The sequence below is a fragment of the Impatiens glandulifera genome, chromosome 3, assembly GCF_907164915.1.
Source record: "Impatiens glandulifera chromosome 3, dImpGla2.1, whole genome shotgun sequence".
Lineage (NCBI taxonomy): Eukaryota > Viridiplantae > Streptophyta > Magnoliopsida > Ericales > Balsaminaceae > Impatiens > Impatiens glandulifera.
The window spans coordinates 63,640,428-63,712,516 of NC_061864.1; the positions used below are offsets into that span (position 1 = coordinate 63,640,428).

At 29.9% G+C, this 72,089-nt stretch overlaps 5 protein-coding genes across 6 annotated transcripts; all 5 read left to right on the forward strand.

Annotated features, from left to right (window-relative positions):
• The first annotated feature begins 16,461 nt into the window (after positions 1–16,461).
• On the forward strand, positions 16,462–19,989 carry LOC124931638 (TRAF-type zinc finger domain-containing protein 1-like). Its single transcript, XM_047472152.1, has 6 exons — positions 16,462–16,617; positions 16,716–16,782; positions 17,605–17,740; positions 18,178–18,315; positions 19,335–19,465; positions 19,553–19,989. Exons 2-6 carry the CDS (start codon positions 16,736–16,738, stop codon positions 19,731–19,733), a joined length of 633 nt encoding a protein of 210 aa, XP_047328108.1. The 5' UTR covers positions 16,462–16,617; positions 16,716–16,735; the 3' UTR covers positions 19,734–19,989.
• Positions 19,990–23,577: 3,588 nt separating this feature from the next.
• LOC124928567 (protein BASIC PENTACYSTEINE6-like) lies at positions 23,578–27,138 on the forward strand. 2 transcript variants are annotated; one of them, XM_047468805.1, is made up of 3 exons: positions 23,578–23,795; positions 24,172–24,297; positions 26,224–27,138. In XM_047468805.1, the coding sequence occupies exons 2-3, from the start codon at positions 24,244–24,246 to the stop codon at positions 26,989–26,991; spliced, it is 822 nt and encodes a 273-aa protein (XP_047324761.1). In that variant the 5' UTR covers positions 23,578–23,795; positions 24,172–24,243; the 3' UTR covers positions 26,992–27,138. The 2 variants fall into 2 exon arrangements, with proteins under 2 accessions (XP_047324761.1, XP_047324760.1); XM_047468804.1 differs by having other exon boundaries at positions 23,582–23,795; positions 26,212–27,138.
• Positions 27,139–42,366: 15,228 nt separating this feature from the next.
• Positions 42,367–47,746, forward strand: LOC124928562 (protein IQ-DOMAIN 32-like). Its single transcript, XM_047468801.1, has 6 exons — positions 42,367–42,523; positions 43,669–43,989; positions 44,086–44,277; positions 45,876–45,938; positions 46,019–46,973; positions 47,448–47,746. Exons 1-6 carry the CDS (start codon positions 42,440–42,442, stop codon positions 47,465–47,467), a joined length of 1,635 nt encoding a protein of 544 aa, XP_047324757.1. The 5' UTR covers positions 42,367–42,439; the 3' UTR covers positions 47,468–47,746.
• A 9,522-nt stretch (positions 47,747–57,268) lies between these two features.
• Positions 57,269–60,044, forward strand: LOC124931097 (zinc finger CCCH domain-containing protein 6-like). The gene is made up of 4 exons (XM_047471487.1): positions 57,269–57,665; positions 57,795–58,007; positions 58,878–59,002; positions 59,096–60,044. Exons 1-4 carry the CDS (start codon positions 57,606–57,608, stop codon positions 59,895–59,897), a joined length of 1,200 nt encoding a protein of 399 aa, XP_047327443.1. The 5' UTR covers positions 57,269–57,605; the 3' UTR covers positions 59,898–60,044.
• A 4,923-nt stretch (positions 60,045–64,967) lies between these two features.
• Positions 64,968–66,247, forward strand: LOC124931326 (probable methyltransferase At1g29790). Its single transcript, XM_047471765.1, has one exon. The coding sequence runs from the start codon at positions 65,040–65,042 to the stop codon at positions 66,159–66,161; it is 1,122 nt and encodes a 373-aa protein (XP_047327721.1). The 5' UTR covers positions 64,968–65,039; the 3' UTR covers positions 66,162–66,247.
• Positions 66,248–72,089: the final 5,842 nt, after the last annotated feature.

Below are 72,089 nucleotides of genomic sequence, written 5' to 3' on the forward strand. Positions count from 1 at the left end.
GGGATCTTTTATCTGGCCACAAGGTTACCAACCTTGAGTTGTGTGAACACTGCATTTTCGGGAAAAAACATCGTAGTAAGTTCAGTAAGGGAGTTCATAAAACGAAAGGCACACTGGATTATATTCACTCTGATTGTTGGGTCCTGTTCAAGTTGAAGGTATATGAGGTTATAACTATTTTGTAACATTCATAGATGATTACTCAAGGATGACCTGGTTGTATCTTCTAAGACATAAGAGCGAGGTATTTAAGACCTTCAAACATTGGAAGGCACTGATGGAGAATCAAACTGGAAAGAAGGTTAAGAGGCTGCGAACAGATAATGGACTTGAATTCTATTCATCTGAGTTTAATGAGTTCTGTAGGGATATGGGGATTGCTTGCAAGATATCACACTGTCCGAGGTAGACCACAGAAGAATGGTGTAGCAAAAATGGTGAATCAAACACTGTTAGAGAGAGTTAGAAGCATGTTCTCTAATGCTGGATTGGCTAGAAAATACTGGAGCAAGGATGTCTTAACGACTTGCTATCTGATAAATCGTGCACCATACACTGAGATTGATTGCAGAATCCCTTACGAGGTATGGTCTGGTAACGTTGTTGATTATTCTCATTTGAAAGTCTTTGGGTGCATATCTTATCATCAAGTTAATGAAGGGAAGTTGGAACCAAGGGCAAAACAGGGTATTTTCATGGGCTATGGAGATGAAGTCAAGGGATATAGAATCTGGTCATCTTCTGAAGGTAGAGTAATCATCAGTAGGGATGTCATATTTAATGAAAAGTTTATACTTAACTCCTCTATCAAGCCATCACTTTCTGGAGAAAATAATAATACCGAGAAATAGGTGGAGCTTTAGGTGGCTCTAGTTCAAGGGACAATTGACATGACACACGATACTGATAAGCCATCTGAGGAAGTTTATCAATTTAGAGCACCTGAAAGTCAATCTAACAGTGCAACATGACCTAGAAGGCAAATTAAAGTTCCTGACAGGTTAATTCATTCAATCGAGGGAAGAAAGATCTCAACTGGTCCTGGAAGTAGGACAATCAGTCCCTCTATGAATGATACTGAAGAAATGGTAAGTTATGCACTTCAGGTAGCTGAAGATGTCATACATAACGAACCATATTCTTACAATAAAGTTGTTAATGGTGGTGATTCTGCGCAATGGATTGTTGCCATGTGTGAGGAAATAGAATCACTTCACAAGAATAATACATGGGAGATGATTACTTTACCTAAGGGAAGAAGAGTCATTGGGTGCAAATGTATTTTTAAAAGGAAAGATGGAACCTTTAGTGCTGAAGGGACCAGATATAAAACACGATTAGTTGCAAAGGGATTCAGTCAAAAGGAAGGCGTAGACTACAATGAGATATTCTCACTTGTAATCCGACACACTTCTATTAGGGTACTACTCTTTATAGTAGCACATCAGGATCTGGAATTCGAGCAATTAGACGTGAAAAGGATTTTCTTATATTGTGAGATTGAGGAGGATATACTGGTGAGTCAGTCTGAAAGATTTCTTGTTCCTGGTAAGGAAACACATGTTTGTAGTCTGAAGAAGTTTTTGTATGGACTTAAACAGTCTCCTCGACAATGGTATAAACGGTTCGACAATTTCATGAGTGAACATGGTTACAATAGGAGTGCATATGATTGTTGTGTCTATCACAATAAAATCGGTGATAGTTCTTTGATTTATTTACTCCTGTATGTAGACGACATGTTAATCATAGCCAAAAAGATGTCGGAGATTCAAAAGCTGAAAGACCTTCTTAGTTCCGAGTTTGATATGAAAGATCTAGGTGGAGCACGAAAAATTATGGGCATGAAAATAGTAAGAGATCGAGTTCAAAAGAAGCTATTTCTTTCACAGAAGAGTTATATTTTGAAAATGTTGTCTTGTTTGGGGATGAGTACAGCAAAGGCTCTTAATACTCCTACATCTGTTACTGATCATTTGTCTGCATTCGCACCACAGTCTAAAGCTGAGAAGTTATATATGTCTCATGTATTGTATGTTAGTGCGGTGGGTAGTTTAATGTCATGGTATGCACTAGAACTGATATTGCGTATTCAGTTAGTGTTGTTAGCAGGTTTATGTCTCGACCTAGTAAGAAACACTAGCAAGCGGTAAAGCGAATATTTCACTATCTGAGAGGCACATCCGATGTTGGTCTCATTTATGGGAGTAATAATCAGTGTCTCGTAACTGGTTATTCGGACTCAGATTATGTTGTAGATATCGATGGTAGAAGATCAATGACTAGTTATGTTTATACCCTTGGTGACTATGTGGTTAGTTGGAAGGCAACATTACAATCGACTGTGACGTTGTCCACTACCGAGGTTGAGTATATGGCGCTAACTGAAGCAGCCAAGGAGGATATATGGTTGAAAAGATTAATCAGTGATCTTATCATCCATCATGATCAGGCAATTATTTTTTGTGATAGCTTAAGTGATATTTGTTTGGCGAAAAATCAAGTGCATCATGATAGAACCAAATATATTGATGTTCGCTATCATTTTCTTCGTACTAAGAGGAGAATCAAGTTGAAGAAGATCAACACACATCATAATCCTGCTGACATGCTCACGAAGCCGGTCCCACTTAGCAAATTCACTCATTGTTTGGATTTGCTAAATGTTGACAGTTTTTTTTTTTTTTGGGAAAACGATTTAGCGTCATTTCATTAAAAATTCCCAAAAACGGGAAAAAAAACCACGAGTTTAAGAGATCATTCTAGACAAGCCTAGAATGATTTTGAAGTCGTAACATTCTGAATAAAAGCTAAAAACGTAAATGAATTATCTGTTTACAATGCTTTTAATTCTAATGAGTTTAAAAAACGGTAAATTCCAGTTCCTGCAGATATTCCAGTTCTGCTCCGTGCTTGGAATTACTCTCCACGTTCCCGCGAGGGCGCTGCAATCCGATACAATATCTTTCCATAACTCGTCAATGCTCCTGCGGGTTCTGTCATATACCCTTGCATTCCGTTCTTGCCAAATGTTATACACCACTGCTCCAAAGCCGCACTTGAACACGCTTGTTGCAAATCTATTTCCCTTGGCTTTGAGTAGTGCCGCTTCTTTGATTTCATTCCATTCGCTCGGGAAACTGATCAGCTCCAGGCTTTTATAGAATCTGTCCCAAAGCTCCGAAGCAATACAACAGCTCCCGAATAGGTGATCTATGGTTTCTTCATTTCCTATGCATAGAAGACAGCTCGCGTCCGGGATGCTCATATACTTACTGATACGATCACGTGTGTTGAGTCTTTCCCAGAAGGCGAGCCATAGGATGAACTGGTGTCGAGGGATAATCTTCGTTGACCATACAAGAGGAGCCCATTCTATTTTCTGCGCTTTTTCCCGGATTACCTCCCATATTTTCTTCAATACCAGCTTCCCATTGTCCTCAGCTTTCCATTCATGAATATCCGGTCTATCGTGTAGTTGTATGTTACTTATATGATCAAGTATCCTCTTTCCTTCTGGAATTCTTCTCAAGAGCAAGTTCCAATTCCCGTATTTGATGTCTCTGATTTTCGCTTTTGCGCAGTCCCTTCTGATACGAGTATTTTGAAACTGCTCCTTGTCGATGATGGGCTGGTTTTCAAACCAAGGGTCGTGCCAGAATAGAGTGTCTTTCCCGTCCCCTAGTCGGATGTCATAAAGATCTGCAATATCACTTCTTAGTTTAAGAATCTTTTTTAGAGACCAGCTCATACCTTCGTGAATTTTGCAGGTCCAGATGCTGGTTTCGTGTTTCATAAATCTCGTATGCACCCATTTGATCCATAGTGACTCCTGATTGCGCTCCAAAGCCCACAGATGCTTGAAGGTTAGAGCCTTGTTCCACTCGATACAGTTCTTTAAGTCGATGCCTCCCTCGTCCTTCGGTTTGCAGAGAGAGGTCCATTTGACTTTCTTTCCTCCTCTTCCACTATTTCCCCAGATAAAGTTTCTCATCAGTGTGTCGAGTTCCTTTATTACCTTCTTCGGAATGACCATTTGCTGCGCCCAATAGCCAACTATGCCCATAACCACGGTTTTGATAAGTTCGATCCTCCCTGCATAAGAAAGTTTTTTCGCTGCCCAGCCAGATATCGTGTTTTTTACCTTTTCAATCAGCGGCTTGCAGTGTGAGATCTCGATCTGCTTTGCAGTTAACGGAATTCCTAAGTACCTTATGGGAAATCTGCCTTCCTTGATGCCCATGATGTTGAAGATGTCCTGTTTTGTTTCGTCCTTCACGCCTCCATAAAATGCCACACTTTTGCTTTCATTAATAGTTAAACCTGTTACCTCAGAAAAGAACGTTAGTGCAGCCCTAATAGTTTTAATGGAATCAACGTCCGCGTGCGCTAGAATGAACAAATCGTCAGCAAAGCATAAATGTGTTACCTCCTCTACCTCACAGAATGGGTGAAAGATGTATGGACGATTCTTTCGGAACATCGCGAAGATGCTCTCAAAGATCGCCATGATAGCTACGAAAAGGTAAGAAGAGAGGGGGTCCCCTTGCCTTACCCCGTTTTCACCTTTGAAATAGCCTCTGTGGACTCCATTGACGCTAACAACAAAGCAGGATGATGAAACGCATTGCATAATCAATTCGATAAAAATCATAGGAAAAGCAGAAACAACCAGAAAGTCTCGAATGGCTTCCCATCTAACAGAGTCAAAAGCTTTCTTGATATCTATTTTGAAAGCCACTCTCGGGGATATTTTCTTTTTCCCGTAGCCTTTTAATAGGCTCTGCATGAGAAGAATATTATGAGAGATTGTCCTACCGGGGATGAATGCAGATTGATTAAGATTTATTATTTTTCCTATAACATTTTTAAAACGTTTAGAAATGATTTTGGAAATTATTTTATAAATCACATTGCAGCAGGAAATTGGTCTGAAATCTTGTACTTTCTCAGGTACCGCAGTTTTGGGGATCAAGGTTAGGACCGTTGTATTCCATTGCTTTAACATCTTCCTGTTTTTGAAAAACTCCAGAACCCCATCAGTAACATCTTTACCCACAACCGACCAATTATCTTTGAAGAACTGTGCATTAAACCCATCAGGACCCGGACTTTTATTCCCATCAATACTAAACAGAGCTTCTTTAACCTCAACCTTCGTGACCACCCTTATCAACTCGCGACTATCTTCTGCAGAGATTTTCCTATCAATAATTTGATACAAGGTATTCAGGTGACTTTGATGCTGCTTTCTTGTACCCATAAGCTGCTTATAGAAATCAATAGCCAGATCTTGGACACCCTTTTGACCCTGAACATATTCACCATCATCATTCTTCAGCCTGTACACATTGTTTCTCATGTTTCTAGCCTTGCATTTTCTGTAGAAGAAAGCTGTGTTTTTGTCACCCAACGAAAGCCAACTCTGTCTTGATTTCTGTCTAACAAAATTCTCTTCAAGCAGACTCAGCTTCCTGAAGTTTTCAAGCGCATATCTTTCTGTTTCATTGAGTTGTTCATCACTAGCATCCCTTAATAACTTTTTCTGAACCTCTTCCAGTTCTTCTCTAGCAGCCAGAACTCTATTGGAGATATTGCTGAACTTCTTCTTGTCAAAGCTTTGGAGATGATTCTTCAGGAGCTTAAGCTTCTCAGAAACCCTGTACATGTTGGAACCTCTGACATCTGTTGACCATACACTTTCGAGGATACCCTTGAATTTATCGTTATCCATCCAAAAATTGAAAAATTTAAAGGGCCTTTTGAACCTTTCTTCCTTTTCCCAGAACAATTTAATCGGGCAGTGATCAGATATACCCGGATTCAAAACATGAAGTTGACTTCTCGGAAATTGGTTAATCCAGTTCTCATTTACCAGACATCTGTCAATTCTACTTTTTCTAATTTGTTCATTCCCTCTCGTAGAAGACCAAGTGAAGAAGTTCCCAGAATTGGTAGGCTCGATACAACCCATATCTCTGATGCAGTCATTAAATTCAATCATATCCCGAGTAATTTCAGATTCTGGGCTACGATCAGATTCGTTTCTAGTTACGTTGTAATCACCGAGGACAGCCCAAGATTTATCAATACCGATCCAGTTTCTAAGACAATTCCAGAGGAGTCTTCTTTCCGTGCTTGAGTTGCTACCATAGATAATAGCAAGATTAAACACGATTCTTGTGATTCTGTCTTTGACCTCCACCAGGATTGCTTGATCATTCGAAAAAAGAGTCATCACCTCAACAACTTTGTTATCCCAAATAACCCAGATTCTGCCCGTTTTGTCATTTGAGTTATGAATGATTTCCCAGCTACTATCAATACACAGTTTGCTAACCTTCTCAACGTTCCGACTTTTGACTTTTGTCTCAAGAATACCCATAATAGTGATCTTCTGATTCTCAATGATCCTCCTAATTTCTTTACATTTTAGAGGGTCATTGAGTCCCCTTATGTTCCATGTCACTATATTCATGAATGAATATAAGTGTTGGGTTCCTGACTTTCCAGACTGTCCTGGACCTCTTCATCAGAGAAATCATAAGCATCACTTGCCTCACTATCCTCAATGACTACAATTTGATTACATGGAATACTATTGCCATTGAGTGAGGGTTGCCTCATGTAGATCTCATCTTCTCCCGTGATAGATTTAGTAGCTTCTGGATCTAGGATCTTTCTGCTTTGTCTTCGATTTTCATCTTGTTCTGCTTTAGTAAATTTTTTCTGACTTTGAACCTCTTCACTACTAGATTCATGTTTGTTATCGATTTTTATTCGCCCTACTTCAGAATTAAGGCTCACTGCCTTATTCAAGACCAAATTGTCTTCTTCTGCACTTGATCTTTTTATTTCACAAAACCCAAGATTTCCCAGTCCATTTTCAAGAGCTTCTTTATTACTTATTCCAAGATTCTCCTGTTCATCATCTCGTTGGAAGTAGCATGATAAGGCTTTTTCTTGTTGGGTGATACTAAGGCAATGTGGAGATTTGTAACGTTTTGCCTTTAGTATAGGAATTAATAATTTCAGTTACATCACATTTATTCTACAGTTATGCTTATTAAGTTAGGTGTTTTACGTTTTCTTTCTTTTTGAATTTAGATAGCTATAATTCTTTTTCATTTGCCGTAATCTGTTTTATCTTCATCTTTGACAATAAGAAATCTCTCTTCATCTGTTTTCACATTTCATTGTTCATCACTTTCTTGCATTCCGCACAACAGATATGCATCGGACGACTAGGATCATTAAAAGTTCGACGATTTCTTTCCAACTAGATAATCCACCAAAAAATATTAGAGATGGTAACTCAAATATGTAGGTCATATCATTTGCATCAATCCAAACTTTCTATCAACTACCCAAAGACTCGGGCATCACCCAATGGATCTCATTAATACTCCACAAAAGATTTCAAATATTAGTCACCCCTCAACAATGCAAAAACAAGTGAGTTGCCGATTCAACCTCTTCTAACACATACGACTAGTCATAATACAACATTTTTTCATGCACATATCATCCGATAGAATTCTACCTTGAGAGCTCTCATTAACAAAACAGAAAACTTAACCGTCGAGAGGTAAAATCTAATCTATCCAATCCATTTTGCCCACAATACTATTGTGTCCATCAAATACAAACTCTCAATTGACATGATCATAAGCTTTTTTGATGTCTGACTTTATAAAATCACATTTTTTACCTCTTGAATTAGTTGAATCAATACACTCATTGACTATTAATATTGTATAATATATTTTATGACATTTGATGAACGTTATCTAAAATGATATATATATATATATATATCATTTTATAAAAGTTATTAATACCTTTTCTTTACCTATTAAAAGATCAATTATCTATATTTTTATTTGAGTTTAACGCATAAGATACAAAAACTTATTAGCTTCTTCAATACCCTTTTCATTGTAAGATTTGAGATTTGTTGTGGGTCGACATATTTGTCGGTGATTCCTAGTTTTGATATCCGATTTTTTTTTTTTTGTGAGACCTCGTCTTGTTGGGATACTTGGTTTGCTTTAGTTTCTCGTTTTCTTATTTAGAGTTGTTGTATATTTTGTTTCTTAAATAAACTAAAATTAAATTATTTTATGCTTTTGCCATCTATATATATACTATATTTCTTTTTACAGAAACCCTAATTATAAAATAGACAAATTAAGTACATCCAATGTATATATATATTTGTAGCCTTCCTCAGATGAAGTACTACGAGACATCGTTATTCTTGCTGAGGTAACATGCATCTGAACAAACTAAAGCTGGGTTTGGCATCTGGGATGGATATAAAATGCAAGATCAAAGTTAATTAATTAATTAATTAGATTAGATTAGTATATATATATATATATAGTAATGGCTAATGATGTTCTTTAAACAAATTAAAGTTTGCACTCCTAGATTAATTAATTAATTAATATTGATCAATATTTATTATAGGAGAATGGGAATAGTTTGGTGGGTGGAGCTTTGATTGGTTGAGCCCACGTGAAGTGGCAATTTTGTGGACCAATAAGATTCTGTAATAAAGTAAAACAATCAACCAATTAATGTGCCCATTGAGAATTAAGAAAGATCATAATAGAGGGGCGTAATTAATTAATTAAAGATTAAATTATGTAAATCTTCTTTCTAATTCCCACTTAAAAGGGAAATGGACAAGTGTCAATCATCAACCAAATCATATGTTTACATAGGACAATCATCAAATTGGAAACCCCCAAAAGAAGCAAAGTTGACCCGGATATGTTTCCTGATCTCATTATCATTTTCAAAGTCTCTCTTTTATATTTTTAAAAACAGATTCACATAAATAAATATGTTTACAGGGTCTTTTGTTAAATTTTACGGTAATACAATGAGTTATGTCAGAAATTGTTAGTTAATGCCTATTGGAAGACATGAATTGAGTTCTGGTGGACTATCTGGTTGGAAAGAAATCGAAAAACTTTTAACAATAAAAGTAGGTTGTTAAAGATTATTCGCAATGTCATTATGATGAATATGTCAGAGATTAGATTCAAAAAATATGTGGATTCTTGTTGAGATCTTATTGCTTTCTTGAATATCTTCGAATCAATTAATTATTTAATGTACAATTTATACCTAATTTTTTTCATTATGTTTTTATTGTTGTGCTAAACGATTTTTAATTAAATTGACCATTTTCAAAAATGAAAAAAAGTTACACATTAACAAACAAATTCGAGTTATAGTTGAGTTTGGAAATAACGTTATTAAATGTTATGTTTAATTAAGTTATGTTTCATCTAAATAAATATTTTATATTTTATAAGAATAATATTTTCAAATAAATTTATAGATATTTTTTCGTTCAACCCAGATCTGGAATTGGATCTGAGTATTTCCTAAGACCAACTTAAATATTCAGAAAAAACGTTCATATTACAACTTTTTATAATCAATGTTAAAATGATGCACATGTCTTTTTAAGGGAGGAAAGGGGGAAGAAATGTGAGTTTGAAGATAAACCAGATATGAGGAAAGCATTACAATAGACTTGAACAATGCTCAAATTAGGATTTTCGGAGTAATTGACAAACATGACAATGAAATTTATCTCAAGAATTGCATACGTACAGTCTTTCGAAATGGAACAACACTTCTTGAAATTATATAAACCATCAAGAGGAATTAGACAAATAATTAAGAGACCTTCTTCCTTTTATCTTTGCTATTGTAACATAATGTGTAATGAAATTAAATGATGACAAATCTATGTGGTGATAGTTTAAGAATAAAAATGGGAAGAAATGAGTCAAAAATTACCAAGCCTTTTGTTTGGTTGATGATGTCATATTCTTCGGTAGAAAACCAATTGGAAATCTATAAATTATGGTGATTTGGGTTAAGTACTATTATGCATATAGAATAAGGGAGAAGAGTTTAGGTAATTGAATATGTTTGGTTTTCTCGGGTTCATTCTCATTTAGTTTTGTTGTGTTCAATGATTTGGTTGTTTAATTGTTCATTTAGTTTCACTTGGGTTATTCGTTGAGATCTTCGATTTGGATTGTTTGGTGATTGTTTTGAATATTTTGATAATCAGTTGGATTTTCTCTTGATGTTCTTTGTTTGTATAACTCAATTTTTATTTGGTGTTTTTTTTCTTTTATCAAAATTAAAAAAAAAAAACTTATAAAAAATAATCTTGTATTTCATTCAGTGTAAGGAAGACCCCACCTTACATTGAAAATGAAATTGCTAATGTAATTAACATCCCAATTAGGCCCAAAACTAGAAACCTGGGATATGTGTTGTTATCTCAAACTTTAATGAATGAGAAAGATCTATGATAGATTAGTAGGGGAATTTAATCAATATATATATATAATAACATTTAAGGACTTTTGGAATTAAGATTGCTTTTGTAATATATATATATAAGATTATAAGTAAATAAAATGATTTTTTTAGAACCCAAATATAGATGGATAAAAAAATTAGAGTTATGGTTAGCATAAAAATATTAGAAAAAAATGGGGTTACTCAAATAAAATGAAGAGAAAAAATATGTAACTGGTATAATGGATTCACAAAAGGTTGTTTTTGCATCAATCTCAATCCTTATGATGTTAATGTTAATTAATTATAAAATATTATTTGAACAAAATCATAAATTTAAAAACATTTTAATAATCATATCAAATCAACCTTAAAAAATAACTATATCCAATTTTTACACAATCACTCAAATAAGTCTCATCCAAATAACTAAACAAACTCTTAACAAAAATAAATAAATTATGATTTGTAATTTCATACAAATAAAAAATAATAATAAATTGGGTGAAGGGTGGGCTTAAGCCCCATAACACTAAGATCCATCCCTGCCCATTACGTCACATCTTTTTTTAAACATAAAATATGTTTAATAAATTTATATTTTGATAAATAATTGAGAGAATTTGATTCAGGAAATGACTTGCCTTAAAAAATAATATAATTTATTTTTTTTCTCCATCTCCTCACCTTTATTACTTTTCTAATGATGTTACATTCATTTCTTTTCTATTTTCTCTCTCAAATTTACTTATAAATTAATCAAAGAGATGGTAGAAATAAGACTAAATGAACAATGTTTCTTATTCTTATTCCAAATAAGGATGACAATTTGAAATAGCATTGCGGTAACTAAATTGAATTACCTTATTTGGGATGGTTTTTTCTTAGTTTGACTGGTAGTTGACCGAGGATGAGACGATGATGATATTTGTGTCTCTGGTCCCAACTCACCCCGATCTTACCCCATTCTGTCTGAGTACTATATATAAACACAATTAAATACATAAAATCACCAATATATTTAATTATTCATTATATTTTATAAGATTTTTAAGTTTATTTTTTTATAATAATATAAATTTTCAAAATATTAAAAAATTCGTTTATATAATTTTATTATATACAAAATATATATATATATATATATATATATATATAGTATAATTGGTGCCCCACGGGGATTTCTCAAAACCGAATGGGACATGAATGGTAGTAAAAAAAATCTCCGAATAAAATGGGCGAGAATGGTAAATACATTTCTCGTCGGAACCTATTATCCTCCCTAGTTCCAATCCTTCTATCATGTGTTAGGACTGTATTACACTTATCACAAGTGTGCATTGTCTTACATGGTGATTAGGTCACGAATGGTGATTAGGTCAGCGAATCGTTGATGAAGATAAGAAGATAAACCTTTGAAGTGCCACTTGGGGTGGAACACTTTCTTCCATGTTAACCTTTAGGATACTTTTCTTGTGACTGTTAATCGAAATATTATTGTAAAGGCAAAATCAATAAATTTCTTTCATTTTCAAGAACTTTCATAGAGTGATTAAAAATCTTAAGCCAAAGTTATAAAAGTTTCCGGTCATTTCTTAGTGAACATAATCTCTTCGATCCCTTCATTTATATGCCAGAATATATAGAGATTTTGATAAGAAATTGAAAGAAAAAAAATAAAAATAAAAATAATGGAGAAACTGGAGTCATTCTTGAAAATGTTTGATTCTCTTTTGTCTTCGAGCTTGAATTCATCCATCCACTGATTTGTTCCTTCGTATACTCCCAGTCTTCCACCAATAAATAAAGATAAATAGGAATAACATAACAACATATACAAAATACCAGTACTAGGAATAACATAACAACATATACAAAATACCAGTACCAAAAATGCATCTCCTTCGCCCGTGCGAGAGACTAATTACTCTCGCTGTTATGAAAATCTCCGCTATTTGAATATGAACATCGTAACAACAAATATGAATGAAACGACTATAACTGGTTGTAATTGAAAGAATTCATCTCTATATAACCAAGCTTTTAGACTGGGGTGCGAAGGGCCTCATTTACCTCCAATGACGACCTAAACAGACATTTTCCATTTCGGAGGTTGTGAATGTTCTGAATCTTATCCCGCGCGCTGTAACTCGTGTAATTTTATAACGGAAAGTCCTAAATATTAGAAAGTCGGTGTAATAACTTGCAGAAGTCCCTTCCCAAGTTTGAGAGGAAAAGGAAGATGCTTTTTGGGAGAAAAAATAACTCGTTTTTTAAGAAAGAATCAAGTCCGAAGTAGTGTGCGTTCGAACAGTTCGATGGTGGTTTGGTTCGTATCCAATTTTTTAGGGAAATTCGTGGCGGTTTGTGCCATTTGATCAAGATTAAGGATGGTAATTTAAAATTATTTCGCGGTAACCGATTGGTATAGTTTTTCTCATCTTTGACCGTGAATTGGAGTGGTTCAAGTAAAACCCAAAATATGTTGATCGGGTTGGATGATATTTAAATGTCCCGCACTGATCCCCGAACCGAATTCGAATTTTATTTTTAATGATAATTGTTTAAAAAATATATTTTTTTTTTATTTTTGAAAACTTTTTAAAAAAAATTAAAAAATACTTAAATGCCATCATTATTTTTTTATTAAAAAAACTCATTATCTCTTATTTAATTCAATCATTAAGAGTTTATATTATCTTATAAATATATGAATTATTTTATATTATTATTTATATTTTAAGTTTAATATGATTTTTAATTTTTGGTGCACCGCGGGAAAACTTCGTTCCCAATCAGGGCGGGAATAGTTCTTGTTTAAAAGTCTTGTTGGGAATAGTGACAATATAGGTAGATTCGAGGCGGGGATGATAGTTTGATTCTCCGAACCGAACCTAACGCTCATAATCAATGAGGTGGGTTGGTACGATATACTTTAATTTTTTATTCATACTTTATAACTTACCAAAAATTTTGGTATACAAATATTCATACATTACCTACCTTGACTTTGGTATACCTTAATTTTTGTAAGATATTATATCTTTGATGCCTAAAAACCATATTAACTTAAACAAAAATATCAATTTAATATAATTACTACTTAAATGTTACACAAAACTAAAAAAATAAATATATTTATCATAAAATAAAAAATATTTTTTTCAAATTAAACATTTTGTAAAAACTAACCAATAGAAATGAAAGTTAGTTAAAAAAATTTGGAATTAACCAGAATAATGTGGAGGCGAAAGAGTCCAATTCATAACATTCTTCATTCATAATTCATAACATTTCTTGATTCATAACAAAGAATCGTATTTGTATATGCAAATTTGTATAAAATTGATAATACAATAATAATAATAAATATTAGTTATTTTAGATTTAATTAATAAAAAAAAATTATTATTTTTAATTTTTTTTTAAACAATTCAAGTTCATTAGCAATGACATCTGCACTCAATGGATGATAGATGAATGTCCGGGCTATTAGGCTATCTCAGATGCATAAGGCCAGTATTAAGTTGCATTTTTTTCATTTTAGTGAATCATTTGTGCACACTAATGTTTCTACCATTTTATGACTCAAACTATTCTTAAAAAGATTCACTGTCATTTTATCTAAGCTGAAAAGAGACTCAGACTTAGGGGGTGCTTGGTTCAAATGAAGGAATGAGAATAAGATTGAGATTGATAGATGTGTAGAATGAGAATGGGTATAATTGATAGAAGTGTAGTGTTTGGTTAAGAGTTTTAATCATTCCCATTACCATTGATAACGTTTGTATTTATAATAGAGAAGTTATAAATATAATTTTGTTATTAAAATTATGATTAATTTTAATTTTATTTTATTAAATTAAAAATATAAAATATTATTATTTTTATAACATAATTTTGTTTAAAATATATAAAATATTTAAGTGACATAATTTAATAAAATATAAACATTTAATATTTTTTCATATTAATTATATTTTTTCAAAATAAAAATACTTATAACAAAAAAAAATATTGAATGTTTCAAATTTTTACTAATTATAAATAAATAATTATTTATTAAATATAAATAATATAAGACAAAGTCTTTCAAATATTATATACTTTAAATTAAATATAATATTTTATTTAATAATATATTATAACATGGTATAATTTTTTTAATAATAATTTTTATTAAAATATTTCATATTTAATTTTTTAATATTTTTTATATAAAATTGTTATTTTATTTTTAGTTTTATATTTTAATTTTATTATTAATATATAATATTTAAAATTAATTATATAAAATTAATTTATTATTATTAGTTATTGTAATTATTACTAAAATTTTATTTTAAATAATTTTTTAATATTATTTAAATAATTGAAATTATTTATTTATAAATAAATAAAATTTATTATTATATTAATTATAAAATAATCGTATATTATAATTTTAATTATAATTATAAGAGAGAAAATAGGAAAGTGGGGATAATGGGAGAGAAAATGTATGTGATTTATTCCTCCCAATTTAGAGAGGATTGGATAATTACTGAGTATCCGGAATCAAATCAATATCCTGGAATCAAAACCACCAACCAAACATCTCATTTCATTCTTTTTCCCATTTCTGAGTAAAAAAATCACGTACCAAGCATGCCCTCACTAACAACAGTTAAAAATGAGATTGTAAAAATATTCTTGACAATAATTAAATGATTGGATATCAAGTTTCATTTCCTTTCTATCACTCGATTAAAAGTTTGGCTAGATCTTTTTTCTATATCATCGTTAGAGTTGAGATTGAATAATATTTTAATATAATTATATTTTGATATGATTTTTAAATTTTATATTTTTATAATTAAAATAATATTAAATATTTATTTCTTTATAAGTATTATATATATTATATTTAATTTGTAAATACTATTTTGATATATTTTAATATATTTTATTATATTTAAAAATTAATAATTTTAATATAGTGTACAATATTTTTGATAATATATAATATCAATAATTTTTCTTATATAATAAGACAAATAATGCGAAAAACATGGGTTTGTTAAGTGAATCCATTCTTCCTACCCATATTTCCCATCCACTTCAATTAATTCACCTTTTATTAATTTTCCTAAACTATTCACCGAGTAATGAATAAGAGAGAGAAAGCTCTTCTTCAATTTCGATCTCGATCTCGAGTTAGACTTGTGATTTTCTTGAACATTTTTTCTCTAAATAATTAAAATAAAATATATTACAATATAAATCAAAGTTGTTGATATTTAAAATAAATCATTCATATTATAAACTTATAAAATTCACAAATTATTTAATTTTATAAATAATATATATATAATTAAATAATAATTAACTTAAATATTGTACATTAAAATAAAAAATATTATATTAAATAATAAATTAAAAAAAATGATATATACATCACTCTTATATCACTTGTCCTACTTATTTGGTAACAAAGAGAAAATATTTTTCTTTTTTCAATATTTTTTTCAAGATATATTTTTTATTTTTTACTAAATCAGTGCTTGTTAAGAAAGAGAAAATATTTTTTTCTTTTCGATATTTTTTCAAAATATATATTTATATATTTTCTCTTTCTTACCAAATCATATATCATTTCTATAAATTAAAGTATATTAAATACTAATTAAAATAAAATATATTAAGAGATAAATCAAACTTATTATAAAATTTATTAAAATAAATATATATTTAAATAACACATATTATATAAACATTAAAATAAATTATATTAAATAAAAATTAAAATAAAAAACATTCCAAAATAAATTAAACTTAGTCAAAATTAATGTAACAAAACACAAATTTATTTTACTTTCCTTTCCTTGTTTAACAAGTTTTACATACATTTTGTTTAATGTTTATATGGTAATATTTTTTATTTTAATATTCATATAATATTTTTTTATTTTAATATATAATATTTAAGTTAATTTTTATTTTATTTTATTTTATTTTATTTTAATGGGTTAGAAGAAAGAGAAAAGTGGGTAATCTAATATAATTTGGTTGAATAAATTATTTGAAAACACTTTTTTTTTTAACAGGGTATGGTTAACCGCTTATCCTAGTTGAGCGGACATTTATGTATCTAGCCGAATCATCATTCGAGCTAATCTTATATACGCACGCGTCTTCATCGTACTCAGGCCGGCAGGCACACGACGGTCAGACTTTGGCTTCTCTCTCTCTTTCTCTCTCTCCATCTTCTCTCTATAGGCAAGAAGAGGAGCTGAAGCGGTAAGCTAATCTACGGATTCTTGTAGCCGGATCGATTACTTTTACCTTTCTACGCTTGTTGATTTAACATATTTGTTCTACTCTTGCGAATACCATAGATCGTACTTCTTCAAGGCTAATGGCTATATCCCCTGATCAGGCTTCCACAAACATCTGCACTCACTGGTAAGACACGTAATATTAATTTCTGTGTATGATCTTGGTGATACAGTTATGAATTATGTGAAAAGATCTCATTGTGTGATCGATGCCGGATATTAGGTGAAAACAGAAAAGTCTTGTTGTGTATGTATGTGTAGGAAGTCTATGCTATATAGATTTGTTAAAGATACTAAATTTCCATCTAAATTGTATGTGGGTGTCTTGTAACTCCAAAAGAAAACTGTCTTCTTACCATTACACATCAAGGGGGGAGGGGTGAAATTGCGGGAGAGAGAACGCCAAAACTATTGTTATATCTATAGTCTTACAAAATATCTTGTATACTCTTACCCACCCACAGGGTAAGTAGTCTTTGGTCTCAAATTCAATTATGATTAAAAGCTTGAAGAGGGAGGTCATGACAGTGGGTTGTTGTTGTGTTAGCCTCTTTAGGATTAGTCGAGGTATGAGAAAGTTGACCCACGCAAACAATTACATAGCTAAACACAACTATCATAAAAGTAGGTGTTTCTAACTGAAAAAAAAATGTCTAGAAATGTCCTAAGTTCACACTATCACTGTGGATAGGGTTGTACTTAGGGTCTTGTAGAATGTCCATGTTGAGAATTGGGAATTGAATAATCAGTTTTCTTTAGATGGTATACTATTATAAGTGATGAGACACTTAATGATGAAACCCAAAAGGGGAAAGTTGGCATCTTAGTCATTTAATTTATAAATGTGAGAATAGTAAATGGATTGTTTCTTTTTTTCAGACTTTGTGTGTGTGTTATAGTTGATCTCATCCTCTATAATCTAAATCGGATGATTTTTTTATCTAACCAGTGACAGAGCTATTCCTTCGGCAAATATTGACTTGCATCAAGTTCATTGCTCTCGAAATCTTGAAAGATGTAAAGTTTGTGGTGATATGGTACCTAGGAGACACGCAGATGAGCATTTCCTAAACACCCATGCTCTGGTAAGTCAATTCAATCTTCAAATAGTTCACTCCCTAAATTTTTCCAAAATGCAGTTCTTGAACCTTCTTTGTTTGAATGTTTTCAGACCATAATGTCTTTTAATGTCTGCCAATTTGTTTCTACTTTCATACTGGCAATAGAGGGAACTGTTCAATGATTCAGTAACAAAAATTTGCCAGATCATTTTATGGGGGAACTATTCCACACTAAATTACTAGATTTTGCATTTGGATTAACAATTACTCTTGTTCATATTTTTTTCTCCTGCACTGTTTGATTCTATTTCCAGGAAAAGAAAATTGCTTTTGAGAAATAATAGCATCTAACTTGGGTTATAGGCTTATAGCGGTGGGATGTTGTGCTAGCCTACTCTAGGGGAAAAACCTTGGTCTAAAACAATTAATCTGACTTGGGATTTTACTTTGTGGGGGGGCAGGTTCCATGTTCTCTGTGCAGCGAAACTATGGCAAGGGAAATCTTGGATGTGCATAAAGTTGAAAATTGTCCCCAAAGGATCGTCACATGCGAGTTCTGTGAATTCCCACTGCCTTCAGTTGATCTGAATGAACATCAGGTAACAGTTACATGGCCTCATTTGGAAACACATTTTTTTCTTTCTTTTATTCAAAAACATTTGGAAACATAACTTAGAAGAATTGGAAATTCACAGAATCAGGACTTATGGATCCAATCTGTATATTGTATCCATATATCTATTCTGTATAGAAGTGAACAGCTACTCAGATTTAAATGACTCCTTAGGACAGATAAAATTGTATTGGTTGTTTCTCATCTGAATATGGAAATAGAATCCAAATAGGGCCTAGTATAGTTAATTGTTTCCAACATCAGAATAGGGATGTTATCAGTTTATATGAGATATCCCTATAGCCGACAATGTGGTTGTGCATAAGTTGGTTGTGGGACCTTGGATACGTTTGTGCTGCATTTGTTTGCCTAAAATTATAATTGGAACTTCAATTCTATTTCTTATTCAATTGGAATTAAATTGGCTGTCAAATACTTTGGGGAAGAAGAAATTAGAAGAATTCTTTTGTATTTTATGAAGTTAGCACGATCCCCACATCCACTTCAACTTTGGGGTTCTTATTGTGAATTGAATGTGAGACCATCTTAGGTAAAACTCTTTCCACTTGAGCTACCTTAGTGGGTTATGAAGTTAGAAGAATGATTCTTGACAAAATCCTGATTTTTTTTTTTGTTGTTTGGCACATTTGGAAACACTTTCTTTTGTCAATTATCTCATATAAGTTATCTCTTATGGATGTTAATCTAGATGTCTGATCATGTCTGGACATAGATCTTTGTCAGATAGAAATACTTTAAAGTTAGACATTTTTTAATCTAGATCTTTCATATCCATAAAGTAACCCATTAGGCAGCTTAAGTGGAATGAGTCTCGCTGCTAATATAAATCAATTTAAAAACATAAGGCATGTCAACAAATTTAATTTATAATCGATGATTTTACATGATTTGTAAATCCAAATACGATTCAAAAATTGGAATGAAATGTCCAATTTCATTTCAAAATTCATCCTAAAACGAACTAACAAAGCTATGTATATCCAGGAAGTATGTGGGAATAGAACAGAATATTGTAATCTTTGCCGCAGATATGTTAGATTGCGTGAAAGATTGAATCACGAAAGCAGTTGTAATGGTAATCCCAATACTACTGCTACTGCTGCTGAAACTTCCAGGTTAAGATTTTTCGAATGCTTCATGAAAATCTTTATTTCTCTAGCCAGATTATAAATTTTGCTCATTTTATTTTATGCATTGTTCAGAACTGACACGAGGGAAGCTGAAAGAAGAAGGAACGATGCTCAAAGAAGACAGCCACCGCATCTATTTCCTAAACGACGTCTCATTTTGACAATTGCAATTACGGGTATGGCCATCTTTTTAGGTTCATTTTTCTTTCAAAGGAAACCGGAGAATATTTCAGCTCATTATCGACAAGCTTAAGATGAAAATGTTGGACAGTTCTTCTATTCAATCAAAAACTCTTCTTCTCTTCCCCAATAGTAAAACTTATGCAGTGATTTTATTTACATTTTGTAAATTTTCACATAATTGAAAGTGAGGGATTCAGCAACTCTTTTTATCAACTTTATTACTTCATTTAGAACATCTTATAATGTATGAATGTTTCCAAGTGTGGTGATACATTCTGCTTCCTTATTAAATTCCATAGGATGTGTAAGTTAAATATATTCAAATTGTTGCTGGCTGTTTAAGTCTTTTTTTATTGGATTGGTTGCTATTGTTTCTCCAACTCGAGCTGAATGGAACTTAGGTTTTGAATGCGAGATCATTGTTTATGAAGTCGGGTAAGATTCAAAATTAGGATTAACTAGATCCATGTAAGAAAACTTTAGAAATTATGACCCCAAAAGGTGAGGACAAATAAAAAAATTATCTAAGATGTTTAATACGAGTTAAACTCATAGTTCATAAACTCAATCAATTTAATCGGAATAACTTTGTATTATTTTGATTATATTTTTTTTATATGTTTTATTCATTTTGTTTTGTATGACTAAATTCAGAAAAAAGATGTCCTAACTTTATTTGTATTGTTCTTGTTGGATGTTTTTCCATTATTTCAAACCAACAATATCCTCTTGATTTGTATTGTTTTTGTTGGATGTTTTTGTATAATTTTAAGCCAACAATATCCTAACTTGATTTGTATTGTTTTTGTTAAATGTTTTCTTCATAAATATTGAAGGAAAAAGAAAAGTAAAACAAATTTTTAGTGCAAGTTGAGAAGGTTAATATTTTTTTTAATGTTTAATTTTATGCTTAATAGTTATTTGTATAGTAACCAGTAAGAAACAAACTTGCCATTTGCAATAATTCTGGGTTCAATTCTATTTTATAGCAAAGATTTTAATATTTTCACTGATTTAATAAATATGACATAAATTTATAAAGAAAATATATTTTAGTTTATGAATAAATTTGACTTTACTTTAAAATTATTGATAAATTTGATATATATTTATTTGAGAAAACTCATAGATATGATAACCTTTGTGATTTACATCCTTAAGCTGCCTTTTAATTTATTTACTTCTGTTAACAAAATTAAAATTATCAATATAATAATAAATAAGACTTCTTAATAAATCATTAAAAAAATATGAACATGATAATAATAAGACTACGTTTACAATTATTTATAAGTAAGAAATTAGAATGACATTCATAATCCTTATTTTGCTTTTTCATTTATTTATTTTAAATGGAATCAAATTTGTGATATTTATTCTCTTATAAATTATTATTATTTATTAATATATTTCAAATTTGAATTAATTCTTAAAAGATTTTAAGGAATATCTTACTAAAATAAATTTATATTATAATGTTTTTTTTAATTAGTTAAAATTTAAGATTTTAAATTAGTTAAAATTTAAGATTTTAAGATTTTATGCCTTTTTTATTTTATGATTTTACAGAAAAATAATTTTATATTATAATGTTTTTTTTAATTATTATTTTTCCAAATGAAATAAATGACGTAATTAATTTTCTAAGAATTACTTTTTATAGTATTTATCATTTTACAAAAATATATATATATATATATATATAAATGATAATATGTTATCTTAATTAAACTTTTACAATAACTTGAATGATAATTTATGAGTCATCATAATTTTAAATAAACTCTTCTACATTAATTTGATAAGATATTATGTTAATAAATATGTAAACATGATATTAGTGTTATGATTGAAGTTAAAGAACTATTTTTACCATTAAATACTAGTCATTTGTTTTGATTTATTAAATTATTTTATATGAAGTCAATACAGTTAAAATAAAAAAATATTTAATTTTTTTTCCAATTTTTAAATTCATAAAATTTATGAGTTTATTAAAAATAGTAAAAGTAGTTTAAGAAAATATTAGTTATATATAATTAACTCTAAAATTAATTTAAGAAATAATAAATAAATAAAATTACAAAATTAATGATTAGTTACTTCAATAAACAAATAAAAATGGAACATAATTTCATTCTATTTCTATAAAATATAATTAATTTATAGATTCGTAAAATCTTAATATTATAAATAAAAAATCATAGTAAGAACAAATAATAGTCGTTCTAAATTTAATTACTTATTATAAAACAAATAATTAATTATCAAAAACATGTAAGAACATATATATTAAATTTCACTTTGAAAAAGTTACTATAGTAAAATGTCAATTTTATTGACATTGAATGAAATGTTGACCAAGACATTATTGAATTTATTCTCGCTAATAAAATAATGTCTATTAAACAAGATTATTTTAATAATAGAGTTATTTAAAAATAATAATTAGTAATAATTTTAAGAAGATAATAAAAAAAAATTTGATTAGAAAAGATTCAAAAAGAGTATTTATATATAATAATAAAATAAAATTTTTAATAAAAAGTATTTTAGTATTTTTGATAATAATTTGAGTGAAGTGATTGAGTGTGATACGATATGTTTTTGTTATGATTATTTAAATAAATTATATCAGCCTAATAATATAATTTTCAACATTTGATAATAAATTATTCTGTTCTTTCTCAACCTATTACACAATTTGCTTCATATACTATAAAATAAGATATTTATAAAAATATATTTTTTAAAATTAGAATTTACTTTTTTTGGTAAATTAATATATTTCTATAGCTCTAATTACATTTTAATTATATTTATATTTATTTTTAGATATAAAAGTTTAAACAAATTAAAATGCATAACAAAAAAAATATATTGATGGATATAGTACTTTAAAATATGATGTGAAGTGGTTTGATGAAGTGTGAAGTTTATTTGTGTTGTTGGGTATATTTTTACCTTAATAAATAAAAATTATTTTCAACCATTATATTGTCATTAATCCAATACTTTACGTCACATAATTAAAATATTAACCCAAGGGATAAAAAGTTGCACAATCAAGATCACTATGTTTGACCATATCCATTGGATGACGACTCAATCACTTTCTAGATAAATTTGGTTTCTTTTCCGTTCAAAAATTTCAAATAATTTTAATATAATTAAATATTATTTTATTTTTTCAATTATTATTTATATAATTTAATTTATTAAATAAAATATTAAAATATATATTTTTTAACTTCTTTTTATAATTATATATTAATACATTCTTCTTTACCAAAATTACACCATCTCGTAGTATTCACCCAATATTATTTTTTAAAAATAATTAATAAATTATTTTTTAAAAAAAAAACCTCTAACCAACCATACTTTATTCTTATCCTATCATTTTTTTTCATCCTCTAAAAAATTATATTAATAAAGTTATTAAAATATATTTAGTTAAAAAAATTATATATTATATTTTCTAAAATAGTTTAAGTTTTATAATTTCAATCAAATTATTTAAATAATCACTTAAATAAGAATTATTTAAATAATGCCATCCTTACACATATTTCTTTATCAATCAATCTAAAAACTAAAATATGATTTATTTCTTTTTTAAAACTAATTTTTATTAAACATCAATGACTTTAAAATATCACTAAATAAATTAACTTTGTAATAATTTTTACCAAATAAAATTATCTAAATAATCCAAATTTAGACAAAATCTTGATTTTCAAATAAAAATTTATGATTATGTAAATATCTCATAATCCTAGTTAAATCAATGAAATTCGGTGACGTGGCTCCGAGTCACCAAGTGATGAAAGCCGAGTTGAACCGGATCTCGAGATTCCCGTCTGATAGACGGTCCATGATTCTTTTGTCTTTCCTCTCACATAAGCTGAGTCAAGAATAATCAAAAAATTTCTTTCAATATCTTCTTTCTCTCTCTACTCTTCAATGGCTGACTGATCTTGATTAAGTTTTGTATCATTAATATGAATCAAACCCACCCAGTAAAGTGAAATCCAATTTTACTTTGAGTTCATAAATGGGTACTAATCAGATTTTTCAATAGTCAATTTGGGGCTTTTGATTATCACTTTCTCTCTCTAGAAAGGCCATGGTAAGCTTCCGATCTAGCTCTGGAATGTTCTATTGTTTTTGTTTTGTTTTGTTTTGTTTTGTTTCAATTCTTAACCTAATCTAATTAGCTTAGCTGATCTGTTTTCCGATCTTGTTCTTACTTTGAACTGATTTAGATTTCTGGGTACTTTGAATCTTGGTCTTATTTGAAATGAAATGAACTTTGTTTATAGATTTATCAAAGTTTGAAGGAACAAAAGATCTCATTTTTAAGTTCATATCTTTAGATTCATTCAATAGACTATGTGAAAACCCAAAATTGATTTTCGATCGGGATCTCAATCTATTTGAAATGAAATCAGATTTGGGTAGGGATTGATTATAACAATGTTCTTTATGTTTGTGATGAATGATAGTTTCTTAGAGGTTTGTAAAGCTATCATCAACAAAAAAAACATCAATCTTAATTGATTCAAGCTTGGGTTAAGATGGATGATAATGCACATAGAGAAAATGGAAGGCCGAAACAGTTACCAAATCAGGTTAGAAAATCATATTTTTAACTCTTTGTCTTATAATAATTCTCTAATCATGATGTTTTAGATGTTCTTCTCATGCTGTACTGGTTTGTTTTCTTTGGTTTGACCATCAAATTAAGCTTTTTTAAGTGTTATTTTGTCGTAATTTTCGTAGAAATTACTTTAAAAGATGATAAGTAGGTTATTGAAAATTTTGTTGATAATTGTTTTCTTGGATCTTTTGGACAAAGTGAAAAGAATGAGGTTTCAAGGGCTCATGTGGTGGTAATATGTGACTAGTTCTAATTGGAGTTATTTAAATTTAGGGGGTGAGCGGTTAATAATTGGAGTTATTTAAATTTAGGGGGTGAGCGGTTAAATTTGATCGGTTTAAATTGTTGTCATGTCTACTAAATTTCAAATCGTCGGTTTACATTTGGTCGAATTAATAAGTTTAATCTATTTATGAATTTGTTAAAATGGATTAAAACTAATATCAATAGCATATGTTATCTATTGTTGTATACAAATAATGTGTATGAACAAATAACAATATCAAGAATAAAGTCACACAATGAGCATTGTCATTAATAAGGGGTATCAGCACAATTAATGAAAAAATCTCATAAATAAGGTCATAAAATTCTTGGAGTATCGAATACTAATTCGATATGATACGTCAAAACGGGTATGAATACGGAAAAATAGGTATAGTTGACTTTATTTAGGTTTGACCGATTCGATACGATTTGGTCATTATTGGATACTCAGTTAGTGAAATTGTCAAAAATAAATAAATAAATTTAAGAGTTAAATTTAAAACAATTAAAATATTGAAGGGTTAATTATAAAATTACTTGACTAAGGTTCCTTACACTCTTATTGTTTCATCCTTTCACAAATCACACTCATTGACAAATCATCAGTCCCCAAACTTATTATTAAGGATGAATATGAATTTTTCATATTAATATATAATATTAAAATTTTTGTAACAATTGATGTATCATTGTCTTATATTTTCAAAAAATGTCATATTCTCGTATGGGACGTATGAGTATTGTATACAATACCCATATCCATGCGACATAGAATGAATTAGATAAAAAAAAAAAAATTACACCCTAAAACACTAAGAGTCTGTCAACCATCTTGAAAATAAGTTTATCTATTACATATTATTGGAAGTATGTTAACAACTCTTTAAATTTATGGTGTCCTATCATTATTTTTACTTCACATTTGTGTCGATATAAGACTTATCATTGTTGGTTTAAGGTTCGATTCATGCTCTCGTCTTATAAGTTAAAATCTTACTTTCTAACATTCGGTTGGCTTGAGCGGTTTTAGTGCCGTTGAACCGACCAACAAAACTGTTGGACCGGTTCGGCAAAAAGAAAACCGTAATGTATTTGGTTTGACTAGTTTGGTTTGATATTCGGTTAGGTTTAAACCGTCTCAGTCCAGTTTGAACAGTTTGGTAAGTTTACTTATATCTTTAATTTTGATTGAGATTATAAAAAGTTATTTGGTGAAAGTAACTGTAAAATTTTTTTTTTTAAATGGAACTCAAAATATTTTGATTAATCTGATTGATGAAGGTATTAATAATTTCCACGATTAATTATTTAAATATGAGTTAAATAACTCATACCGAATCAGGCCCAACATTTCTTTTCTTTATGAGTGTTTTTTCTCAATTTAATGAAATGTTAAATCCTTTCAAAGAAAATAATGCTGAAAAACTTTACACTGAATAAATTTTTATTTGATTTATTTGACATAGGATTTTGCTTTGGTAAGTATTTTATAATTCCCTACTCTTGAAGATCCTGAAGATTGTTACATGTAAATGATATAGTCTTTGTGCTTAAACAACCTCAATACATGTACATTTTCTAAAAAATAAAAATATTCTCATGAATAAATTCTTTTCAGTGGTTGATGCAGCATCAGCCATCAATGAAACAAATAATGGCAATCATGGCTGAAAGAGACGCAGCCATTCAAGAGAGAAACCTAGCTCTATCCGAGAAGAAAATCGCGTTAACCGAACGTGACATGGCTATCCTACAAAGAGATTCATCGATTGCCGAGCGCAACAACGCGATCATGGAACGCGACAACGCGATCGCAGCTCTTCACTACCGCGAAACCAATCCAACCGTAAAACACAATCCCCATCATCATCATCATCGCCAACAGATCGAACAACAATACGAGGAACCGCCTAAAGAAGAAGAACCGCCGACTTCTAAACCTAGAGGAAACAATAAACGAGCAAAGGACATCTCCACAGCCGATCAACCAAACAAGAAACCAAAACCAAAACCAAAACCATCGTCGCGAAAGGTGAAGACAGTTTTCGCTAACAAACCGGATTGGAAGGAACAGGATTTGGGATTGAACCAGGTCCCGTATGACGATACGACTATGTCTGTCCCTGGTTGTTCTTGTACGGGAGTATTAAGGCCTTGTTATAAGTGGGGAAGTGGAGGATGGCAATCTTCGTGTTGTACAATGACAATGTCTATGTATCCATTGCCAAATGTGCCAAACAAGAGGCATGCTCGAGTGGGCGGTCGTAAGATGAGCGGTAGTGTTTTCTCGAAGTTGCTTAGTCGGCTTGCAGCCGAAGGATTTGATTTGTCGAATCCCGTTGATTTGAAGGAACATTGGGCTAAGCATGGGACTAATCGATATATTACTATAAAGTAGGGGAAAAACAGACAAATAAGGTTGTTTTTTCGATGGTGGGTGGATGGAGGAAGAGTAAACTTCCTCCAACTATTAATATACTTTGTTTGTTTCGTATTTATGTGACATTGTATTCTTACTTAGTTTTAATGATATTTTTTTTTGTTAGTGGTTGCAAGAAATATTATTATTACATGGTTTAATTGATGTAGGAAATTGTGTTTGATCAAGTTTGTTTTGTGATGTTTTAGACAAGGAATGAGAAGAAAAACTGAAGCAGTTAGTGCTTGTCTGTTTTTATTTATATGACTTGTTTGGTTCTTTATTAATGAAAAAGAACAATTGAGGGCAAAGTTTATAATTTTTCAAGACTTGGTTAGTTTGGGTTTGGCTTAGTTTGTTGATTACTTGATTTATGTCATTATGTGTAACCATTTAAGGCCTTGTTTGATATAAGTTTAAGACTTGTTTGGATCAAGTTTTCAGAAAACAGATAAGTATGTTTAGTTTCATTTTGTTTGACATTGGTGGAGCGCGGGACAAAAGGTGTTGTGCATAATCAATGTTGCATGTGTTTTTTTATTTACATAGAAAATTAACTTTTATGACACTCCATTTTTAGTTAAATTTGTTAAATTTTTTAACATAATAAGATTTAATTAATATTTCCAATAACATTTTATTAATATATATATATATATATATATATATATATATATATATATATATATATATATATATATATATATATATATATATATATATATATCACATAACCTCATCTAATGTTATGTTTTCTAGAAATTGACCTCTACATAATTTTTGAACTTGTTAACAGTCATTTGTTTGCGTGCGTGCTGTTGTTGGAATTGAAATTAATTAAAATTTTAATTCTAATTTTACGTTAATTTTTAATGTTTGAGAAAATTATAAAATTATAATTTAATTTAAATTTATATATTTATAAAAAAAATATAATAAAAATAATTTTAATATATATTATTTATTTTTATTAAAATATTGGTTTGACACAACCAACTAAGATAACTCAAGGGTTCAAGACATTTTTTTAAATTTCGATTTTCATTGATAAAATATCGATTCAACATTTTACTTCATATATTAAAAATAAAAATATAAGTTTGACATTTTAATTTTCCAAATTCAAAAAAAAAATATCGTTTCAACATGTTAACTTCTTAAATTAATATATATATATTTAAAATTTTAACTTACTAAACTCAAAAAAATATATCGGTTCGATATTTTAACATCCTAAATTCTAAAAAAAAAATATTATCGATTGAAAACATTAATCGTATTTTAAATGATAAAATAATAAATTATTTTGTTTGGAAAAATATAAAACAAAATTGAAATTACAATTTCGACCTAAAATGAATGAAATTGGGAACTATAAAATTACACTAAATTGAATTTCATTAGAATTCTAATTTCAATTTCAATTCTTAATAATAGAGTGTCTACCAAAACTTAAGAATTTGAGTTGGACCCTCCAATTTCAATTTCAATTCTAATTTCAATGCCAAATTCCAATGTCCCAGACACTCTTATATATATTCTTTTTGTTTTATTTCGTATGTGTTTGATTGTATTTTAAATTACTTGTTTAGTTAATGTTTTTAAACTAATTTGGTTTATATCATTTTCATTGTTTTAGAAAAATAAAATGAAAAAATATTAATTTTTAGAAGAAAAAAATTATGTTATCTTAATGTTAACTATGATTAAGTAAAAAAAAAGTGTATTCAACTTAAATTAATTTTACTTAATTCATATTTTTTATTAATATTTCATTAAATAACTCAAATTATATTTTATCTTTGGTTTTTACTTTTAACTATAAAAAATTTGCTATCCGAGTCTTACAAGCTTAAACTCTGAGAGATTGCGATTAAGAAATCGAGACTCGTGAGAAAGAGAAGTATTGAGATATGATTTATTTAGGAAATATTTGATTGGGTTTGTTTCATAAATTAATGAATATAGATCGATTGGATCATTAATTCCCAAATAGTTAATAAATAATAAGATAAATTATTCTTTCGTTTTTTCTTTCTATTATTTTCCTTAAGTCTCAACTTAATCTTCGTTTGAGTTATGTTCAATCTTTCACATAAGATCTTAACATGTTATTAAGGCTAAAATAAAAATAACTCATTTGACTTCAACGACTTACTCGACCAATCAGAAAAAGTTTGTAAACCTAATTTCATTAACGAAGATGAATCATTAAACAATTAGAAAAAGAACAACCAAGAACAATGATGAAGAAACTTTGAATGATTATAAAAAGTGAAAGAAAAAAAATGTTGTTGGAGAATCCAAATAAATTTTCTAACAAATGTATTTAACCAAAACAACAATGAGGCTAAATAAATTTGGAGTTAGTAACCATATTTGTAATAATAAAAATAAAAATTACTCAAACAAATTTAAAAATAAAATTAACTTCTTTCTTGATAAATGAATTAAACAAAATCATTAATGAACTTGGAAATATAAAAATATTTTGATTTAATCCATATGAATCTTTGGAGAAAAAAAAACATGATTTAACCTATGTTTCATGCATGGTCATGATTATACTATACCTACACTAACTTTTGTAAGAAAATCAAAATTTGTGTTATATTTAAGAATCAATTTAACTTTAATATTAAAGTGAAAGTGATAATAGCAACAGAAAAAACGCACCTAGAGAGAGAAATTTTCTCAAGAGATTTTTTTTTTCTCACATTGGGCACAACCGGCACATCAACGCTGCCGAAGCTTCTGACGTCGGAATAATCTCAAATTTCTCCAGCAGGTGCGTCTCTTTCCCCCCTACAATCTGACCGAAGGAATTTCAATTTGAACGGAGGAATCGGGAGAAATCACGATTATAGTTTCTGAATCGGATATTTAGGTCGTTGTCGGCACAATCGGCACAATCGACACGATCGGCACATTCGGCACGATCAGTACGAACAACACAGACGACACAGATTCTCGCTGTGACCGCGCTTTTACATCAGAAGTCGGACGCCATCCTCCAGCACCTCCGATCGGTTGTCGTGCGCCCTCTGGAACGTGTTCTGTTGTGCAAGGAACAGTCGCGATCATCTTCTCTTACCGTTGATCGGAGCATTTCGTCAAACCTCATTCTGTAGAGACTTGACGTCGAATCGGCGTCGGTCGCCCTCCTCTTCTCACTTTTTGTTTACAGGTTAGATCGGACCTCGATCGGGACATCAAACCACACCGCGAGGCGTATGTAGGTCTCCATTGAACTTCTTTCTCGCTGTTTGAATCAAGTGTTCGGTCTGGAGGAAGCTTTCGTAGCTACAGACCGTTTTAAAATTTCTTAAACCCTTTCTTGTTTGAGCAATTATTTTCAAGCCCCTGTTTCGGTGCGATTGGTTTCCAATGGTGCTATTTGCGTCCACCATTTGCTACAGAATTCCAATCTTTGTGGCTCTTTTGAAGATTATGCAGTTTGCGCTTGATCTTTCCAATGACTGGTATGCGCCCGTCCAGTGTAGTTACTCGGGCAAGTGACGTTCTTCAAGTCCGCCCTGATGATCCTAAGAAGGTGCTAAAGGGGTCGTCGATAAGCAGCAAGACTAGATCTGATAGACGAACTCGCAGGTCTCTTAACAATCCCAGGAAGCAGAACCCATAAATCATGGATGAAGTCCTAAGCAATGGAGAAGATGCGCCTATTGATTATATGCCAAATACATCATCGGGTATGAGTTCTTTTCCACATGCTGATGAATTATATGAGAATAGTTCTATTGGGGATTCATATTATAACGATATGCATGTTCATAATAGAAATGATATGATTGAATAATAGAAAAAGATAGTACTGCATATAGAAATAATAGGACTTTAATTCCAGAAAATTTTGTTGTTACTGGACTTGCTGCACAGAATGGACCGTTAGGGTCGCTGGTTGGTACCTTAGACCTGATCGGTCATTCTATTGGGAAATTGGATTTGAAATCTTGTCTTGCTGAAATTGATGACAATCGGGTCGCTTGTGCTGAAAATTCGGTCCCAATGCTGGAGATAATCTGTCAAAAAGGCTCTAAGGTAATGCAAGAAAATAACATAAATTGTACAAGTTTATTGGGTTCTATTGAAAGCTCAAAATTGGGGCCTGTTTCTAAATCGGGTGAAAACATTATGCTGGGATTTATGTCTGTTTTGAATGATCCTACTGAAGTTGGTACTAGGGTTTCTATTGAGGTAAGTATGACAGGGATGAATAAGACTGTTGGTCGAGAATTAATAGGTTCAAAGAATATTACAAGGTCGGGGTCAGTTTCAGAAGCAGGAAAACATGACAGTTTGGGTAATTTAGGTGTAGAGAAAGATCAGAAAACAAATTTTACCGGTCCTACTAGAGAGGATACTGAACTGGAGTCTGGGCAAAATGAGTCATTTTGATATTACCTCTACAGGATTGGAGATATATGCTGCTCAGAGTCCATTAGGTCCAAAGAAGGATATAATTTCAGAGTCTTGTTCTGCAATGGGAAATCTTGCAAATCTAAAAGTCTTAGGTTCCATTAATGATCAGAATGCTAAGTCTACCTGTCCTGCTAAGGATCAAATGGAAAGTCAGATATCCAGACTATGTACTAGGCTTGAAAAATGTTGGACAAAAGACACTAAATGCGCCCCAAGATTCTGAAACTGAGGCTAAAATTGCAGGATTTTCTAAATAGACTGCACATCTAGTTGAAACTGTTAAAGGACATAGTCTAACAGAATCTGGAAACACTGAAGAAATTAGATCTGAGTTGGAGCTATTCATGGAAATAAATTCAGCTAAATCAGAAAAGCCTAATAATACAGATCTAAAGGATGATGAACTAAACTTGATTGATATAGCGAATTGTGAAAGATTGACTGGAAATTATATTAATTCGTTGGTTGATGGCATTATGAATGACAATCTGTTTGAAAATCTGGGACTGGGTATGGATCTCATGGAAGCTACAAATAAGTTGGGTCAGAATATAAGTCAGGGTATAAGAGATGAAGAATGTAAAAAAACTAGAAGAATTAGCCAACGGTTTTCGCTTGGCCGGGTCTGATGAGGGGTTAGCCAACGATTTTTACTTGGCCGAGTCTAATATGGGGTTAGCCAACGGTTTTCGCTTGGCTGGGTCTAAAAAATATAATTTGGTTGCTAAAACGTTGGGTCTAACAAGGGTGGATAACATGAATATTCAAGTCATTGATCCTGAACACGCCGGTCCTGGACACACTAAAACTACTCATGGCATTGGTCTTAGTGTGTCCAAGACCGGCGTGTTCAGGATCAATGACTTGAATATTCATGTTATCCACCCTTGTTAGACCCAAATTTTTAGCAACCAAATTATCTTTTTCAGACCCAGTCAAGCGAAAACCGTTGGCTAACCCCATATCAGACCCGGCCAAGCAAAAACCGTTGGCTAATCCCTCATTAGACTCGGCCAAGCGAAAACCGTTGGCTAATTCTTCCAGTTTCATACTTTCTTCATCTCTTATACCCTGACTTATATTCTGACCCAACTTATTTGTAGCTTCCATGAGATCCATACCCATACCCAGATTTTCAAATAGATTGTCATTCATGATGCCATCAATCAATGAATTAATATAATTTCCAGTCAATCTTTCACCATTGGCTATACCAATCAAGTTCAATTCATCATCCTTTAGATCTGTATTATTAGGCTTTTCTGATTTAGCTAAATTTATTTCCATGAATAGCTCCAACTCAGATCCAATTTCTTCAGTGTTTCCAGATTCTGTTAGACTATGTCCTTTAACAGTTTCAGCTAGATGTGCAAGCTGTTTAGAAGATCCTACAATTTTAGCCTTAGTTTCAGAATCCTGGGCGCATTTAGTGTCTTCTGTCCAACCTTTTTCAAGCCTAGTACATAGTCTGGATATCTGACTTTCCATTTGATCCTTAGCAGGACATGTAGACTTAGCATTCTGATCATTAATGGAACCCGAGACTTTTAGATTTGCAATATTTCCCATTGCAGAACAAGACTCTGAAATTATATCCTTCTTTGGACCTAATGGACTCTGAGCAACATATATCTCCAACCATGTAGAGGCAATTTCAAAATGACCCATTTTGCCCAATTCAGCATCCTCTTTAGAAGGACCGATAAAATTTGTTTTCTGATCTTTCTCTATACCTGAATTACCCAAACTATCATGTTTTCCTGTTTCTGAAACTGACCCCAACCTTGTAATATTCTTTGAATCTATTAATTATCGACCAGTAGTCTTATTCAGCCCTGTCATACTTACCTCAATAGGAATTCCAATACCAACTTCAGTAGGATCATTCAAAACAGACATAAATCTCAGCATAATGTTTTCACCCGATTCAGAAACAGACCCCAATTTTGAGATTTCAATAGAACCCAATAAACCTGTATAATTTATGTCATTTTCCTGCATTACCTTAGAGTCTTTTTGATAGATTATCTCCAGCATTGGGACCGAATTTTCAGCACAAGCGACCCGATTGTCATCAATTTTAGTAAGACAAGATTTCAAATCCAATTTCCCAACAGAATGACCGATCAGGTCTAGGGTACCAACCAGCGACCCTAACGGTCCATTCTGTGCAGCAAGTCTAGTAACAACAGAATTTTCTGAAATTAAAGTCCTATTATTTCTATATGCAGTACTATCTTTTTCTATTATTCAATCATATCATTTCTATTATGAACATGCATATCGTTACAATATGAATCCCCAATAGAACTATTCTCATATAATTCATCAGCATGTGGAAAAGAACTCATACCCGATGATGTATTTGACATAGAATCAATAGGCGCATATTCTCCATTGTTTAGGACTTCATTCATGATTTATGGCTTCTGCTTCTTGAGATTGTTAAGAGACCTGCGAGTTCGTCTATCAGACCTAGCCTTGCTACTTGTCGACGGCCCCTTTAGCACTTTCTTATGATCATCAGGGCGGACTTGAAGGACGCCCCTTGCCCGAGTAACTACATTGGACGAGCGCGTACCAGTCATTGGAAAGATTAAGTGCAAACTGCCTAATCTTCAAAAGAGTCACAAAGGTTGGAATTCTACAGTAAAAGGTGGGCGCAAACAGCACGATTGGAAACCAATCGCACCGGAACAGGGGCTTGAAGATAATTGCTCAAACAAGAAAGGGTTTAAGCAATTTTGGAACGGTCTGTAGCTACGAAAGCTTCCTCCAGACCGAACACTTGATTCAAACGGCGAGAAAGAAGTTCAATGGAGACCTACATACGCCTCGCGGTGTGGTTTGATGTCCCGACCGAGGTCCGAACTAACCTGTAAACAAAAAGTGAGAAGAGGAGGGAGACCGACACCGATTCGACGTTAAGTCTCTACAGAAGAGGGTTTGACGAAATGCTCCGGTCAACGGTAAGAGAAGATGACTGCGACCGTTCCTTGAACAACAGAACACGTTCTAGAGGGCGCACGACAACCGATCGAAGGTGCTGGAGGATGGCGGCCGACTTCCGATGTAAAAGCGTGGTCGCGGCGAGAATCTGTGTCGTTTGTGTTGTTCGTGCCGAATGTGCCGATCGTGCCGACCTAACGATGGAAGTTATGAGAAATGAAACTGACATCTATGAATCGGGGACCACAACCCTATTTATATTGTCATTTATTTATTATTTAATCAATCATAAATATTAAATAAATATCCGGTTTCTACACATAATAAACTGTACCATACTAATAACCAAAATGACTTAGCCCAATAACCAAAATACTTTAGTGGATCACTTTATCAATTGGGTTCTGAATAAACAATAGCCCAAACACATTATTTATATATATTAGTCCAATAAATCTAACAATCTCCCACTTGGACAATATATGTAATTAAATGTGTTCATCTTTATGCGCAAATAATGTAGCTATCATAATTTAAAGTCACTCTAAATCAATCTCGTCCATTAATTATATAAACATTGGACCAAAGAGGTTTTAATTACATTAGTTCGTAATTCAACTCATCAATGGTCACGAATATCAGTATAACTAAATGACATAGATCATAGTATGGATGTGTGGCATAGAAATGACATCTAATGTGATCATGAATCATGTCAACTTCTAACTGGTCCTTAATGAGATCAAAGTTTTCAAGAAAACAGAGTGTAACAAAAAAAAATCTTTATTATCCATAAACTGCAGTAATCAATAAGTCTGTGTTACATATATATATAAGCAAACTCCCACTAAAACTGAATATCTTTAAATGACATAACAACACTCATTCGAGCAGTATGCTCCAAAAAGACCTTAGGTGGAAGTCCCTTAGTTAACGGATCCACAATCATAGAGTTTGTACCAATATGTTCTATATATAAATGACCACTCTAAACTCTTTTCTTAACAACTAGGAATTTGATGTCAATGTGTTTTGACTTGGTTGAACTCCTATTGTTGTTTGAATACATGACTGCTGATTTATTGTCACAAAATAACTTTAATGGTCTTTCAATTCCTTCTACAATTTTCAGTCCAGTGACAAAATTCCGCAACCACATTCCATGATTAGATGCCTCATGACATGCTATAAATTCAGCGACCATAGTAGAGGAAGCTATGAGTATTTGTTTAACACTCTTCCATGAGATTTCTCCTCCAGCAAGCATGAAGATATAACCTGAAGTGGATCTCCGACTGTCTTGGCATCTAGCAAAATCCGAGTCTGAATATCCAACGATCTCCAGTTGGTCCGATTTCTTATATGTGAGCATGAAGTCTTTAGTTATTTTTAAATATCGCATAACCCGCTTGACTGCTATCCAATGATCCATACCAGGGTTACTCAGATATCTGCCCAACATTCCGACAATGTATGCCAAATCTGGTCGAGTACGAACTTGTGCATACATCAAACTCCCTATTGCCGATGCATAAGGGATTTTCTGCATTTCTTTAACTTTAAGATCATTCTTAGGGCATTTTTGAAGACAAAATTTGTCTCCTTTAACAACAGGGGTAATTCCTGATTTACATTCCTGCATGCCATATTTCTTTAGTACATTCTCAATGTAGCTCTTTTGTGACAATCCAAGTATATCTCGAGAACAATCTCGATGTATCTGAATTCTTAATACAAAAGAGGCATCACCAAGATCTTTCATTTCAAACTTAGTTGAAATTAATCTTTTAGTTTCATGCAGTAAGTTTGCATCATTGCTAGCTAGCAATATATCATCAACATATAAAATCAAAAAAATATGTCTGCTCCCACAGAACTTGTGGTATATACAATCATCAATTACATTACTCTCAAAACCAAATGAGGTAATAATTTTATGAAATTTGTGATACCATTGACAAAAAGCTTGTTTGAGACCATATATGGATTTCTTTAGTTTACAAACCATTTTGTTTGGTTCTCCCACCACAAAATTTTCTGGTTGGTTCATAAAAATTGTTTCATCAATGTTGTCATTTAGAAACGCAGTCTTAACATCCATTTGGTGCAGCTCAAGATTAAAATGCGCCACTAATGCCATGATCGTTCTAAAAGAGTATTTTGTCGAAACAGGGAAAAATGTTTTTGTAAAATCAGTACCTTCCCTCTAAGTGAAACCTTTTGCAACAAGACGTGCCTTATATCTTTCTACATCACCCTTTGAATCCCTTTTGGTTTTAAATATCCATTTACAACCAATAGATTTCGCACCTTCAGGTAATAAGACTAGATCCCAAGCGTCATTGTCTTTCATGGACTTAATTTCTTCATTAATGGCAATAATCCATTTATGAGAATTAGAACTATGCATTGCTTGATGTAAGTTGATAGGATCATCTTCCATCATTTCAATGCTATCTCATGTTCTTGGAGAAATACAATATAGTCTTCTGAAATAGCATTTCTCCTTTCTCTCGTGGATCTCCGTAATGGCATTTGTTCTTGAGGTTGTTGAGTTTGTTCTTTAGGAATGTTTACCTCATTTTCAATGGGAAGATTTGTATTAATGTCTTGAAGTTCTGGAATTGCTTCTTGATTAATATCATAAATAAATTCATGATTATCATCAATAGCAATTGTAGGAATTTGAACAAATTCCTCTTCAAATACAAATTCTTTAGTATTTCTCCCCTCAAACTCAATATTTTCAAAGAACACCGCATTTCTCGTCTCAAAAATAGTTCTGTTCATGGGAACAAAAAACTTATAACCCCTTGATTTCTTAGAATATCCAATAAAGTAACAACTAACTGTTTTGGAGTTCAGTTTCTTTTTATTTGGCTTATAAGGCCTTGCTTCTGCTAGACATCCCCAAATATGAAAATTCTTTAGGACTGGCTTTTTACCGGTCCAAAGCTCATAAGGAGTTTTAGTTGTTGCTTTAGTTGGAACTATATTGAGAATATATGCTACAATCTTTATTGCTTCTCCCCAAAGAGATTCCGGTAAAGTAGAATGAGAAATCATGCTTCTTACCATATCTTTAAGAGTTCTATTTCGTCTCTTAGATACACCATTAATGCGAGGAGAACCTGGCATAGTGTATTGAGGTACAATTCCACATCCTCTAGGAATTTAGCAAATGGTCATGGACGTTGTTATCCAGATCCATCATATCGACCATAGTATTCACCACCACGGTCAGATCTGACAGATTTTATTCTTTTACCAAGCTGATTTTCTACTTCAGCTTTGTATGCCTTAAACACGTCCAGTGCTTGGGACTTCTCACTAATTAGATAAAGGTAGCCATATCTTGAATAATCGTCTATGAACAAAATAAAATATCGTTAACCATTCCAAGAGGCCGTAGGGAATGGCCCACAGATATCAGTATGTATGAGTTCTAAGACGTCTGTAGTTCTATTGGTACCCAATTTTCTTACATTTGTTTGCTTTCCCTTAATACATTCAACACAAACCTCAAAATTGGAAAAATTAAGGGAATCAAGAATTCCATCACTTACAAGTCTTTCAATTCTGTGTTTAGATATATGACATAAACGGCTGTGCCAAATTGATGTAGAATTCTCAATTGTTAATTTTATTTTAGTACCGCGTGTACTTTTATGCAAAGTTTCATTATATGAGGCAACCGTATCAAGTAAATATAGATTATCATAAACCGACAAAGAACCAGTTGCAATAATACTTGAATTTAAAGAAAGACTAAATCGAATATTCCCAAATGAACAACAAAAACAAAATTTGTCCAAAACAGAAATAGAAACCAAATTTCGTCTAAATGACAGTACAATAAAAGTGTCTTTCAAATCCAAATAAGAACCAGTTCTTAATAATAATCTAAAGTTCCCAATAGCCTCAACTTCAACTGATTTGTCATCGCCTACAAATATGAATCTTTCATCATTACTTGGCTTTCAGCAGCTCAGACAACCCTGCATAGAAACACTAATGTGAGTAGTAGCACCAGAATCTACTCACCAAGTGTTACTCGGTACTGAAGTTAAATTAACCTCAGAGCAAACAAAAGTAAGAATGTTACCTTTCTTTGCACGCCACGCGTGATATTTGGTGCAGTCTCTCTTCATGTGTGTGGATTGCCGACAAAAGAAACAACTAAATTCCTCATTTTCTTTAGTTTGTTGTTTCTTTTGTGCGGGACCACCAACAGCTTCTTTAGGGTTCTTCCTTTTATTTCTTTGATCCCTGAAGTTATTTTTCAAAGTCAGATGAGCACTTTCAGTCTGATCTTGCTTTAATCTCTCTTCCTTTTGCACACAATATGAAATTAGCTCATTAAGAGTCCATTTCTCCTTCTGACAGTTATAACTTACCTTAAACTGGTTAAATTGTGCAAGAAGAGAGATCAAAACTAAATGCACGAGCAGTTCATCAGAAAGCTCTAACTTTAGTGCTTTTAGTTTTGAAGCAATGTGAGACATTTCCATAATGTACTCCCTTATATTTCCTTTTCCTTTATATTTCATTGAGGTTAAGCTCTCTAGAAGCGTGCTAGTTTCAGCTTTATCGTTTTTTGCAAAACGTTTCTCAATTTTCTTAATGAATTCCTTAGCATCAGTAACTTCAGAGATATCACCCCTAAATGTTTCTGGAATTCCTCGCTTGATGATCATTAAACACATGCGATTTGATCTATCCCACTTTTCAAGGTCCTGTTTTTCATCAAGTGTACCCTCATCTATAATAGTGGGACGATCAATCCAAAGCGCAAGGTCTAGATCCATACAACCGAGGATAATCAGAACATTTTCTTTTCAGTCCTTAAAGTTGTTTCCATTCAGTATAGGAATCGAATTAATATTTGCAGATATTGAAGAAGCGGAAGCATTAACTGAAATCATAAACACATATTTTATCCAAATATATTTAGCATTTATATTAAGATTTGTCCATCAAAAAATAAATAAATTATCTGGCACAACGTTAAAAGTTAGTTTTTTGACATAAATCTTAACTTGTAAATGATAATTTAGTGTTATGATCAAATAATGACAATAAATTATGTCAAACAATAAATCTATCTTTGGACCGAAATATTGTTCACAAAAATATTAAATAATTGTCACATATTTATCATTACATGTATATATTTAATCCGGCCCGACAATATTGATCTTCCTTTGGGTCGATACAATATTGATCTTCCTTTGGGTCGATACAATATCCGCATGAATTAAAAGTATACTATCATTTAAAATTCTTAACAAATTAATCTTCAGAAGAGAGGATACTTTGGTAACATGTTGTTTCAATTAATTTTTTAATAATAATAAACTCTTCAATCTTAATATAATCTTAATTCTTTAATTTCTAATAACCTTTTGGTGTGGTTTAACTTTATATCATCAAAATAATTAAAAGTTCTTTAATGATATGTTATATTTTTAATAATTAATATAAAATATATGAAAAAAAAACTGTCACTTACATATTTAATGTAAATATAAAATATATATAACGGTTGTAAAAATAAATTTAAAATTGTTTATCCGATGATTTTCTCAGATTCCATATATATATATATACATATATATTTAAACAATAAATATATAATAATTTTAATCTTTATTTGTTTACTTTATTTATTATAATAAAATAAATAATAAATAAAAGTTTGAACCTTTTCAAATTCTATATATATATATATATATATATATATATATATATATATATATATATATATATATATATATATATATATATATATATATATATATATAAATATAAATAATAAATATATAAATAACATAATAATAATAATACTTAATCTTATTTACTTTATTTTATTAATAACAAAGAAAGTAAACTAGAACTCAAAAGTCAATGTAAAGAAATCGTGATTTCTTCGTAATCTTAATATTAAAAGATTAATAATTTTTCATAACAGAATCTTAAGATTAACAAATCAACAATTTCTTCCTAACATAATCTTAAGATTAACGGATCAAAAATTTCTTCATATCACAATCTTAGTATTAATAGATCAAAAATGTATTCATATCATAATCTTAACATCAACAGATCAACATAGAAACTTGGCTCTGATTCCATTTGTTAGATATATTTATTCTTATCTTGTTTTAGTCCGGATTATCTAATAGTTTTCTTTAGTCATGAACTAGAATCTTTAACATTATATTAGTGTTTAACTAGACAAAACAAGATTAATGATTCTCTATGTTAATAAGTCGATATGATAAATTAAGCGGAAGCGTACCTGATGTCATTGCCCAAAGCTTTTGAGTTACCACAACCACAGGTTGGATCTTCCAACTCTATAGACTATCTCTCTTGCTTCTCTCTAAGAATGGAGGTTATGAGAAATGAAACTGACATCTATGAATCGGGGACCACAACCCTATTTATATTGTCACTTATTTATTATTTAATTCATCATAAATATTAAATAAATATCCGTCTACACATAATAAATTGTACTAATAACCAAACATGACTTAGCCCAATAACCAAAATACTTTAATGGATCACTTTATCAATTGAGTTCTGAATAAACAATAGCTCAAACACATTATTTATATATATTAGTCCAATAAATCTAACAAAATTTTGTAAGAAATATGTTAGTGGTCAAATAAATGCCAAAGAAGTTTTGACATGAAACTATTGAATGATATGTCCATGTAATGAACAAAAGTTACCCTGCGTCCCTCGAAGAAAAAATAAATATATGGGGGTAAGTTAATACCATTACTAGACTATTTCATAATTTGCGGTTGTTTTCCACGTGTTCATATATTTCAAATCAAAAAAGAACTAAATTGGATAACAAAAGCCATACTTGTATCTTATTTGGAGTAAATAAAGGATATATTTCAAATCAAAAAAGAACCAAATTGGATAACAAAAGCCATACGAGTAAATAAAGGGTAACAAAGCCTACGAGTTGTATGATCCTATATCCAATAAGGTCGTAGCTAAGTAGAGATGTTGTTTTCGAAGAAAACCATCATTAAACTAGTAACGTGGAAGATCAAAAGAAAATATTGAATTAAAATGTCAAAATAACTATCATGAATATGACAATGAAGATGATTGAAGGTTGTACAATAGAAAATGAAGAAGAAATTAACTCTAAACTTGTACTAGTAGTCTCAACACCCATCGATGATGATGCAGGTAATTTAAATATTGGAATACATTATGAGTGTAAATATTTGTTTTTATGATAAATAAAGGAATAGTGATATTGTGTTCAAAGAAGCAACTAATAGTAACTATTTTTCTATGGGATGTAAATAATACGACAAAAATGATAGGTTATTTATCGAGTGTATTAAAAATTAAAATAAAATCCAATTAAATTTTCAATTTAATCAACGTTAATATAAACTTATTTGTCATGTTATTTCTGTCTCCTATCATCCTATATGTACATATATACATATATATATATATATATATATATATATATATATATATATATATATATATATATATATATATATATATATATATATATATATATATTTTTAGTTTATTTATTTACAAAACTAAAAGAAAAAAAAAGATTTTTTTATTATAAATTTTATATCAAAAATATTAAATTGAATGTGGTGGGAAGCACAAGTTGTGGCCGTATAACATGGGGACAGCGTGGTGTTTGTCGTATTAGAGCAGATGCATGTTCCAAAAGTGGGATAAGATGACGTGTCCGAAATCTAGAGCTCCCAACAATTTTTAATATATTTTATTTTAATTTTTTTAATCAAAAATAACTTTTTTTTTTTGTTCTTTTAATTTTCTTTTACATAAATAATATTTGATTGGTTAGAACGGTTAATATGTTTGTTATGAAACATCAACAACAAATCGGAACTAAAAAGGATGAATTAACTATATTTTAAGAATGTCTTCATGTCCGCCATTCTCAACAAAGAAAAACTAACTTAGCATTTTGTTTAGTGAGAGAGAGAGACTGTGTGAGCAGGGGAGAATGGGAAGATCAACAGCCTCTTGTTTCAAGATCATTCGTTGTGGATGTGATCCTATCGACAAGGACTACATTGATGATTCTAAGGTAATTCATACGAACAATGATCATCGATTCCTATTTGCTGCATGTTTGTTTGCATTCGACTTCAATCCTGAAATGACGAGCTACTTAACTGCTTAAAAGATTGATTCATTCATAGTATTGCGAACTTTTGAATTAAGTGATATATTGACCTAATTCAGAGGAGATTTTTTACAGTTTCAGATACTTATAATTTGAATTGAATGGATGGAACTATGTAATTGTTAGTATTTCATTTCACGAGAACTAGATTTGGCTGGAAACTGAGCATTATGGTCAAATAATTCTAAAATCTTACGGACATAGGGGAAATGGAATGCATTAATGCATATGTGTTTTACTTTAGGTGCAAATTCTATTGTAATTTGTAGGGGATATTTCTTTCTTGAAGGTAGATTCGAAGATCTATGGCAAACTTAGGTTCTTTGACAAGGGGATGAGATTGAGTAAAATTTTCGTTTATTGCAGCATTTCATTGAGTGATTTCTCGTTTGTTTATATAAATTAAGGGCAATGAAACCTTCTGAGTATAAGACTATAAGATTCAAGCCATAATCTGTAAATAGAGATGAAATCAAAACTATGGTGATTGTGTTAACACTAGCAAAGCTCCAACCTGTTACTCATGATGAACTTAATCAATAGTGTGATGTATATCTGCATCTAATATTCTAGGGTTTTGGGAGTTATGTTCGCATGGCATCTTTTGACTAATTTTATTTGGTTGATGGAACTTATTGCTTGATAATTGTTTCTTATCTATCATACTTAAAGGCCCTGGTTGAGGAAGGGTTATTTGAATAACCAAGTGGTTAACCTTGTTGAATGTAGGTTATTGAAAATTATGTTATTTGAATAGAAAATATATAATGATTTTTTTTTAAAATAAAAGGTAGTTTAGTATTATGGTGAAAGTAGATTGTTGATTGAATAATGAGTTATTTGGAATTAGTTTCAAATAACCCACATCAAACAAGACTCCAAATAACTAGTTTCATGACTTTGAGGACATAAGTTCATGTGTTCTATCACTGAGCTATAAGTCTCCCCTACATTAAACAATAAGTTTTTGATGGGTGATTTATTTTATTATTGTTAAAAAAAGGCTGGTTTTGAATAAATTTTCCCTGGTCTTTCCATTCCTTTAGGGTCCAAGAGATAAACGAGGTTGGAGTTTCAGGAAGAGGTCTACTAGAGATCGAGTATTAATTGATACTGTGGCTTCAGAAACAGAATCATTTCTGCATAAGGAAATACCTGAAACAGTAAATGTGGACTACAAGCCACAATCCGACCTAACTGTTTCAGATAAGTCCTCTTCCCTAACATGGATGGAAGAGAAACCCAACTTATCATCTTCCATGAAACTGCAAGAATCTGCTATAGAGAACAATAAGGCAGTGACGGCCATTGTCAATCTCGATGAATCTGCTGCAGTTTCAGTTCAAGCTGCTATAAGAGCATTTTTGGTATCATATTTTCTTGCACAAATGATAATTTAGAGTGTTCTTTTATCACTATTGTTGTTTAGATTTAACTAGTGTTCCTAAATGGTATTTTATCAGGCTCAAAACCAGTTGTTGAAGCTCAGAATTAATGTAGTTAAGCTGCAAGCTACGATACGTGGACATTTGGTTAGAAGGCATGCTTTGGGAACTTTGAGATGTATTCAAGCAATTACTAAAATTCAGGCTCTTGTTCGTTCACATCAGGCTCCTCATTCTGTAGCGAAGCAAAGTTTCGGTTCAATGCCTAAGGTAATGCTCTATTGTCTTTTTTTTGGCTAATCAGAGTAAATGGTTTGGTAAAGAGTATAACATATTGTTGTGATAATACAACATATCCCAATATTGTTATAATACCATATTTTGGTATTGAAAAATTAGGTACAATATTATACCATTGTACCATTTATATTTTATAAAACTAACAAAAATTAACCCCAACTCATTAGGATAACTCAAGTGAAAATTGTCCTATCTAATAGATCAAAATCTCGGGTTTAATAAGAATGTCCTAAGTTGAAGTGAATATGAATATGTATTATTATATTTATTTAATATATATATATATTTATTATAATATAATTAAATATAATACAATTTTATTTTATTATTTTAAATAAAATTTATAATTAATAATATAAAATTTTGACAGTGTTATTATTAATCATAACTCTTATCATTAGTATTATTATTATTTTTAAATTAGTATTATTTTATTTGCATAGAACATTAATAATATTTAAACTAATTAAAATAAGTTTATATTTTTAGTAAATAATGTGAAAATATATATGACACTCAACTTTTATTTATTAAATCAATCTAATTAATTATTATTATTTTTTTTAAAAGATGAAACTAATTTCATTAATATATATATATATTTTAAGATAAATCTATTATATATATATATATATATATATATATATATATATATATATATATATATATATATATATATATATATATATATATATATATATAATGCTTAATGGTAAAACATCGGGTTCTCGTATCAGAACGCACTACCCATTTTGTGAGAATAAATTGGTTGTGTAATAATTTGCATGCACTCAAATTTGAAATGATTAAATTAAAAAAAGTGTGACTAAAAATTAATATATATGTATATATATAATAATTATTAATGATAATCTGGATACACAACGCATTATCCGTTTTTTCAGAATAAACGAATTGGGTTGTTAATTCGTTAATTGTTAAAATATAATAATTAAACCTATGAAATAATATGATAAATACAATAATGATAGATAATGATAAATAAAAAGTTAAAAAAAAGTCTTACATTCTTATCATCACATTAATTGAAAGACAAAATATAACTAACCACTTTACAACTACTATAATAATAATTATTTTTAAAAGGTTGGAATATATACAAAGTCTGTAGATGATAAAAAAAAATATGATTGGTTTCAGTCCATCTCGAGCGAATCCAAAAATTAGAGTTAGAGTTAGAGTGAGTCTGAGAAGTTAGGGAGTCATAATTCATAAACAAAAGTAAAAGAAAAAAATTCTTATGTCCATATGCCCATCTCAGCCCTATTGTAAATCTTACCCAGACCAGTATACTATAGACAATTTATACTCCTTTTATATCTATCTCCTACCAAACTAGTCACACTAATTGCTCTAATTGTCTCATGTTTTCTGGTTTACATCCTTTGAAGCATCTCATTTTTATTTCTTGGTGATAACTATAACATATTTTCATTATCAATCAGTAAATTCGTTCTTTGATCCAAATTATATTCAAAATGCTCTTGACTTCAGCATCAACTATAGTTGTTAGTTGTATCACCTTTTTGATCCTTACTATTCTTTAGGAGGAGAAGGGGAATATGGAAAATTTCATTGAGAAGCTTCTTAGCAACAAGTTTGCTTGTCAGGTAAATGAAAAAAATATTTTCCATCAGACTAATTTCAGATGATTGAACTTATAATAATCCTCAATTTTTTTTTCCTTAAGCTACTGGAGTCGACACCTAGGACAAAACAAATTTATATTAAGTGTGATTTGTCAAAATCCGATTCAGCTTCCAAATGGTTTGACAGATGGATGTCTGTTTCGTCAAGAGGACTTGAACAGCTTCAGAAACAGGAATCAATTGATAATAATATCACCATTGAAAGTGAAGAGGAGAATTTGATAACATATGATGTTAACAATTTCAACTTCCTTGAATGCAAACCTCAAAGTCAAGTCCCATTAAGTTTTGTCAAGTTCTCAGATTCTATTCAAAATCAGAATGAACAAAAAACAGATTCATCTTCACCACAACAGTCAGTTGATTGTAAAAACTCAACTTCTTGCTTAAGGAAGATGATGATCAACTCATATTCCCCAATGAATCAATACAACGGCTCTGAATGTGGGACAGAACTTTCAATCAGTTCCACTCTTGATTCACCCGAGGCTCCACCAACTGATGTTCAACCCGAAAAACTCAGCAATGTTAATTCTACAAATGCCAAGTTGAAATCCGAAATTGGTCATTCATCAGTAGAAGCATCACCTTCAAGCCAAGTCTCATCAATAAGCAGTAAAAAAGATAGACGTGATAAAAATATGCTGTCTGTCCTGAAACATAGATCATTATCATCAGGTTCAAAAGGTAGTTATGAGCAGTTGATCAAGAATGGGAAGAGGAACAGTTCTTCTTCTGGCTTGGGAAAAACCGACACATTTGATGACCAGGAACCGAGAGATAGCAGTAGTAGCAATTCTATTCCTAGCTACATGCAAGCTACGGAATCTGCAAGAGCTAAAGCACTTGCAAATAGCTCGCCAAGATCTAGTCCAGATGTACAAGATAAAGATATAGCAACTATCAAGAAGAGAAATGGACGGTATGGATCTCCTCATGTCCAACGATCTATATCTCAAGTGCAGCAGAGTTCAAAGGGGAATGAGCATCATACAGGTATTTTGTTTACTACATCCAATTTCCATTTTTCATCTGTTGCATATATTTGTCAATTTTGAAATTCGCCTTTAAACCGTTTTGATTTTTTTTATATAAACCCTTAAACTATGAACCTTTCATTTTTAATTCATTTGATAGGATCATTTTTTCTCACATCAGCACCTATTTAGAACAAAATTCTCAAAATGTGTTTCATAGTTTAAGGGAAATTTGTGTATACTCTTTCATTTGCTTGCAAAATTGGTTTCATCTAGAATTTCATATATTCTTTATAAGCAACAACATTTTGTAGCACACATAGTTGAATTATATATATTGGGGACTTATGTTATCCTTTTTTATTATTTCTTGTTTGAATTCTCTTGGACTATTACCTACTTTTATTGGATTGTTCAAACCCTAGAATTCATTTATGTTTAGGAAAGCAATACCGAATTCTCATGTTTATTTGCTGGAACTTGCTTATTTCAGAAAGAAAATGGCAAAGGTGAGAAAAGTCAGATAACATGAAGGGGGTGCGATTGAAGTGCATGAATTCGAGCCTATCTTTGAGAAATAACCATTAAGAATTTTGTTCTCTGTGTTTTTCCCAAGAACAGTTGTTATAGTGTGATTGAGATATTCTTGTGTACATGAACTCATCATCAACAACTCCCTTTTTGGTCATTTTTTTTGTCTCAGCCATGGTGTGTATGCTGTTCATGTGCCAATTGTGCAATCAGACAGTACAATGGTTAATAATATATGTTTTATTCTTTGAGGTTTGTAAGTCAGGCCTGAGTTTGTTGAGAACTATATCTTTGTATAGTAATTCAATTCTCATGTCATGGTTAAAGATTTTTGTCATTTTATTAAGGAACTAAGTTATTGGCAACATTGGATACCTCTTGTTGATTCCTTTGGTTTGAAAAATCAACACTCAGCAATGTCTCTCCAAATTGACCAAATTAAAAGTCTTTCATATAACAATTCTTGTGAGAGTTATGTTCCTGGTCATAAAAGTCTCTTGAATGAGTTGATTGATTGGGTATATCATGTTAGACATAACATGTACTTCTACAGACAATAATTTTAACAACAGTTTCATATGATGTGTTGTAACAAGATATGGGAAGTCCTTAATGCTACAAGATGCGAGTTTTTAGCATCGGATGTGTCTCGTTTCTCTTTCCAGCACTCATATTTGAGTTGTGTTGCATTTTGTTTGGTTCGACATCATGTTTAGTTGGATCAGATTTTTCGTCTCAAAATTTTATAATTTGAATAATATTTTAATCGTGTTGGTGAGTTGTTTGTTGCTCATATTATTTGATTGTGTGTAATATTTTCTTAAATATGTGTTTGTCCCTTTTCCGTAGTAAAAGAGACAAAATAATTGGATATCAATTTTTCAATAAAGGGTTGAATCATAATTTTTCATTTTTTCAGTAAAAAGTTGGATCAAAAAATTGATGAAAGCAAACTTGTTAATGCTAATTTTTTATATTTGTTGTTAGTGAACATTTTGGCTTATATTTTTATTGTTTGTTCTCAAATTGTTAATAACGTTGTATTCCAGATGTGTGGGAACACTGTTAGTAATATGTCGTTAAACAACTATTATCTATGTCATATTGTATATGATTATTTTAAGAAAAAATAGTACTATGTACTTGTATTCTTATTTATAAATTATTGGTCATTAAATAACTTCAAAAATTGATAATATAAACCATTCTTGTCATCAAATAGATGAATTGACATGCAAGCAAGTTAGAATATGAATCATTCTTATCATCGATTAATATATATAAGAGTGAATATGAAATGTTATTATGATGTGGAAACTCATAAACCATCAACCATGAGTATACACTACACCTATTTTAATTCCAAAATTTCAAGGAATTAATTTATTTAAAAAACAAATAAATCCCATTATTGGCATCGTGGACTTCAACACACTTCAAACCATGATTGATACCTCCATAGCCAAAGAATGTTATGGCCCTGTCTATGATAACACCAATACAACAAACTAGGGAGTAAAATTATCTAAAACAAAATGTGTTTTTATGAGTTCAATATAATCTTATAGGTGGAGTATTGCCTTTGGGGAGGAGAGACGGTTAGAAATCTTGTCTTGAAATAACAGAAATATATATATATAAATTGTGTTACAAATAGATGAAATAAATAAAATATATAAAAAACAATATCACCGAATAAATTGTTGATTCGAGGCATGTGCTTAGCACATTTCCCTTAAAACAGTTCCACCGTCTCCCCATGTGCTAGAGCTTATCACAGATGGCTGTCTCCCAGGGTACAACGAATCTAGTAGTGATTCAGCACCGAAATCACTACACAACGAGCTTGATAAAGTACCTGAACTATCACCGGGTTTCAACGGAAAAATCGAACAAAGAACTCGAAGAACACTCACAAAACAAGAAGAAGGCCTTTTGGAATTCTAGAGTGAGAAAGATGAAGGATGAAGTATGTGGGTTTTTTTTTTGTCGATCGAATGGTGTGGGATAGAATGCCTATTTAGATTGTTGAAATAATAAACTGTTAATTAAATCATCCATTGATTCAACGGTTGTCATTGCTTGCCTCTTCATTTGCCTGAATGTTTCTTCTTAATGAAGGATAATTGTTTGCCAAAATTAATGAAGACATTTATTTTGCAATACTCACGTTACATGTTTTTTTTTTAATCTGTTAATAATAGTATTAAATTATCATAACAATTAATAATAATAACAAACTCATGTAAGTCACACTACAAATTAACAACATTTTGTTAATTGGTCATCAAGGCATTTTGATTAATTAATTTAAATTAATTAATTCAAACATTTGGATCAAATTTCACTCTATAATTCACATTTGAATTTCACATGAAATTGATTTAATTTTATTACCCATATTCTAATTTCCATTCATTAATAGAATTTATAGAATTAGTTTAAAAATTCCAACAATCCCCCACATTAATGGAAATTGAAAGATTAACCCGGTGAAAGGTTCAACAGTTGAATTCTACATAGGATAGGTAGGTGTAACCCTTTGAACCTTCCCTTATGAAAGTATATAACTTTACTAGCCGATTAGTAGACTCGATGTCCTTGAACTATTCTGCCATTTGTGTAAACGATTACACACTTTCACATAGAATTCTCCCTGATACATGTCAAGCTCTCATGGTTGTGTCCATTTTGGCCATGGAACACGCGCCTGGTTCTGTGAGAGGGTCTAGAATTGAGCCGTGCAATTCTTTCGAAGCGGCCCCACTTCTCCCTCACATAGGTGATCTCTTTGCTCACAAAGAATCATTAAAAGCAATATACTTATCCTCGTCAAAATATATATTGTTTTGTTATAGGATTAATCCTCAACAATAACTTTCCAAGTTAGTACAATTAGGTTGTCCCATTGAACCTAGTTCTTGGGATCTCCAGTCTGCATAGGTTGGGTTTTCCTTCATACTAACTTATAGTAGGCTAATGTCTCAAAAGACTTCAAACTACCTCTCTATTCAATAATCTAATTAGTGGATCCACAATGTTATCTTTGACTTACATAGTCAAATTTGATAACTCCATTAGAGAGTATAGTCTAATGACATTATGTCTAAGACGTGTATGTCTAGACTTGTCACTGACTCTAAGCTTGTCCAATTTCTAATTACTATCACAATAATTAGAAATTTATGTTGGTACATTCTTAGTTAACTTTGGAACATCTTCTAATAAGAAGCATAGTTATTCGTACATGCTTATCATTTAATTTTTTATGAAAATATTGTTTACTTGGCTAACTAGTAGACAAAATGCCTTTGAACTATTCTGCCTTCGTGTAAACGATTATATATTTTACATAAAAATATTTTATTTTTCGACATAAGTCAAAAATATAGATTATAACGTTTAATCTATCCATCATAAATTTCTTAGAAGATTTCCATACGTAGATTGCACTTTTAAGTGTAAACATATTCACTTTAAGACATAAAGTCTTTCATTTAATAATATCAATATATCATTTGATAATAACATGATATTTCGTTTAGTGCAATTCATATCCTTTATGGATTTAATCATTTTTATCGTATTTTTCAACGATAAAAATATTGTACAAAAGACACGTAATGAAATAATTTTCATTATCTTCATGATATATATAATTGTCACATCCACTTTGTAATAAAAGTATGATCAAATTTTCATATCATTATTATAAAATTTGTTATAAGTCATAACAAGACTTTATAAACTTTCTTTTTCATTTATTTCATAAAATCCTTTTGAAGACATTGGTTCTTCAAAGTTTTATGAAAATAATGTCAAACTATGACACATTTCTTGATTTCAAAATCCTCAAATCTAAAATATCGATTTGAACACCAACTCAGCAAATATAAACAAGACATTTTCTTGTTATTTTATTTCTTTTTATAAAGCTGCGCAACTTTATCTTTTATAGAGAACATATTTCTCTAACAATAAATTATCTTTATATTTATCATAATATACACAATTATTTTTGTGTTATAATCAATAAAAATATTTGCCCCCACATTCGTGTTGGTACCCTTTTTTAAATCACACACTTATATGATTTAAATCAATGATTTTCAAATCAAGAAATTGTCACACAATTCTTTTACAAATTTCTTTTGTTATACTTATCATACAATGAATAAGATAACTATATCATAAATATTTAATTGAATAAAATATAATTTTTATACAAAAGATTAGAATGTTTATTCATATATAAATCATTTTTCACATAATCTCTACATAAAAAATTAAAATATTTAATCAAATAAAATATTTATTTCAACACTTAATTTCTATAAAAGAAATTAGAATATTTAATCAAATAAATATTCACCATATCACATGATTTCTACAAAAGAAATCATAATGTTTCAAGCATCTTTGACCGAAGTCGCTTAAACATTTATTTCCGGTTGCACGTTTGCATCCCGTAATATCGGCACGTTTGCCATATTATTCTCAAATTAAACAAGACTTTCCTTGTAATTATTTGATTTCAAAATTATCAAATTAAGTAAGTCTTTATGATACAATTAAACAATGTATATCAAATATATTATATTATACCAATTTTAATATATCCATATATATATATGATATTATATATTATTGCTTCTTTAATTTTAGTCACCACGACAAAAACAAATATATATATATATATATATATAGTCAATAACTTAGAAACATAATCAAATAAATAATATGTCATATATTATTTAAACAAATATATATAAACTTTCATATATATAAAAATACATTTATAAAATACATAATAATTAATAGAATGTTGACCGTTTAACTTTAATCAAATATAAAACTAACTAATTATAAGTATTCATGTCATCAATTATTTGTTTCTTAATTAATTAGATGACCTTTAACATTCTATAACAAATATTTGTCAACCAAAAAATACATAATTTTGTGACAAAATTCAAAATTATCTATTAAAATAAAATAGATTAAAATAAATCTTTATTTATATATGTATATAAATTTTTAGATAATCATACTTATTATGAATGAACATGAATCATCATATTATTAGCTAATATGCATGATATATATAAATAATCACTTAGCAATATAATCAAATAAAACATAACTACAAACGTACCTCATGTCTTAATCGAAGTAATTACATTATCGTGTTATGAACGATAATCCACGTGAAACGACAATGCTCAAAACAAATCTAGGTGGATCATTCTCACCGAGATAATTTTTGCGAAAATATTTCGACTTACATAATTGTCTCTTTCAATGTATGATTAGAATAAGTTCTAACACAAACAACTTATTTAATCTTAAGAAATTAAAATTTCTATACTCAATTTATTTCATAATTTCTACATAAGAAATTATAATGATTTCAACATTCATAATTAATGTCATTTAGACAAATCATATTTTTTTTTTATAAGAAATCATTATGAACACATTAATCTCATAACTTTTACACAAGAAAATTATAATGATTTTCATATCAAGACTCAGTCTGAATTTTATAAAGAAATCATTAACTAGACCATTCATCTCCAACATCAATGGATAGAGTCATTTTAAGGAGTCTGATTTCTACCAAGAAATCATTGACTATTCATTCATCTCATAATTTCTACAAGAAATTGGAATGGTTTCAACATCAATACCTTTAACAATTCTGATTTCTACAAAGAAATCATTGACTATCCCATTCATCTCATAATTTCTACACAAGAAATTTGAATGGTTTCAATATCAATGACGACTAAATTCATTTTAGCTAGTCCGATTTCTATAAAGAAATCATTGACTACCCCCATTCAACTCATAATTTCTACACAAGAAATTGGAATGGTTTTTAACATCAATGACCAATGTCATTTTAACAAATCTGATTTCTACAAAAGAAATCATCTCATCAGATGGATTCGAACACATGACCTCTTTTCCTCCACGCATCATTACGTCCAAACTTTGAACCACTGCGCCAATGCACCCTTTAATGTTATATTACTGTTTACGACCTTTTGTCTTCTTTTTAGAGAAACTTAATTTTCTCTTCTTTTTGACTTAAACTCTGTCAAACAATGAATATATACACATTTAAAACCATAACTTATTACCATAATAAAATGTAATATATAAAACAATGTATAAATAAAGATATCATCTCTCTTTATTTAATAAATCATCCTACCACATTCTTATTAATTATATTGTTTAATTAAAAAGAAGGTATATATTATAATTAATTATTTTAAAACTGAAACCATATGTTTCAATTATAATTAATTTTAACACCATAAATTTTATAAAAATTGAAAGCTAACATATTAGTTACTTTCTTATTTTCATTCATTATTATTAATAATTTTAATAACCAAACAAATCTTTAAATAAGACTAGAACAAATTAAATTATTGTGTTCTAATTTATTTTCTATATAACATTTGTATAATGAATATACAAATTAATGTTTCTTGAGAAAATTTTCATATCAAAATATATTAGCTTATAAAACTAAGCTTTAACAGCATAAGAACATATGTGTTAATAATCAAGCATATTTATATGCAATAAAGACTTATCTTTATTTGTTGATTTCTTAAGATGAATCTTTTCCATTTTTTTCGAAATGAACATCATCTCTTCCGCAACACCGCGACTCGTATTTCTGAAACATCAAAGACAAAAAATATATTCGATGGTGCAAGCTCTTAAATAACTTAGCACAAAGAAACTGTTTTAAGATTGTTAGAAATCTTGTCTTGAAATAACAGAAATATATATATATAAATTGTGTTACAAATAGATGAAATAAATAAAATATATAAAAAACAATATCACCGAATAAATTGTTGATTCGAGGCATGTGCTTAGCACATTTCCCTTAAAACAGTTCCACCGTCTCCCCATGTGCTAGAGCTTATCACAGATGGCTGTCTCCCAGGGTACAACGAATCTAGTAGTGATTCAGCACCGAAATCACTACACAACGAGCTTGATAAAGTACCTGAACTATCACCGGGTTTCAACGGAAAAATCGAACAAAGAACTCGAAGAACACTCACAAAACAAGAAGAAGGCCTTTTGGAATTCTAGAGTGAGAAAGATGAAGGATGAAGTATGTGGTTTTTTTTTTGTCGATCGAATGGTGTGGGATAGAATGCCTATTTAGATTGTTGAAATAATAAACTGTTAATTAAATCATCCATTGATCCAACGGTTGTCATTGCTTGCCTCTTCATTTGCCTGAATGTTTCTTCTTAATGAAGGATAATTGTTTGCCAAAATTAATGAAGACATTTATTTTGCAATACTCACGTTACATGTTTTTTTTTTTAATCTGTTAATAATAGTATTAAATTATCATAACAATTAATAATAATAACAAACTCATGTAAGTCACACTACAAATTAACAACATTTTGTTAATTGGTCATCAAGGCATTTTGATTAATTAATTTAAATTAATTAATTCAAACATTTGGATCAAATTTCACTCTATAATTCACATTTGAATTTCACATGAAATTGATTTAATTTTATTACCCATATTCTAATTTCCATTCATTAATAAAATTTATAGAATTAGTTTAAAAATTCCAACAGAGACTTGGAAGTTTTAACACATGTTTGAAAGTATCTTTCAAAGGGCTTTAACTTTTTTTTAGGCGGATGGACCGGTTTCCAATCATAGTATATAACAAAATTGGATTGAATTATCCCTTCTTCTAGTGTGCTAGCGACAAAAAGTAGTGGATATTTCAACCCTTCTCGGGGTTCTAGGTAGGGATTAGTCGTATTTTGAAAAAGAAGCGAAACAAACGTTCATAAAGTTTCTCTGAGTCTAATTACATAATCATAGTATATAACAAAATTGAGTTGAATTATCCCCTCTTCTAGTATAGTGACAAAAAGTAGTGGATATTTTCTCGGGTTCTAAGTAGGGATTAGTAGTATTTAAAAAAAAAAAGCAAAACAAACATTTAAAATGTTCATAAAGTTTGTCCGAGTCTAATTACATCTAATTTAGTGCTTGTCATACTAAAGTCAAGTTTTATTCATCAACACCTAGATTTACTTGAGTAAAGAATTATGATAAATAAGTAAAGACTAATCTTAGTAAAGACTAATCTTATAATAAACTTTAACAAATAATTAAGACATGCCTTTTGATAAATCTAATCATCCTCCCAACAAATTAAAGATTTAATCAATTTTGGATTAGAACAATTCTATATTTATTTTGAGTTGCAAATTAAGTCTAATAAAAATGTTGGTTGACTCTTCAAATCTTACTATGATAAAATATGCTAACTAGTCTAATTTAAACATACTCTTAAATTTAAGAGTTTATAAATATTTTTTTTATGATATTAAAAAAAAAATGGAATTCATATTTATAAATTCAAAATAAAAATTGTTATATATTCAAATAAATGAATTTATCAAAATAATTGTATAAATATTTTTTTTATTATTTAACTAATTAATCAACTATTTTAAATAAATTTCTTCCAATATATAGAAATAGTGATTGAATTGGAAGAATATTATATTTATAACGAGGTTGTGATTAAAGATGACTCTACATGTCGTGTAGTGGAGTACTCAACATTAAACATTATTTTTATTTTACTATTCGATTTTGACTTTGACCCGACTTCGACAGATATTTTTATTTCTATCATCATTCCCGATTTGTCGGATACCCGATTTTGACGAATACTCAATTACTCGATTAAAAACTTATAAAATTGTAGAGGTTGAATAAGAAAACATAACTTTAATAAATGATTTTAAAATTAATAATATCGAAATATTAAAAAAAACAAATACACCATTATTTACCTACATACTGTAAATCTTGAAAAAGATAAAAAAAAAATTGTTACTGTGAAGAGAAGTTATAATATAAGTTGAAAGAATAGTTAAATATTTAATATTAAGAATGCTTAGAGATAAATAATATTTTATTATTAAAACAAAAGTTAAAAATAAAGAAAGTAATAATTTCTTTTTTGAGAAATATAAAAAAAATTAAAATTAGAGTAGAGTGTGAATAAAATCAAATTAAATGTTGTATTTATGATGATATTTGTAACGATTAGTTATTTGAAAAGTCACATTAAATACATTTTATTTTTTACATTAATATAATCGGGGATTGAAAATCGAGTTTGAGTTTCGCATACCTTGTATCCAATTTACATTACCTAAAACCGACCCACAAATATTATAGACATTGTCAACAGTTGTGCTCATTTTGTAAATTCATCCATATTTTAGTAAAATTCTGTCATAATTATTAAAAGTAAAAATTATAACAATATTAATTTTTCTCCATGTAATCATTACATTGTATTTTTCTTTTTAATCTACTCCTTTTCTTTTAAACTTTTATTTCTACCAAGTTTGAAATCAAAACTTGAACTCCCAACTAAAAATAATATGCAATGATAAAATAATATTTTTTAAAAATAAATTAAATTAAATTTAATTATTTTAATTAATAAATTAAATAATATAATTATTAAATTAATAGAGTTCATCTGTTATTATTTTATCGTGTTTGATTATTTTAAAAAATCTAACAAACACTTGTTAAATTTGGTATATCCAACATTTTTTCAATAAAAAAATGAATAAAATACAAATTATTTGATTTATTACTACCCAAAACCACGAAAGTTACGCGAAAAATATCGAACGTGTATAACACGTAGCTGAAGTTCATTACCCATTTAGAGAGAGAGAGAGAGATGGAGTACGTGTGAAGTGAGAAAAAAGGGGCAAAGACTCGAGTCACCAGAGACGAACTAGGGTTTCTTTCAATTTCTCAACTTTTGTTCAGAATTTCTCATTTATCCACCATCGTCGTCGGACCCATTTCCGACCTCAATGTATTTATGTTGTATTTAATGGTTTTGGATAGCTTATTTCCCTTATCTTCTTTCTAGATCGTGTTAGAATCAGAGACCAAGAGATTAGGGTCCTTTAAGAATCACCCAGTAAAAGAAGTTATCTTCTTTGATTCAATACGATATATAGATTCTAAGAAATATCATCTAATCGGATATACAAATCTATAAACATGCGTGGTTTGCAGAAATCAAAAAGGGTTTCCTGGGCTTCTGACCTTAATCTATGTCAGGTAATGTTTTTTTTTTTTTGTTAAATCTACTATTTCGAAATCATCACAACTATCCATCCGGTTTGTTTGATTAGAACAGGTCATTTCAAATAATGAGAATGAACTTATTAGTTGTGATTATTTCAACAGGTGAAGCTGTTTTTATCAGATGATTCTCCATCTCAAATAGGGTTGGTAAGTGGTGAAGATAATCTTCAAGCAAAGTCACTATGGCATCAACAATCAATTGGAACAGGATCTGATGAGAATTTGCCTCCTGGATTTGAAGGAACTCATTCAACTAGCTTGATAAACAATAAACTGTCCCAAATTCCTGTTATTAAATGGAGGTGTCCTCCCAAAGTAAGTGAATGGGAATTTTGTATTCAACATTTCTTTTTTGTAGAGATGGATATGGCCAAGCATGGACTGTTGAAACATGTTTAATTCTTGAAACAATGAAACCCTTAATGCAATGATTAATTATAGATCTTCTTATATATGCTAGGGGCTACCTTTTGAAACTTTTGATGTCAATTTCCCTCTATTACTTAGAAGAGTTATTTCAAGCTCTGCTGAGTTTATAAGATGCTTCTCCTCAAAAGTAACATGTTTTGCTTCTTGAACTTTTAAAAATGGCTCAAATTGCTTTAATTTTAGCCAAAGTTTTAGAAAAAGCTGCAAATATTGTGTATACATAATTTAAGAACATCATAACATGAACGAATGTACAATGTTATTTGAGCCATTTTTAGAAGTTTTCATCCATTTTTCGACAATCAAATGCTTATCCCATATGATTATTCAAAACCACAGTTGGTGTGATTTTGAGACATGATTTTTCTTGTACCTCTTACTATGAAGTTGTATATGGAATAGATTGGCTATGTAGAGTGTTTGTTTGATTCCTTACAAACCAAGTGGACATGCTAGTGATTCGTGAAGATCCCATTTCAAATGTTAATCTTGCTCATTTAAATGTTGGTGATACATAATCCCATCTTGAAACAACAATAGTTGTGGTTGGATTGAGGAAAAAAAATATTTATATTTGGTAGAAAAATGTGTGGCTGGATGAGAACACAGATGAGACCAAAAAATGAATTTATGTTTACAAACGAATCCATAGGATAGCGAAAATGTCAATTGTTTATAGCTCTAGATGCATCTCATTAACTTTTTTGTCATTGATGGATAGTTTTCTAACAGTCATGCTTCAATATATTTTTTCAGTTCATGTTGGACCAAAATTGGCTAATGGTTTCGGGAGAAGAAAGTCAAGAAGTGGAAGTACAAAATCAACGCGAGATGAGAGTCCTAGAAGCAATATATCCTCGTCCATCCTCTGTCCCTCCCGAGTAATTCTTCTTACATAAAAAAAACTTGTTTGAATCTCTAGAACTAATATTTTGTTTTTTTCTTATCTAACATCTAACAAATTTTGATGCCAGTCCTTCTCCATTGCTAAACATGGACGACTTTCCACTCAACGACAAGAACACACCCCTTATCCCCATCACTCCCATAGAAGATGAAGAGGCAATTGTGGACACGCCACTCATTAACGATTCAACAAATCGTTTCAATCCCACCAATAATAATGGAATCGCATCTACTTCTGAACCCGATGTTGTGACTGCTGCTTATAATGCCCTAACTTCCATAATGCCAAGTGGCGACCAAAGTCTTATTGACCATGATTTGCTTGTTAAGATTCTTAACGATCCAAAAACAATGGAAAATCTGCTTGCTGATCATCGAGCCACAACTAATTTGCAAAATCCGCCCAACCCTAGGATTCAATTATCGGATCCAAATCCGAATCAAAATCAAGTGCAGGTTAACAGGAATGAACCTGCTGCGCCCTTTTACCAGATTCCTTCTAACAGAGTGGGACCAATTTCTAACATTGGTCCATCGGCTCCTTTAGCTAAAGACATGAACTATTATAAGAGCTTGATTCAGCAGCATGGTGGGGAAAGAACAACAGATAATGCTCCTCTTCCTCCTCCACCACAATTTGGTAACCGCCAGAGTCAGAGTCATCAAGTTGGGCCTACTCATGAATTTTCAAACCACAAACCTAGGGATTCTTCAAAGCATAAGATCATGAAACCTTGTATGTTTTTCAATAGTTCAAGAGGATGTAGGCATGGAGCTAATTGTGCATTTCAGCACGAACCATCACCCCAGCCACAGCGAGAGGTTCAAGCCTCAAAGCGAATGAAGTTTGATAGGGAAATTACAGGTTGAAGGTTATTGTGTCATCTTGTATATTTTTGTTTTACTTGATTTTGAGGAAAAAAAACAGAAAAAGAAATATTAATTGAATTGATTTGTTGTTTCCCTTTGCAAAAGTTGACACTGTCAAATTGATGTTATCGTTCTGGGTTTGAGCTAGAACTGCTATTTTGTTTTACTAAAAATTTGCCCCCTTTCAAATAATCCTCTTGATGAAGTATGTTTGTATGGTAGTGTTTCATTCACTATTTTTAATATGCCACTATTTGTTTGCCTGACTGTTTAATTGTTGATTCACATTTTGAGGTATATTTTTAAGTTAAAATGAGTGTATGTCGATAGGGATTATGCTAGCATCATGAGTAATGTCTTATACAAATGTTTGGCGACGATTTTTTTTCGGTTTGACCTAGAATTTTATTTATGAATTATCCGGTTTAGTGGGTTTTTTTTTTTGGGTTTGGCTGGGATTTGTGTATGTATATTTTGTCTCGAACATTAATAACCACAATTATATATAACATTCATATATATTTAAATTTTATAAAGTTTTAAATTTATTTTTATAATAATATAAAATTTTAATATGCTATAATATATATTATATAAAAATATCTTATAAAATTGTGATTTATATATTTTTTTTTTCAGATATACCTACATAATTTTTCCATATAAATAATTTGATTTATCATAAATAAATTAATTGGAGTCAACAACAAAAATAAAAATCAATCAACTAAAATGGTTACATTACAAGCATTCTTAAATTGAAATATAAAAGACTAAAACCATATAACTAATTTAATTGGATAGAGTTGTTTTTAATAAAGTATTTGAGAATTGTTCAAAATAATGTCTTCGTAATTATAAGCAAAATCTATGTAAGGACTTGGATAGGCTGAAGTTTATCCATAACAATATTTTTTCTACTTACAAATATGATGTTATCCTACTTTTTGTAATTTTTAATTTAATATAATATTTTTTTATTTAATTAAAAAAAATAAAATTTACATTTATTCAAAATTATTTTATCCATAATTTTCAAGTTATTATTTAAACACTCAACTAAATTATATATATATATATATATATATATATATATATATATATATATATATATATATATATATATATATATATTTAAAGTTAACTAACTCAAGTAACAATGGATCAAATAGGTTAGTTACAATAAAATTATAAATTAAAATAATTATATTTATTAATAATTTAAAATATAATAAATTATAATGTTAAATACATACATTATTTTATTTTGATGTAAGAATATATAATAATAATAAAATATTATATTTAGATTTATTGTTATATATATTTATAAAAAAAATTCATAGTTTTAATATATCAATACAAATAGATAAAAAAAATGTTAAATATATTAATCTTTAATTTAAAATATAATAAAATACATTAATTATTTTTGTTTTGATATTTAAATATATATGTATATATTTATAAGAATAATTAATATTTTAAAGTATTAATAAAAATTATTTAAAAATACCATATTAAATTAGTTTTATTTAATATTTATTAAATAATTATTTATATTAACTTTTTATCCTAAAATAATCATATTTAAATAAAAAATAATTAATAAAAATAAATTAAAAAATTTATAAAAAAAATAATATTTAAATTAATATATATATATATATATATATAGTAATGATAGGGAACGCTGGTACGGGGAAATAGAATATTCTATTTAAACACGGAATATTCTCTCTTCTCTTAGAGCAACTGCATCGGCTACTCTAAATCTGATTATCTAAAATACATTAAAACAACATAAACTTACTTTAGCATATCAAATTTTAACGGGTCAATATATCAGCTACTCTAAATTTTACAATTCTATCCTACAAAATTATAAAATATTCATTCTCTCCAAAATGTATTATTATAATAAGAGAGAGAGAGGAGAGAGAAAGAATGGTAGAGAAGAGAAATGAGAAAGAAAGAATTATTAAAAAATTATAGAAGAGAGAGGAGAGAGAAAAAATTATTAAAAAATTTGTATTTGATATGTTAAATTTAAACTAGGAGAGTCAAAATTTTAGAATTTTCTATTTTAGAATTAATGTTTAGATTAACTGATGTATGGTCTTTTTTGAAGTTTTTTTTTAAAAAAAATCTAATATAGCATAGATGATTGTGTTTAGAGTAACTCATGCACTTGCTCTTATTAATTAATTTCTCTTTCTACCTCTTCTACGAATTAATTAATTTATCTCTCTTTCTCTCTCACTAATTAATTTATTTAAACTCTAAATCCTAAACTCTAAATCTTAAACCCTAAATTCTAAATCATAAACCCTAATTAATATCTCTATTAATAATGAATTATGAATTTATCAAAAAAAAAATATGAGTGAAAAAATTAATTTATTAATAATTAGTCACGGAGAAAAAATAATTAACCGTGAGAATAGAAATATTAGATAAACATTTATAAGTAATAAAACTAAAAAAAATATTAATAATTCAATAAAAAAATAATAAGAAAAAGAAAAAAGAGGGCATAAAAAAATATTAATAAGTCAATAATTTAAATATTATTTTCTTTATAAATTTTTTAATTTATTTAAATTAATTATTTTTTATTTAAATATGATTATTTTTATGATAAAAAGTTAATATAAATAATTATTTAATAAATATTAAATAAAACTAATTTAATATGATATTTTTAAATAATTTTTATTAAGGTTAAATTCGGTTATATTCCATTCATGTTAAATCCAATTATATTTATTTAATTTTCAAACATTAATACTTGAATTTATATTGAATTTAGTATGATTTGGATAATTCAATTTAATTATTTAATTATTTAATGATTTTTTTTTTATATTTTATAAATTATTGTTTATAGTTTTCATTATTTTTTTTTAAAACTATTTTAGTTAACGTGGATATTTACTGAGAAACAAAATCTGATTGTTTAATTGATGATTTTTATTTTTTATATAAAATATTCAGAAAAAATAGAATTGTTTAAGTGATGAAAATAAAATAAAAAAAATATATCATAATATATTAGGTGTAATAACAATCTAGAAAATAAATTGAAAATATATTTTTATTTGGATAATCTTAATATATTCGAACTTAATTCAATCAAAAATAACTAATACAAATTAGTAATAATTTTGGATTGTGAATTAAATAAGAAGTTACGTTAACTCAACTAGCATTAATTCCGTGCAAATGCATGCTTTAACCCCGTCTAAATGTACACGAAAAATATATTTAAAATATTATTTATTTATAAATATTTTAAATAAATTAATATTATTCAAATCTAATTAATTTAAATTTGATTTTAGTTTGTAAAAGTTAAGTTTAATCTTAAACTTAATGTTAACATATATTTTATCCTTTCGATACCCCACTTAACCCCTTAAGTGACCATCATCATGTGACTCACACTTTTTCATCTATTTTTTTTATTCCTCCGGGGAACCACCCACCAATCTTAGTCGAGCTTAATTGATTACACATTTTTTATCTCTCGTCAAACTCAAACACTTAATTTCGATCTCACACTCGACAAACCTCCCACCTGACCTCCATCTCGTGATCACACACTTTCAAATTCTCGCCAAATTAACCAATAATTCCGACCTCACACTCAAAAAATCACCCATCACCTGACCTCCATCTCGTGACCTCACACTTTCAAATGCTCGCTAAACCAACAACTAATTCCGACCTCACACTCGACAAACCACCCACAACCCGACCTCACACTCGACAAACCACCCACAACCCGACCTCCATCTCGTTACCTCACACTTTCAAATACTCGACAAACCAACAACTAATTTCGAACTCACACTCGACAAACCACTCACCACCCGACCTCCATCTCGTGACCTCACACTTTCAAATGATGCTCGCCAAATCAACCACTAATTCCGACCTAACACTCGACAAACCACCCTCCGTCCGACCTCCATCTCGTGACCTCACACTTTCAAATGATGCTCGCCAAATCAACCACTAATTCCGACCTCACACTCGACAAACCACCCACCGTTCGACTTACATCTCGTGACCTCACACTTTCAAATGCTCGCCAAACTAATAAATAATTACAACCTCACACTCGACAAACCACCCATCACCCGACCTTCATCTCGTGACCTCACACTTTCAAATGTTCGTCAAACCAACCACTAATTTCGACTTCACACTTTCAAATGCTCGTCAAACCAATTACTAATTCTGACCTCACACTGTCATTTATTTAAAAGTTGCGTCACCATATATTATAGTCAATAATACATTCTTAAAAAATTTACATGTTTTTGGGAATCGAACCCTAGTCTCAAACATAAAATGTGAATACTTTAACCGATAGTCCACTTAAGATTGTTGAAATAATAATAATAATATATATAGTTAAGGTAACTACATTTAATATAATAATTTATAATATATATATATATTATGATTAATAAGAATATATATATATATAAAATTGTTGAGGGAGAAAATAATTAGAAAAGAAAAATATATTTAAAATTTTTAAAATCTAAAATTTAATTAAAAAAAGAGAGTAAGAAAGAGGAGAGAAAAAATAACTAATAACTTAGATTATATATATATATAATTTTTTTATTAATTAAAAAATAATTAAGAAAAAAAAATATAAGATAAAATATATTTAAAATTTAATTAAGAAAGAGAAAGTACGGAAAATGAAAGTAAGAAAAAAATATCTTAATGACTAATGACGTAGATTATTGTGCTATTTTTTTTACTTTAAGCATAATTTATATTTATATATATATATAAATAATTAGGTAGTTTAAGTCAGAATAATTTTTTTTAAACCAAATACTACGTTAGATTCTCACTTAGATGTCATCATAATTTTATATTTGGATTTAAATGAAATTTTCAAAAGATTGAAAAAAGATATTAATTTAAAAAAAAAATTCCTAAAATAAAATAAGGGTGATAAATGTGCTTTAACAACTCCAAATAAAATGAGACCAAAACATGGCAATATTTCCAACGGACAAGTTTCCGCTCATTGAAGTTGCTGCCTCCCTAATTAGGTCGTCTTCTTCTTCTTCCCAAGTTCTAAATTCTCTTTTCGATTGAAATCTAGCATAAATGGCGATGGGTTCAGTTTCACTGAAAATAGGCGACGGAACAGCTCGATTTAAGAAAGCTACTATCTGTTCATCTGCTTTGAATCTCGTAATGCTCTTCTTTGTTCTTATAACCAACCTATTTGCTCTATATGCATTCACATCAACCCCAAAGATTCACAACTACCATTCCCCTAACAACATCTCTATAATCTCCGAACAAGTGTCGTTGATCCTCAGAGAGATCGATTCTTCCCAAAAGAAGCTTGCCCAGATGGAAAAACAGTTCATCGGCTTTGAAAACATCGATCTTACCCAACCCAAATTAGCAAAAGAGCTTAATCTCTTTCTCCAACGATATCAGCTTCCATTGGGGAAAGATTCAAAAACTGGGATTAAAGAGATGGTATCCTCTGTCGGTCATTTCTGTGAGAAATCAATGGATTCGCTATCTCAGTTCATGAATTACAAGGTTAATAAGCCATGCCCTGATGACTGGAGCTTTGGGGAGAAACTGATTCTCAAAGGATGTGAACCTTTACCCAGAAGAAGATGCTTTTCCAAGTCAATTCCTAAGGTGAACAACTGTAATAATAATGACTGTTTTGATCATTTAAGTAAAACCAGAGGGAAGAATGGTTTCCTAATTGATGATGTGCTTGCATTAGGCAGCAATAGGGGTGGAATAAGAACAGGGTTAGATCTTGGTGGTGGGTCTGCAACATTTGCAGCTAAAATGGCTGAGAAGAATGTGACTGTAATCACATCTACTTTAAACAATGAAGGTCCGTTTAGCATATTCATGGCTTCAAGAGGTTTATTTCCTTTGTACACGAGTTTGGATCAAAGGTTTCCTTTCTATGACAATGTGTTTGATTTAGTACATGTTGTTAGTGTTTTGGATGTTGGTGAGAGTAGTTCGAAGAAGCTTGAGTTCTTAATGTTCGATGTGGACAGAGTTCTAAGGGCTGGAGGATTGTTTTGGTTGGACAGCTTTGATTTTGCTAGTGATGATAAGAAGAGTGAATTGATTAGTTTGATTGAAAGATTTGGGTATAAGAAACTGAAATGGGTTGTGGGGGAGAAGAAGATGAAATCAAAGGCTTCTTTGTCTGCAGTTCTTGAAAAACCAGTCAGACTATAGTGGAACTTATTTGAAAAACTTCTTGTTATTAGGTAAAGGTAATGAGAAATCTAGAAGCATTAATGGTAACTTTGTTTCTTACATTAGTTTTCCTTCCATTTGCAGCAATCACTTTATCAGTTCCTTGCATTTAAGTTTTAGGATTGCTAAGTGCTTAAGTAAATAAGGATCTTGTATGTCAGAAAAATTTGTATGAAAAAATCTCATTTAAAAAATTGTTTTAAAAATAGTTCATATCTTCAGACCTATAATTGAAAACTTATTGAGCTAGCTCGAGTATAAATAATTTATCTCAAGTTTGATTCTGCTACGAGAATTTATTGGAAGAAACTTGACAGTTTTGGTAAAAAAATAGAAAGAATACTAAAGATGATAATAGAAATGAGATTGATAAATGTAATGATTGAGAATAAAAATAATTAATAGATGAGTATTTAGTTAAGATAATGTTATCATTCATAATATTTAATTTAGTTTGAAGAGACTTATTATCATTATTTAGGTTGTTTGGTTTATTTATAATCTAAATTATAATGTGTTTATTTGAATAAGTTAATTTTGATTATTGTTAATTTATATCATTATACTTTCGCAGTTGATTTTGATATGCGAAAATTTCATATAAATTAAACGAGAATAGTTAAAATTGTAAAATATAAAAAAAAAAAATCTATAATATATCTTTGTGAATGAAGTGTACATAATTTTTTAAAGTTACATGGAGAATAAAACAATCAGACTAAATATCAAATCAAGTTATCTAAAAATGTTCATTTTTCTTTCAAAACATCTAAAAAATCAAATGATCTTAAGTCTCTTCTTAGACCATTTCTAACCCAATTGCTTTCTCATATTTTCAAAACCCATTTACAGTCTTCCACCATTTTTCTCACTTCACAAAAAGCAAATGTGCATTTACACTATTCATAAAGTTTTTTTTTTAAATTAGTCCTCTAATTGTTAGACTAGGTTAATTTTATGTATTTAATTTTTTTAATATGTTTTTTTTGTATAGGTTTAATTTTTGTAAATGTTTAATTTCTGTATATGTTTAATTTTTTATATAATATTTTTAATGTTTAATTTTTTTTATATAATGTTTTTATATGTTTAATTTTTTTAATATAATTTATGTATATTTAAATTTTTTATAATTTTTTTTGATATGTTTATGTTTTTATTTAAATTATTAATTTATAATTAATTTTATCATAATTTTTTTAATGGGATGAGTTTAAAAAAATATTTGAGTTTAGTTTGTAAAGTTGATAAATACATATTTAATATTAAAAAAAAGTTAAAAAGTTGGTTTATAAAAGAATATTTCAAAAATATTCTTTTGAGTTTAAAAATGAGTTTTTGGGTTGAAAATGAATTATTATTTGAATAACATTACCAACCCAACTCTAAATCTACCGTCACCGTCCCGATCCTCTTCAAGAATTTTAAATATAAACCATCCCCGCTTCGAATCTACCAATCCCGCTCCGATCCTCGACGGAGATTTTAAATATAAACCATCCCTGCCGGATCGGGAACAGAGTTTTCCTGCTATGCACCGAAACCAAAAATATAAAAGAAACAAAATAACAAAACTGACTTAAAACCGAAAATGATTAAATGCAACAAATGTTAGGAAAGAAGAAGACATTGTCACGGGCTCAGTCTTTTCACTGACGATCCGTGCGGCACTAGTTACGATCTTCTCAAGAACGAGTAACTAGTCAGCCTTACTCGACGTAACACTCGACGTTTAATATAATTGACACAAAAATTCTAGAAAGAGAGTAACTCCTACAAAGAATAGTATTATATTACTCAAATACTTGATGATTACAATGGAATACATTCAGGGTATTTATAGGGCTTACACGTATTAAATTAGGAATTGCATTCTAATTACAACTTAATTATACTAATTTAGGATATCCCTTCCATAACAAGAATATCCCTACCTAATTTAGAATATCTCTTGTAATCTCTACCTTAATTAGAATATATCTTCTAATCCCTTCCTTGATTAGAATATATCTTCTAATTCCTTCCTTAATTAAAATATCTTCTAATCTCTTCCTTAATTAGAAGATTCATTGGGCCTACTTAGGTAAATTGGCCTCCTTTTGGGCTAAGAAGATTAGCGCACTATCAGGCCCAGACCTTAATGAGCCTCGACATCCCCTGGATTGGGTCTTGACTCTAATGGGCCGTGACATTCTCCCCCACTCAATCTGGCGACGTCCTCGTCGCTTCCTCCTTGTAGGCCTGGATGATGTCTCCACACAAGATAGAAGTTTTGAGCGACATGCTGACTTTCCAACCCGTTTCTTCTCTAAGAAAAGGCCTTTGTATTGCCTCACAAGCCCCTTGTGAACTTTGGAAAATCGACTCTCTTGATGGAGGAGAAGTTTTACTATCACTCGGTTTCCTCCGAACTCCAAGTGTCTTCTCTTCTTGTCCTCCAATTGCTTCATTCTTTTGGAGGTCTTTGCTACTTCGCACTTCTCTTTTTGAAGAGAAACTCCTCCAGTTGCCTCTTCGATTCCTCCAATTTGGGAGGTTTCATGCGATAAAGAACCGCCGCCGATGGTTTAGTACATTTGACTAACTCTTTTCTGTGATCCACCTCTCTCTTATGGTGGGGTTTCTCTGATAATCCAGAGGGCATTACATCATGACCTTTCTCTAGGACAGTTGCAATTTTCTAGAGGTAAAGGAGGCGAGAAGACTGAGGATTAAGTACACTAAAGAGAAAGGGTGGCTTAAAGCAGTCAACTCGGCACCAAGTGCGACTTATGGAGTTGCTCGTAATGTAAAGATCAACTTGGGGGAGTGGACCGGCCTTCTGGATTTCTCCATTATCGACATGGAGAAGAGAGAAGAAAACCCTATTTCAAGAGAAAATATGTGATATCAATGTTATTTATATTAATTAATAAAAAAACTAATAAAATACTATACAAAATAATATTAGAAAAAAATTAAGTTAATCTCCAACTTGAAACCTCATCAAAATTGAAAATTGAAGAGTAGGGGAGATATAACCAAAAAGAAGTAAAACTGAAATATCGTCAATAGAAAATGTATGAAAGATGAAAAGATCACAAGAAAAACCAATTTAAGTAGAAGAGAGAACATGTAGAAGAGAGAACATGTAGAAGAATAGGAAGATGAAGAGGTAGAAAAAATAAAAAAAATAATGTGAATGTTGGAAGATAAAAGAGTTTTGTAGTGAAAAAAAAAACTAATAACTGAATTTGAATCAGTAAGGTCCTGGGATCGGTGCGAGGCATGTAAATATCATCCCGTTCCAAATCCCGATCAATATATTTAGGGGTTTCTCTGATCCGTCCTAATCCCCGGTTAAAGCGGGAAAAAACCACACCAGTCATCTCGGTTCAGATCGATCACCAAATTACACTTTTCAATTGTCATTCTTATACAAAAACACACCCTAGGAGTTGGAATTAAATCGCTTCAATTTTAATTCTATTTACTAAATGCACCATATAGGTTTAAAATGGAGTCAATATTGTGTAAAATATAAAAAAAAAATCTAATTTGATAGACAAGTGTACAAAAATAAGCAATATATATAATTACAAGTGTCAAATTTATGTGTACTAAAAATAAAAATTAATTCTAACCGTCACCATAAACGTTTTTAACTTCTTATCATTTTTAGATTAAAATAGAAATGTCATACAAGTTTTATTTTTACACTTATAAAAAAATATATTTTAAATGATTTTTACTGAATTAAAAAAAATCACAAACATGCCTTGAAAAGGAGAGAACTACTCTCAAGTTTAACTTATCGATTAACAAATTATAGTTTGTATTATTAAAGGTCTTTTATTAATAGAATATTTTTATTTTTAAATTTTTTATTTTGTAAATTATTTTTTTGAAAATAATAACTAATATTTTTTTTTTTAAATGTATAACAATTTAATATTTATTTTTTGAAAAGATCAGTTTTACGTAAAAATCAAGAAGAGTATCCATCAAGAAAAAACATGTAAATAACACAAGATTTACATCAAAACCCAAGACGAAAAAACCACAAACAAAGTAAGAATTTTTTCAATATGAATAACATAAAAGGTTATAATTTAGAGAGAGAAAAAAAATAATGACAAATATTTGTGTATTAATACAACTCTAACTAAGACTATATATTTATAAATCACATAAATGAGCTTAGTGAATCCAATATCAACTAGTTAGGATTTTATTTTATTACACCGCGAGCCTAGACCCATCTCCCGGTCAAAACCAATATGGGTCATCATAATTTAACAATCTTCACCTTGACACGGATCTAGTATGTCAAAAGAAAATTTGATCTTCAAAATATAAATAACCATAATAGTCTCCACCTCTTCCAAAAGCCCCCGTAGGCTTACTCAACAACCAAGACAACTAAGTTTGAGCAATGTTCAAACTTAACAATGGGGAGTGTCTTCATCGGCATATCAGCATGATTATGAACAATACTAATTTTGCTCACATCAATATCACGACGAGCAATAACATAACGTACAAAATAATATCGTACATTAATATGCTTAGTTCTTTCATGAAACATCTGATCTTTTGTCAGAAAAATAGTACTTTGCTATCACAAAAGATTGTCGTCATTTGTAAATTCTTCTTGAGTTCCCCTAATAGATCTTTAAGCCAAATAGCTTCTTTACAAGCTTATGTAATGACCATGTATTATGCCTCTATAGTAGACAATGCGGTTGTACTCTATAGAGTAACTTTTCAACTAATCGTATAACCGACAATACTAAAAAACATGTAAGCCATCTTTTCTGTCAAGATCGCCAACATAATTAGAATCGACATAGCCGATAACTTCATTTATAGTCCTTTCAAACTGTAGGTGAACATCCGTTGAATGTATTAAATAACGTAAAATACACCAAACTGTTCTCCAATACTCTTCACCTGAATTTATCAGATATCTACTAACTGCATTTACTGAATTTGTCAAATCTAATCGAGTACAAACTATTGCATATATAAAGGAACCAATTGCAATGAAATATGGAGCTCATAACAAATACTTGACATCCTCATTATACTGAGGTGACATAGTTGAAGAGTTTTTTTTTGGAAAAAATAACATAATATTATTAAATAAAAATATTCAAAATGAGTAAAGAATTACAAGAGTTCAGGATTCAGGCATAACAAGCCTTTACAAAAAAAAAAAATGAACCAACAAGATGAAAATATAAAAAAACCTATAAGCATTAAAAATTTACACATCCAATTTTTAAAATTAAAATTATTATTTTGATTTATTTTCGAATAAATAAAATTAAAAAAATTAACCCAAGGCCAAAAACTAATTAATTAGATTAATCAGATTAATTAGATTAATTATTGTGATAATTAAAATCTAATTAATTAAGAAAAATGACCAAACAAAGAAATAAAATTATTTGGGATAAATGTTATATACTCATTTTATTTTAAAATAATTTTAGAAAAAAATCAAGGGATTAAAATAAATAATTTAGGATGAAATGAGGTACTCATTTCATCCCTCAAAATTATTTATTCACCCTAATATATATAAAAAAATGGCAAAAGTATTTGTCATATTTATTTTAATATTTTATATATTTAAAAAGATCAAAAGTAAAGCCAAAAGGTTGAAAGAAAAATCAATTTCAAACAAACCCTTAAGGTTTTAATAAAAAATAAAATCGCAATCGGGTGTAGCCAAAAATTGGAAATAAAGTTACAGTCGCGATTACGCATGTTGGATCAGCGTTAGACGTGCCTGCCTAGGCGGTTGTAATAGAAGAATCGTGCGACCGAGAAGCATGTGATCGACTAACCCGAAATGCAACGAAACGACCCGAAATGCATCGACGCTCGACGGACCACTGACGGAACACCCCACAATCACCA

Excerpts from the sequence above, each read along its gene's own strand:
- LOC124928562 (XM_047468801.1), top strand. The coding sequence starts at position 42,440 with ATGGGAAGATCAACAGCCTCTTGTTTCAAGATCATTCGTTGTGGATGT. Across the intron at positions 42,524-43,668 it reads ACTACATTGATGATTCTAAG|GGTCCAAGAGATAAACGAGG; the intron begins GTAATTCATACG and ends CCATTCCTTTAG. Across the intron at positions 44,278-45,875 it reads GTTTCGGTTCAATGCCTAAG|GAGGAGAAGGGGAATATGGA; the intron begins GTAATGCTCTAT and ends ACTATTCTTTAG.
- LOC124931638 (XM_047472152.1), top strand. The coding sequence starts at position 16,736 with ATGGCTATATCCCCTGATCAGGCTTCCACAAACATCTGCACTCACTG. Across the intron at positions 16,783-17,604 it reads ACAAACATCTGCACTCACTG|TGACAGAGCTATTCCTTCGG; the intron begins GTAAGACACGTA and ends TTATCTAACCAG. Across the intron at positions 17,741-18,177 it reads TCCTAAACACCCATGCTCTG|GTTCCATGTTCTCTGTGCAG; the intron begins GTAAGTCAATTC and ends GTGGGGGGGCAG.
- LOC124931097 (XM_047471487.1), top strand. The coding sequence starts at position 57,606 with ATGCGTGGTTTGCAGAAATCAAAAAGGGTTTCCTGGGCTTCTGACCTT. Across the intron at positions 57,666-57,794 it reads CTGACCTTAATCTATGTCAG|GTGAAGCTGTTTTTATCAGA; the intron begins GTAATGTTTTTT and ends TTATTTCAACAG. Across the intron at positions 58,008-58,877 it reads AATGGAGGTGTCCTCCCAAA|TTCATGTTGGACCAAAATTG; the intron begins GTAAGTGAATGG and ends ATATTTTTTCAG.
- LOC124928567 (XM_047468804.1), top strand. The coding sequence starts at position 24,244 with ATGGATGATAATGCACATAGAGAAAATGGAAGGCCGAAACAGTTACCA. Across the intron at positions 24,298-26,211 it reads CGAAACAGTTACCAAATCAG|TGGTTGATGCAGCATCAGCC; the intron begins GTTAGAAAATCA and ends AATTCTTTTCAG.
- LOC124931326 (XM_047471765.1), top strand. The coding sequence starts at position 65,040 with ATGGCGATGGGTTCAGTTTCACTGAAAATAGGCGACGGAACAGCTCGA.